General features: G+C 39.6%; 1 long non-coding RNA gene across 3 annotated transcripts; it reads left to right on the forward strand.

The window, feature by feature from the left end:
* The first annotated feature begins 9,983 nt into the window (after positions 1–9,983).
* Positions 9,984–54,522, forward strand: LOC144323583 (uncharacterized). Of its 3 annotated transcripts, none has more exons than XR_013389007.1 (5): positions 9,984–11,893; positions 23,362–23,473; positions 47,004–47,146; positions 50,500–50,628; positions 53,799–54,522. It is a non-coding gene; the product is annotated as an uncharacterized LOC144323583 (long non-coding RNA). The 3 variants fall into 3 exon arrangements; XR_013389000.1 differs by lacking the exon at positions 9,984–11,893 and adding an exon at positions 18,475–18,681; XR_013389015.1 differs by lacking the exons at positions 9,984–11,893; positions 50,500–50,628; positions 53,799–54,522 and adding exons at positions 18,475–18,681; positions 50,071–50,402.
* The last annotated feature ends 17,567 nt before the right edge of the window (positions 54,523–72,089 follow it).

Genomic DNA, 72,089 nt, shown 5'->3' on the forward strand with positions numbered 1-72,089 from the left:
TCTGTCTTCTCTGAATGATCAAAAAGAGTATCCTTTACTAAGATTGATCATACTTCACTTTGCCTTATTCTAAACAGCGTCTGCGTCCTGAATATTCTGCATTTAAAATTCATTACATTAAAAATATTCTAAAGCCTTCGTAATAAAGTCTGCTAAGTCAAGACAAACTATGCTCAGATGGGAACAGCAGTTGATGACCACTTTTATTTAAGAAGCTAACATTTTTTTCCTTTGAGTTTAAAACACTTGGAAAACAAAACCAGCATGCTGTCTATAACAGAATAGGATCCTCCTGGTGCAGAGTGTATTAAGAACTTCTGAGAGTAGATTATTACTATGGTTTGGATCCTTAATTCAAAGCATGTCTAAATGCTTTGAGGCTTACAGGCAGATTTTCATGATTATGTGGAGAACTGCTTATAAAAGATAAAAAAAAATATGAAATAAACAAAACCACCTCTGTGAGTGAAGGGTAATACAGAACAATGACCCTCAGGAAGAGAGTCAGGGACAACAGGGATGACAGATAAATGGCCTAAAGTCTAGTAAAAAAGAAAAATGGTTTTAATTCCTCCTGCTATGCAAATCCAAATTCCATTTTAGTTACTAGTCGTTAATGCCATTTAGAATTTTGCTTAAACGTTAAAAAAAGTATTAATTTAGCTATCTTTTCAATGTGTTTCCTTAATATTTTTGTACGTATCATTATTGTATTATATTTAAAGCTGAGAGGACATTTTAATAAAATCAATCTATATCCCATTAACACTCATTTTCTATTTCTAAAGCTATTTCTTATATACCATACATTTCTCTAGCCAAATGCTCCATTCTGACACACACAAAAATGCAAATACACAAACACACATACACACAAACAATATTTTATGATTTCATAATTGCTCCTGGCTGAATCTTCCAAATCTGATAAAAATATAATTGAGAGTCCCACAAAGAGATTCTAGTCCACATATGTTGCCTGGCATGATTTGGTAGCATTAGAAAGGTATCTTCAAAAGAAAGGGGTGTTTGTGGCATAGAAACAACTGTGGAGCACACCAAGTATAGGACTGCTCTTTCGGTCTTGTAATTTGATCCCTTCTCCTAGGCGGTATAGTTGGTATAATAAGATTTTTTAAATTAAAATTTTAAGGTGCTCACAAGCCACATTCACAAGACCAGTGATTTTAGAAGCTGACAATCTTTTATTTAGATCTAAAGGTGGCTATGATTTCTTCAGGTTTCCATATTTGAGTTGGTTATTTGGTGTTCACTGAGTTTTTTAGGAAAAAATGTGTTTAAATTCTACTACTCAGTGCTAGATGACAGGTAAATATGGAAAAAAATTAAATATTTTCTTTATATAAATACCAACCTCAGTGCAAATAAATTCTTCTAATACTAGTTGTGAGATCTTATAAGGGCTTATAAAGAAAAATGTAATTACTAATTACCATTGATCTGAGTTCTTAAAGGAATTATGGATGTTATAACCAGGTTGTATCATATCTGTTCATTCATGCCAACAAATCAACAGATATAAGTAAACAATATATATGTTAAGAAACAACAGAATAACATTTAATGGCAATATATGCCAGGAAGTGATCTTTAAACACACGCAAATTACACTGAAAAAAAATTTAAATACTGATTCTATTTAAAAATACAATAAAACTGGAAAGTTCAACAAAAACGTATTCACTTGCACATATACATGCACACACATATGTAACTATGCATTTAAAGTATACATTTATGTAACTAAGCATATATTTATATGATCAAGTATATGTAACTAAATATAAATAAAATGTTCAAGTTATAGTCATAGTTATTAGGCATTTTGTAAACAAAACAAAGACAAGCAAGTAGGTTTGGGACCTGGTGAAGGTCAGTTATAATGCCCGTGAGAAACTGTGACCCCTTTATTTTCTCCCTCCTTGTATTAATCTGTTCGGGTTGCAGTAACAAAATACCATAGACTGAGTGAGTGGCTGAAACAATAGGCATCTATTTCTCACAGTTCTGAGATTGAAAAGTACACAAATAAATTGGACTTGTGCCTATGTATTCTGTTCCTGTTGAGAGCTCTCTTACTGGCTTGCAATGGTCATGTCTCCTTTGAGTCTTCACAGAGCAGAGAGAGAGCCAGGTCTCTCTTTTGAAGCCACTAATCACAGCATAGGGGTCCCATCCTCCTGACTTCATGTAACCTTAATTACCTCCCAAAGACTTCATCTCCAAATACCATCCCATTGCAGATCAGGCCTTCAACATATTAGTTTAGTAGGTATACAATTCATCCCTGGTTCTTCTCATCTCTGCTTCACTCATGACTTCTTTTATCATCAAAAGGAAATTATATGGGAGGGACGCCTGGGTGGCTCAGCAGGTGAGATCTGCCTTCGGCTCAGTGCATGATCCCAGGGTCTAGGGATCAAGTCCCGTATCAGGCTCCCTGCAAGGAGTCTGCTTCTCCTTCTGCCCATGTTTCTGCCTCTCTCTGTGTGTCTCTCATGAATAAATAAATTAAAATCTTTTTTTTAAAGAAAATTATATGGGAGATAGGAACACACTGGGCAGCTAGAGGCCCAGTGATGTCACCATTAAGTATATGTATTAGGTAGAAAGATATAAGATCCTGTGGGTAAAAGATATTATGAATCAATAGCAAATATCTGTGAAAATTTCAGTTAAAGTCATTTTGGCAAAACAAATACTTCTATATGCTCCATGGTATGTTATATATTAAATCAGTAAAACTATATGCACAAAATGTATAAAATACACATATGAAATGAACACTACTGGTAGCAGGGATGAGCATAGTCTTCAGAGCTCGACAGTTTTGAACTCCTGGTCTAGAACTTACAAGCTAGCTTACAAGTTAGTTGGGCAAGTTAGTTGACCTGTCTGTGCCTCAGCTTCCTCATCTGTAATACAGAAATAACAATAATATCCATCTTATATGATGGTTGTGAAGACTGAATGAGCTCACCTATATAAAGCATGCATATATATTATATAAAGAACAATGTCTGATAAATAGCAAGTACTAGAAGTTTATTATAGCAATGAATGAAAGGATTGCTAAGTATGAAGATGAAACCCAACACGTGCTCCAAAGGAGTTACAGTTATAAAAAAAGACTGGAAAGAGATACGGAGTTCACTGGTAAGGCATGGAATAATAACTCTGAAAAGGCAGGAAATTTCTGAATTGGTCATATTTCATGTCATTGCATAACAAGGCTCAAATTTATCATGGGAACCACAGTATTCATCAAATCAAATATAAGGGGATACCTGAGTGGCTCAGTGGTTGAGCATCTGGCTTTGGCTCAGGGCATGATCCTGGAGTCCCAGGATCGAGTCCCCCACTGGGCTTCCTGCATAGAGCCTGCTTCTCCCTCTGCCTATGTCTCTGCCTCTCTCTCTCTCTCATAAATAAATAAAATCTTATTTAAAAAAGAAGAAAACCCAAATCAAATGTAAGGACATGTTTGGTTCATTAATGAATCCCCAGAACTCAACTCAACTTTGTTGAATGCATGAATGAAGAAATAAAAGTCCCAGTGGGAATGATGTATGGATGAGGAATACTCAACATAAATGGTGGCAAAAAATTAGGCCATTTGGAATTTCAGAAAAGCATATCAGACACCCAATAAAAAGTTAAGAAGGGAAATATTACAGTCTTCTCATTTGGGAAGTCTGAATTGTTAGCCTTAAAGAGAGTAACAAATCAAAAGAGTATAACAACTAAATGCTTTGAATTCACCTACATAGAACCACCTATGAGCCTGTTGTAGAAGACATTGTGAGAAGTCTAGTAACAGACAATAATTAATCGCTCACTCCAACCGTGTAGGCAAGAGAGCTGTTACACATATGCCTTCCGCTTGTTCGACATCGGAGCCACTTCTTTTAGTAACACCACATGACTCATCTCTGAATAAAACAGTACTCCAAAATAAGAGAATCACAGCTTGCAAAGATATCAGCCAAAAAGTTGGACCTGTGCTGGAAGCTCTATTGAAAGACAGCTTTGCTCTATTAAGAACGAGCCCTATCTTTCATTGCTACATATCACAATCTATGACTTGCAGCCTCACATCTGGCATGTATAGGGTTTTGTCACAGTGCGACTCCAATGTATAAATAGCTAAAATTTCAAAATCTACAGATGCTTGAGGATGTTATTAAAGTCTCCCATAGCTATTTATTTATTTATTTATTTATTTATTTATTTATTTAGAGTGCACAAGCAGGAAGGGAGGAGAAGAGAGAGAGGGAGAATCTCAAGCAGGCTCCACACCCACCATGGAGCCCAAGAAGGGGCTCAATCTCACCACCCTGAGATCATGACTTGAGCTAAAATCAAGAGTCAGATGCTTAACCGACTGAGCCAACCAGGCTTCCCTCTCCATAGACTTTTAAAGTTCTTTTCTATAGAAGTCAAGTGACAGAAAGTTTAGTGAACATGTATGTACTTTTGTTTGTGTACATGTATCTGGCTATTTCAAAGTGTTCCAAATATGTCTTTCAAGGTTTCAAATTTTAATGTATTTTTAAATTTGTCAAATAACAGGACAAATGGCTAAAACTAAATTCCTGTTAAATAGCCAGAAAAGCTGCTTAATTCCTAAACAGAGACATGAGTTTGATGAGCAGCTGAGCCAAGGAATGAATGAATGAATGAAAGTTGAGATTTAAAAAAGTGAAAGCTGATCTATGTGTGTATTAGTTGCATTTAGAATCACAATGTATCTCATTAAAAGGAAGGTTACTAATTCTTATGGAATATCTACAAAATCTGAATTATCTGAATTTCTAATAATAAAGTTAGAGAAAATATATTTTGACAAGTCTTCCCAGATGGTCCTGGTGTGCAGCTCAGTTTACAAAACACTGATGTAGACAACTCTGAGGGTGTTAAGGAAGGAAAGGTCTGCTGTTTGGAAAGAGCAAGTTGACAGAGAAATAATGGGGAAGGGAGAGGAAGGGATAATCAAGTTCTCTGTCGAGACATGGTGGGACCGGATGATGGGTGCAGGGAGAGCTATAAGACTTTGCCAGGAGAAGGAACCCAGTGTGCACTGAAGTTGAAGGCTCAGAGGAAAGGGGAAGTGGAGATACAATTCAGTCCACAGAATGGCAGAAAGTTGGTATTTCCAGACTGTTCTCAAAGCCAAACCAACTCCTTGCAAAAAGCCTGAAGTGATCGCTCGCTTTGTAAACTAAGATACTGCATGTTATTTGTGCTAGAGATGGTCGTTGAAGAGAAATCCACTAGAAATTTCACTGTAGTATTTCTTATGTGCCTTAAACTATTATAACTACCATCAATTTAAATATGAACTCTAGGAGAGATAAATTGGGCTAGACAATCAGGACAGCTAAAAATCCACACCAAAAGAACTTTATCAAGTTCCACCAAGGCAGGGCTGGTTGCGACAGCATTTCTTAGTTGTGGGTGTGATAGCATCTATGATTACCACCATCGATAATAAATAATCCATGATTCCACATCACACCTCATTTTTAAACCATTCATTCTTGAGGAAGGCAGGTGAAAAATTATTGTCTCTCTTTGTATAAAGAATGTATTTCTCTTGAATTAATCCAGCTATTCTTCTTCCCTAGGAGAATTTTGGTAGGAAGAAGATGAACAACCCAAATGAAGAATGCCAAAAAGAGGGGGAGGAGTGGAGGAGAGGAGGGAGTGGGAGAGGGAGGAAGGGAGAGAGGGGAGTAAGAGGAGAGAGGGAGAGAGACACATCATTCCCCACAATTTTCATAAGATGTGCTTACTGTTCGTTTATGTTGGCTGAAAGACACTGATGAGTACAAACTGATTCGTGAGTCAGACGTCTCTATAAACCACAGGATATTGTATATTCGAGTCTAAACCTCCACTAAAATCAAAATACAGAACTTCCTCAAACCGCCCCCCAAACGAAACATTGATCTGTTTCTGTCACTGTAGGTTTGATTTGTCCTCTCTAGAGTTTTGTGCCTACAACACGTACTCTTTTGTGCCCACCTTCTTCAGCATAGTTTTTGAAATTCATCCATGTTGTGTGTGGTTTGTTTCTTTTTATTGCTAAGTGGTGGTTCATTGAACAGATGTACCACAATTTCTTTATCCACTCAGTAGTTGATAGACACTGGATAGTTTAAAATTCCAAACAACAATAAATGAGAGTTCCATTTGCTTCACATCCTCACCAACAACTTGGACTGTCAGTGTGAAAATCTAAGCTATTCCAGTGAGTGAGTAGAGAGTTATCTCAAATTGTTTTCTATTTTCACTTCCCTGACAAGCAAAGGACAGTAAAGTACCTTTCCATGTACTTCCTGGCCACTTACATATCTTATTTTGTGAATTTTCTGTTCAGCTTTCTTGCTCATTTTCAACTGGCACGTTTTTCATCTTATTGAATTATAAAAGTTGACACGGACATAGAATAGGTATATTCTAGACTCAAGTCCTTTACAGAGAAATGTAATGCATATATTTTCTCCCAGTCTGCAACTTATTTTTCTATCACCTTAATGATCTTTTAAAAAGTAATTTTTAAAGGGATGCACTATTGATGGGAATGCAAACTGGTTTAGTGACTGTGGAAACAGTATGACGTTTCCTCAAAAACTTAAAAATAGAACTATCCTATCATCCAGCAATTGCACTATTAAGTACTTACCGAAAGAATACAAAAATACCAATTCAAAAGGATATATGTACCCTGATGTTTATAGCAGCATTATCTACAATAGCTGAATTATGGAAACAGCCCAAATGTCCATCAACAGATGCATACACAAAGAAGATATGGTATGTATAAGTAAATAAATAAATAAATTAATTAATAAATAAAATATATATAAATATATATATATATTCAAATATTACACAGCCATTAAAAAGAATGAAATCTTGCCATTTGCAATGACCTGGACAGAGCTAGAGTATATTATGCTAAGTGAGATAAGTCAGTCAGGAAGGTAAATACCATATGATTTCACTCATAAGTGGAATTTAAGAAACAAAACAAATGAGCAAAGGGGAAAAAAGGGAGAGAGAGGCAAACCAGGAAACAGACTCTTAATTACAGGGAACAAATTGATGGTGACCAGTGGGGAGGTAGTGGGCGATGGGTGAAATAGGTGATGGGGATTAAGGAGGGCACTTGTGATGAGTACCAGGTGCGGTAAGGAAGTGTTGAATCACTAAATTGTGTACCTGAAACTAATATTTCACTGTATGTTAACTGGAATTTAAATTAAAACTTTAAAAAATAGTTTTTAATTTTAATGAAGACCAACTTATTAGTTTACTTTGGTACTATAACAAATTGCTCCAAACTTAGTCACTTAAAACAACATAAATTTATCATATTACAGCTTTGTATGTAAATCTGACATGACCTCACTACTCTAAAACCAAGGGGTTGACAGAGTTCTGTTCCTTTCTGGAAAGGGAAAGATGACTTTTCTGGCCTTTCCCAGCTTCCAGAAGCTGCCCACATTCCTTGGCACATGGTCCCAGTCTTCCATCTTCAAAGCCAAGAACACTGTAACTCTCTGGCAACTCTTCCTTACTCATCTCTCTCTCTCTAGATTAAATGGAAACCACTCTAATAATCCAAGATAATCTCCCCCATCTCCAAGTTCTTAACATAATCACATCTCAAAGTCCCTTTTACCATGTAAGCTAACATATTTAGCGGGTCAGAGGATTAAGATATGGACAGCTTTGGGAGGGGACCATTATGTTGTCCACCACACTTAATTATCATTTCTTCTCTTTTATGGTAAGTGCTTTTAGAACACTAAGAAATTATTACATAATCCAAGTTTGCAAAGATTTTATCTTCTGTTTTCTAGTAGATGCTTTATAGTTTTATCTTTCATATTTAGATCTATAGCCTATTTCAAGTTAAATCTTGTCTGTGGTGAGATAAGGATTGATGTTTATTTGTCTCATGTATAATTAGTTGTTACAACACCATTTGTAAAAATGGTTATTATTGCCTATTTGAATTACTTTAGCAATCTTGCCAAAAACTAATTGATCATATTGTCTGGGTATATTTCTGGATTCTCTATTCTGTTCTATTGATTTGTGTGCCTATTCTTATGATGATTACATAATTTTAATTACTGTAACATTTTAGCAAATCTTGAAATCTCTGGGGCTTTCTGTGAAACCACTGCATGAATATAATAATATTCTCTTGTTATTTAAAAATTAATGACAGAATTGATTAGGTAATGGGAATAGTGAATTTCTGCAAATTTGACACTTTATCTCCACTTACATAAAAACTGTGATTCTTTTTATCAGGATTCAGTTGAGAACATATTCCTCAGCTATGACCAGATGCAACAATTATTCATTAGAATATCATAGCACTTACTATCTGTACCATGGTTGGTACTATTTGTACCAACCATGACATGTATTTTATATACTACCTTGTATTGTTTTTAAGTAATATGGGTAACATTTCCCATTCGAAATGGTAATATCCTCAAGTGGATTAAACATATTTGTATCTCTAGTGTCTTGGACTTAACAGATGTTCAATAAATATATATCAATAATATGAAAGGGTATTGTTAACAAAAAAAAAAAGTACTCTTTCTGGGAAGTAGTACAGCAACATTTGTTGTTAATAAAAGACTGCTTCCTGTAAACGGTATTCTATTGCACTCACCAAAGAGGAGTTGAACAAGAATAAAAGAAAGACATTAGCAGAATGCTGCTTTAATGCAGGAGCACTAGTTAAGAAGATCTAAAAACTGTCACGGTTGCTGTCAAACAGTGGGCCTGAGGAACTCAATCTGACTCATCTAAGTTATTGACCTCTGCTCTTTGACTCATTACATTATAATAACTATCCTCATTCCTTTCTCATTAAGTGTCCCATTATTTTTTTGGATAGATTTTTTTTTCAAATTCCTTGAAATATATCTAACAAAATTATCTATGCTGCCAAAACCTCTCCATATTAACTAAAAGGATTTTAGGTCAACATTTCAAAAATGTACAGAATGGGCCCACTCTGAGCCCAAATGCAGTGCATGAAAAGGCAGAGCTGTGTGTGCATTCTGGTCAAAAGAAGGATACACAGGGCAGCCTGGGTGGCTCAGCGGTTTAGCGCCACCTTCAACCCAGGGCATGATCCTTAAGACCCAGGATCGAGTCCCATGTCAGGCTCCTTGCATGGAGCCTGCTTCTCTCTCTGCCTGTGTCTCTGCCTCTATCTCTCTCTGTGTCTCTCATGAATAAATAAATAAAATCTTAAAAAAATAAAAAAGGACACACATAGTAACACAGCTGGATTACTGCTGCAGTGGACTTTTGCATCAAGCCCAATTTTCCAGCAGAAGTCCTCCTGTCCATCAGAAACAAGCCAAAAGCTGAGCGACTTCAAAGACAAATAGATTTTCCCAGTATAAATCCAAGAGCATCAGATAACATCTGAGATGTGAGTTCTGGAACCTACCTTTGGAATACAGATACAGTTTTTCATATCCATCCCTATTAAATTTAACATCACTTGTTTTTGATGATTTTCCAGCACATGCAGTGCCTTCTGAAGATTCTTAATGTATTACCTTACACAAATTAGTATGAGATCATTTGTAAAGGTTATAGGCACTTTCGTTGTGTCAAACTGAACAAGCCAAAGGCAAGCAGGAGGCATGCCTTGGTTAAAGTGTGGCCCCAGAAACCAAAGGTACTGAGTGGGTGCTGCTTAGGTACTGGTGACTCCTGAGAGTGTTGGCCAAACAACAGCTGAAACAAGTCTCCATGTTCTGGGAGTGCTAGTTGTCATCCATATATAGCGGAAGAGATGACATGAAGGGATCAAAGACTCTGATGTCATGACCTTTCCATAAGCTATGTTAGTTTCCTAGGGCTAGTGTAACACAGTAAGAAAAACTGGGTAGCCAAAAACAATATAAACATATTGCTTCCCAGTTCTGGAGGGTAAAAGTCCAAAATGAAGGTGTCAGGAAGATTATGCTCCTGACAACTCTAGAGGAGACTCATTCCTTGCTTCTTCTAGCTTCTGGTGTTTGCAGGGAATGCATGGCCTTCCTTGGCTTTTTAATGCAATGATACGATCACATGACCATCTTCTCCTTGCCTGTCTTCACGTCATCTTCCCTGTGTGCGTGTCTGTCTCTGCATCCAAATTTCCCCCTTTCTAGAAGGACATCAAAAATATTTTTGATTAGGGTCCACCCTAATGATCTCATTTTAACTGGATTACTTCTGTAAAGGCTCTACTTCCAAAGAAGGTCACCTGCTAAGGTACACAGGTTAGAACTTCCTATCTCTTTGCAGGGGAGAGCAAGCACAATTCAGTCCACAACACACACCTTACTAAAATCTGGACACAGGTAATGTTCATGAGATTTTACTAATCTATATAGGAAATGAGCTTAATTTAGAGTGACTAATACTTAATTGCTCCAACATGATTCAAGGTAGTCATCTTTCCTTCAATAAGCATGCAGAAATCCTATGTTTAATAGGATGCCTGGAATTATATTTACATCTCTGTGGTTAATCATTACTCATATCCTACTAGTTAGTGTATAAACATCTGACATCTGACGGTTTCCAGATAAAGTGGGCCCTTGAATTCCTCATTGCCCCTTCGTGATAATGCTCTAAATTATATCCTCTGTATTTTGTGGTTTTATAAAGAAGTTTTAACCTTTTCTCATTCCAGTTCAAATTCCATTTCAGGTTCTCTTGATAAGGATTGCACCTCTTTGTTCCTAAATCAGTGTTTGGAATGTTTATAGTATGCATTTTTTAAAATCCCTAAATATAAAAAAAAATCCCTGAATATAATAAATGGTGTTTTTAAACCGTGTAAAATGGGCTTATTTACTCTAAAACACTTCAGTCTTTGGTATAGTAATATGTACTGGAAAGTCTGAATAGAAGAATATAATGCACAATGTTTGCAATATATGTCAGACAATGGAATGCTTCTATCATATTATATCACATGGAAAACACACTTTAGGAATTACTGCCCTAAGCCTCGCAACTACTACAAACAATTTTTTAAAATCCTATTCCTTAAAATCATCCATCTAATCAGGTATTCAGTTTTCATATTGTCCTTTCTCTTCAGCATTATGACCTTTGATATGTAAGAAGAGATTAAAAGATTATCTTTGTTTTCTGTTCATTCCATCTTCTACCTACTAAAAAATTCACTCGTTTTCCAATTTTTTTTTCCTGAATAGTCAACCACACTTTGGGGAACATAAGAAGGTGTGTATGTGTCCACCTAGAATTAGCTCATTTAGGAAATCCACTTCTCTTATTCCGAAAAAATACTGCCCAGCATGCTGAGTCTGGTTGGGACCAACCCTGCCCAGGGATGAAAAAGACAGGAGTACTCTACCTACCTTCAGTGAGGGTTGCACACATGAAGCAAAGCAAAATAGATTCATCTCTGAAGTTCTGTACTCAGGAAAAAAAGAAAGAAGGAAGGAAGGAAAAGAAAAGAATCTTGGTTTGCTTGCAAACTGCAAGCTATGAAAACAAGGCAGTTATTTTATTTTCAGCAGTCATCATATTCATATTCTTTTTTTGCCAAGGAAAGTTTGAGTTAATTTTTATCTCAGGCAACTGAAAAAGTCATAACACATGCATTATAGTTATTAGCAAAGCATTAAGGATTACTAGAGTTCACACTTACCCAAACAATACCCAACATGATTACATATTTCTCCGTTTTAGAGGAGGTCCTAATTCCTATAGAAACAGTGATAACTAGCTTTCTTGTCTTGTTCCACTTCTCTCTCCTCCAGAAACTGCATTTGCAAATACAAGGCATTTTCTTCAGAGGGTAAGTCACTTAAGAGCAGAGACAATATGTTGCCTTATTTGTCTCGTTCATAAATCTTAGCAGAGTGCTCAATAAGTATTTGTTAAATTAAATTATTTCTTTGATATCTTAGTAGATAATGCATCATTGAGTTTTGATTATAATTAATTGCTCCATCTCCAATTAAAATTCATTCACTGTAACTCAAAAGCATGCCCATCTTAAGATATTTTCATAAATTGTGTTCCAAATTGACGATCATGTGGAGGGATTTCCTTTGCCCTTGTTTCTGGCAGCCTGTTTTCCCTTAGTTTGAAATATTAGTCTCTGAAGACTAGTTTCCTTTGAGTAGATTATCAAGATTAACAATCATTCTGCACTTTCTATTCCACAAGGAAAGCTTTTACTCAATTTCTCCAGGGAAACAAATGTACTCTCTACTCTTCCTGATTTGTTGGGTTAACACATATTATTTATTGTTGGGGTTGCTGCTGCTGCTATTATTACAATGTTTAATTTGGGGAGTTAGGTTTTGCAAATAGCACTAAGAACAACCCCCCAAAGCTTTGTTTTTTTCTTGAGATACTAGGAGCAGTATTCTGACAGGAACTATAGGAACATGATGGCCTTTCAATCCCTCTATATTTCCACTATGTGGGAATGGTAAGATCCTCTTAATTCACCTACAGGTTTATCTTAACAAAAGCTTTAGCAAACATTATTCAAGCCCCTACTTTCTACCTCTGGCATTGCGGAAACACAGTTGAACAAGACACCTTGCTTAGGGAATATAGTCAATGGTATAGTAATAGTGTTGTATGGGGACACATGGTAAACTACCCTTGCAGTGAGCACAGCATAATGTCTAGAGTTACTGAATCACTATGTTTTACACTTGAAACTAATGGAACATTGGGCACCAACTATACTTCAATAAAAAAAAAAGAAAGAAAAACATATCTTGCTTTTCTTTCACCAAATGTATTTTTTTTTTACTGAATGTCAACCTTTACAGTCTAATTCTCTATTTCATTACGTTTCTGCTACTTATTTTTGCTTGAATCTTTTTTGTAAGATTAGATATGGCTGATAGAGAATTGGAATAACAATGGTTTAAACATGATCGAATCTCTTTTTCTTCCCTCACCTAATACTCTGGTTGAAAGGAGTCCACAGCTGGTACGGTCATTTCACAATGCCAGGGACACGAGCACCTTATTTGGGCTTGTTGTTCAGCCATCCTTAGAGGGTTGGCTTCATCCCTGGTCCAAGGAAGCTCACTCCCTCATCTGCAGTCCTGCTGGTCAGAAGTCCAAGCTGGCCAGAATATGGCTCCCCTTCTTTGCCAGAGAGTACAGGAAACATAATTCTTAACCTTGGCGACTAGGAACCAGCATTTATATAATTATGGGAAGAATAAGAAAAGTTATCAGGAATAATTAGTGGCTCAGCACTTAACAGAGTTTACTTTCTCTTTCTTGGCTTTGCTTCCCAACACAATTCACCAGGTGCACAGTTAACAAGACTCTGAAATATAAAGTATTACACCTATAAGAGAAGTTTATCCTTGGTTACAGAGTAGATCATTAGTTGTTAAGGACCATAAATTATGATAAGGTTTCATAGTTGAATGTTCTTTAATCACCAGCAAATAGCTTCTACTGAAGCCAAAACTCTTTACTATACTTCTCTTAACAAATTGCCCAGGCACTCCCAGAAGGTAAGGATTTTAGGTATTTTTCTCACCAATTGAGCAGATCATCATGTGGTAAGTACTCCTAGTCTTTGAAACCAGAGACTAAAACAGATCCCTGTATATTCCTTATAAGTTTTTTTTTGGCTCCCACAAATAATGATACATGCCTTAATGGTAAAATAAGAAAAAAATGCAATTGTGTGATAACAATATAATTGTAGCATAGTTGGTTCTGCTCATTTCAATACTGCCTTTATTATTAATATCCTCTCATTATTTTTCTTTAACACATGATAAGAAAAAAGGAAAAGAAATTAGTGTGTGATATGGTTGAGATGATGTTCACGTACTCATACAAAGGTGATATCATAGAGGGACCACTTGCTCAAAAGACGTTAGCGTTGACTTTAGGGAGAGAGAGCGAAATAATTATCAGCCCTGAGAAAAAAGAAAGTGAGGAACTGTTTAATGTTCATAGGCTATCCCAAAGAGCAATGAAAAATCAGGATGTAAAAACTGGTTTTGCATAGTAAATGTGTTTTATGGTACAAAAGCACAGCTTTGAAATGAAGGTACAAGGTACATCAACTCTAAGTGCCCTATTCATCACACGCAAGGCTTCCACAGTCGGCTAGCATTAATTCCACGGTTTTGTATTGCAAGTCAGGCCACAGGATACATATTATTTTACAAGAAAATATTGGAAATGGTTGGAGGTGCTGGCAAACATATACTTGAGATAGAATAATGATACATAGGACAGTTACTATACACCCAGAATTTAGATAAGTGGAAGGAGAATCCTCATTTGTCCTAAGGAACCTGCCCACCAGTCTTTACGTAAGGGTTATGCACTGGTTCAACACATTGACATTATGTAGGAGGAAGGAGATGTGCACAAAACAATTAATTTAAAACCTTGAGGAGCATAAACATCCCATTCATGGCCTATAAACAAGAAGGCCTTCTCTCACCATGGTAACCAGCAAGCGCTGTCAGAGTCTTCACAGTTCAGGTTTCTGTCACTGCTCAAGGGGATCCTGTGGATGCCTTAATTTCCTCTGCTTCTAGACATGTTTTCCAAAGGTTAAGGCACTTTTTCGAGGGTCATGTTTAAGGTGCTTTTTTAGTATCGAGAATAAAATCAAATAAAGCAGACCTAACTGAAAACTCTGTGCAACACATTTAGCATTTACTACACAAGGTTGGCTTCTGCATTCTATAACTCTGGCAAAAAGGCACAGGGAAAATGGCCTGGTGCCCTGGAAGGCAAGAATGGGTCAGAATCCATGGGTGAGGAGGACTTTGGGAGGCCCACAGTTGAACTTGCTCTACAGGTATACTTTTTCTCTCTCTGAGTAAAAACACATCTAAGAATGGAAAGTGCTTTATGATCCCAATGGAGAAGTCATTTCAAAAAGGCTGTGCATGTGTTCAATCATAGCCAAAATGGATGGTGGATCATCACTGTCCAGTAGAGAAAAGTTAGGTCATGGAGAGGCATGGCATCTGTCTGGACCAGAGTGAAACGCCATGGAGATGCTTGATCCCACAATCTAGTTATAAATAAATTTTCTTCCTCGACACGAGCTGCATTCCTTCACACTCCTGCTTTTCCTGCTGTGTGCACTCAACCCTGCTCATTGACTCCTTGAGTTTATCGTCCCAGTTACCAAGCCTTTCAGCCTTACGTGTTATGTTAAGGTTTCCTGCTTGGGCAAGTGATATTCTCAAATGTCCACCACACTGACACCCGAAGCCAGGGGTCTTCTATCTAAAGGGCCTATGCATAGCAATACACTCTAGATTCAAATAAGGAGAGACCCTGGTCCCCTAGGGAGGAAAGATCTTCCAGAGCCCCATTATCTCAGAGTCCTGTTTTTACTATTTCTATGATAACTAAGCTTGTAGGTTCAAGATTTAAAATACAGTATTATAGGCATGCCATGTCTTGATTTCAATAGGACACTTAAAATAGTGTTTTTGGGAATGTATTGATAAACACAAACTAGAAAATAATATAATAATATAGACATACAGCTAGATATACAGCCTACCCTAAAAATCTTGGTCAATGGGTTGATATAAATTTTTTTTTAATTTTTTTTTAAGATTTCATTTATTTATTCATAGACACAGAGAGAGGGAGAGGCAGAAACACAGGCAGAGGAAGAAGCAGGCATCATACAGAGAGCCTGAATTGGGACTCGATCCAGGGTCTCCAGGATCACGCCCTGGGCTGCAGGCGGCGCTAAACCGCTGCGCCACCGGGGCTGCCCTATAAAATTTTTTTAAAGAGAGAAAATGTTTTTAAAGTATTACAGAACTCCACCCTTGGCTTTTGCTACTTAATATAGATATAAAAGGTTATTTTTTTTCTAGAATTTGATTGTAAGATAGATTTTTGTAGCTAATTTGATCAGATGATATAATTATCATTCAACATTATCCTTTTAATCTAGAACAACAGCTTGAAGTTTGTAACATTAAGCTGCTGAAACAGAGGGAGAGACAAATTTGATATACAGAAAGGGCCAACATAAGTCACCAGAGGAATATGACATCCAAGCAATAAATGTGAAATAAGGCTAGATGAATGGAAACAAAGCACTGAAAAAAAAAAAAAAGATGATTTATTCACTCAAATTCAAGGAACATTTTAGTTACCCAATCACTTTGAACATGATTGGGATTTAAAGTGCGAGCAAGGCCCAGACATCAGAGAACTTCAGTATGACAAGTGTCGTAGGGGAGACAGATTTGCAAACACAAATGTCAAAGAGTGTGATACTCAGAGCTGACATCCAACCATGCTGCCCAGCAGCATACAGGCTCGTGTCAGCTCTGCCTAGTGACAGATACCCATGCCACACCGACTAACAAACACTTTGAATACCACCTGAACCTGGTGATAGGTTCTGTTATGCTGATGTGCCTCAAGATAGGCAGGATCTCTAACAACACAGGAGCCATGAAACAGCACTGAAGACTGAAGGGCCCATTGGGAATGAAGCCTAGAGACATAAAAATGGTGGACAATCCACAGAGCAGGTGGATATGACGTGTCCATGGAAGGGCTCGGATGGAAGGAAGGCCTGGGGGGTCTGATGTGAGCCCAGGCATGGATTTGGGAATCACTCAAATGGGCAATGACAAGAGTAACTACAACCTCCAAGGAAGAGAATGCATATGGCGAAGCACTGATGACCCTATCAGATAAAAATAAGATTTCTATCTTAAGAAAAGTAGTAAAAAATTTAAAAATCACTAAAGATCAGTAATGTAGAACAAATTGCTTTTTTAGGAAAGCAGAGGACAGCACAGTCCTCTGTGTCTTACACCTCTGGGTCCTGGAACATGCCTCTCAAGGATGCTATGACATCAAATAGAACAAAATAGAAAGTCGTAAGAGGCCTGCATTTTATTTGTGCTACTGTAGTTGTCAATTCCTGTTCACATGACCCCAAATATTCTACTGAAAAATTTAAAACTTCAATTCGCTAGTAACATGTCTCCAAATCATCATAAGTTAGCCAAACTGATTCTTTCCAAGGGCTCTTTGGATTTATAGTAAAGACAACCTGAACATGCAGATTTTCTTGCTCTTTGGTCTCACCTACCTTCTTATCCCAATATCTCCCTTGGTAACCACAACATTTGAGAAGAGGGAGAAAAAAAATGAAGAGAAATCTTTTATAGGATTTAGCTCAAGGTGCCCAGAATTACAAATTACGATTTTCATAGGCATTCACAACAGTCGTCTGATTGGAGCTCCATGCTTGGAAAATGAAAAGGTTCATTTCTGATGCTCCTCCCAGGCCGTCCCGCAGCACTTGCTGACATCCTACCTTTTGGCTCCTCTGGCAGCACTATCACCTAATTTAATGTCACACCTCAGACGATCCAGGTCTGCCTTCCACAGACAGAACGTCAACAACAAGGGAAACACAGCTCTGGTAGGGGGGTCACAGCCAGGCAATTTCACTGTTATTACTGAAGACTGATCAGAAGCTCAGCAGTGACCGCCACCCTTGACAGAGCCGGTCCTGAACAACCAGAATTTCATTTCATGGCTCCACTTAAAAAAAAAAAAAAAACAAAAAAAAAAACTGGATATACTTATGAAATCACCCTTACGAAGTTCGGTGCACGATCTTGATTAAATGCTTCTGTATTGTTGCATGACAGGGTTTCGGGGCAGAAGCTGAGAGCATCCTGAAATCAAAAGTAGTGATGCCAGTTGCAATTTTTCAGTTGAAAGAGAAGAAACGTTCCCCAAGAATAATCCCTTATGCCAAACCAACTGTTAGAGCAGAGATTACTACCCTTGCTGCAGTTTCCTTAAGCTCAGAGTCGGTTGCAAGTAAAAAGTAACAGTTGTCAGGCCTCACAGTGGCTGGCGGGGCGGGGGGCCAGGGGACTGGGGGGCCAGGGCCAGGCCCGGATATCTGGGCCTGCCCGCTCGGGTCTTACCAGGCTCCCAGAGAGAGAACAGGCAGGCCTGCAGGTGCCGGGCCTCGGCCGGGAGCACCGAGGAGGAGGCCCGGTGACATCTGTGGGGCAGCCCTATTTGCACGCGGTTCATTCTAAAAGGATTTTTGTCTCCTCTAAACGGATTGCTCTGCCATTATGTAAAGTCAGAATGTTCTTCGATTCCCGGGGCACAGAACCCTGAGGCTACGGAAATACACAAACACTCTCATCAAAAACAATCTCCAGGGCAGCCCGGGTTGCTCAGCCCTGCCTTCAGCCCAGGGCCTGACCCTGGAGACCCGGGATCGAGTCCCATGTCGGGCTCCCTGCATGGAGCCTGCTTCTTCCTCTGCCTGTGTCTCTGCCTCTGTGTGTGTGTGTCTCATGAATAAATAAATACAATCTTAAAAAAAAAATAAAAGCAATCCCCAATTCTCTCTTTATTAAACAGATCACCTGCTATAGCTTTTGACAATTATTTATTGGCTTTCCGGTGGTTAAACCTCAAGTTGTATATCTTCTTCCCTATGGTCCTTCCACATACCTCTCACTACAGCCTGAACTGCTGCCGTCGAACTGAGAAGGGTACGATTGTAGAAATGTTTCACAGAGAAGCTGATCCAACATACTCCATTTAAAGGTGAAAATGCAATGACTGGTTTACTATTTTTGTTTACATCTTGATTCAACCCATTGATTTTTTTTCCAAAACCTCATCTTTTTCTGGCTCCCTGTTTCCCCAGAACATCCAAGGTCTCTGTAAGATTTCAAAAAATAAGTCAGCCTTGTTCTCATGGATAGTCTTACTCTGTTGTTCTCCCTGTATCTACTCTGTAATCTGAGAAAGAGCATAAATGGAAGGTTAACTCTTCTTTCTCTCATACACCAAGCCATTTTAAATTAGAGAAACGACAGGCAATATCACAGTGTGAAATACATATATATGTATATATATGGTATAAAATATATACATAATGTAAAGTAATAGTATACAATGTAAAATAGAAAAATAATATATCATGTAGAAAATATCTTCTACTTTATATGTAGAAAGTATATTTTCTACTTTACATTATATACTATTACTTTACATTATATATACTATATGAGTTATATATTATATACTCTGTATATTATTTACTATTACCTACCTGCCAGGAGGTAATGTAAAAAGTAGTATATAATGTAAAGTAGAAAATATATTTATATACATATATATAATTATAGAAAATATTTGTGTGTATATATATATATATATATATATATATATATATTCTACTTTACATTACCCATCAGAGGGAACTATAAACTGTAGGATTTATGGACAAATTTTAGAAACACGGGGTCCTCCAGATTACTATTTTAAATTAGGGATTTTTTAAATCTCTCATTCACATGTTAGTTTAAGCAATAAACACTAAAGGCATGACCTAACTGGAAATGAACTTCTTAGTTGAAAATGTTTTAATATAAAGAATTGCTGGGATGCCTGGGTGGCTCAGAGGTTGAGCATCTGCCTTTGGCTCAGGGCCTGATCCAGGGTCTGGGAATCAAGTCCCATATCGGGCTCCCTGCAAAGAGTCTGCTTCTCCCTCTGCCTATGTCTCTGCCTCTCTCTGTGTCTCTCATGAATAAATAAAGAAAGTCTTTTAAAATACATATATGTATAAACCATTGAACTTGGTACTAGGTCTGAATGAAAAACCTAACTAGTTAGAAGCCAGGGTAGATTGAGTAGATTGAGTAGATTCTGCTATGACCTGCACTTCATCTCAGAGAATCAAGTTAACAAGATGGATCATTTTTTTTTTTTTATCAGAGTTCAATTTGCCAACATATAGCGTAAGACCCAGTGCTCATCCCATCAAGTGCCCCCCTCAGTGCCCATCACCCAATCACCCCCAACCCCCCACACACCTCCCCTTCCACTACCCCTTGTTCATTTCCCAGACAGAGTTAGGTGTCTCTCATGTTCTGTTATCCTCACTGATATTTTCACTTATTTTCTCTTCTTTCCCCTTTATTCCCTTTCACCATATTTATATTCCCCAAATGAATGAGACCATATAATGATTGTCCTTCTCCAATTGACTTACTTCACTCAGCATAATACCCTCCAGTTCCATGCACGTTGAAGCAAATGGTGGGTATTTGTCATTTCTAATGGCTGAGGAATATTCAAGATGGATCATTTAACTATGTGAACCACACTTCACTTTTAAACACATAGAATGGTACCTGGTAATTCAAAATGGCATCTGGGAGACTCACAATCACTAATGTAGCGAGGCCTCAGCTGGCACCTGACAAGGCTGAGTTCCAAGATGATTCTAAATAGTCTTCTTGATTGAGCTGCACAGTGATGGACATGGGCATTGTTTACTTGAAAACTGTGTTGACAGCACCTGCAACTTTAAATTCATGATGCTCTTTGAGGATTCTGCTGTGGTTCAAATTCTGTACCTCTAGAACACTGGTTCAGAGAGAGCATTACCTAGTGCAGGAGGAGGGGAGGGGCATCATGCTCAAGGCACTGTTTCCATCACAGAAAATCTCCCTCCATGGAATGAGCTCTAGGAGTGTGATCACTGACCTGAGCAGTAACCTGTATCTTGTTTGTTCTCTGTCTTCAAAAATATTGCAGGTTATGTAGATGTCGACACTGTCTTAGCCTGGTTCCAGCGAAGGCCATTATTTTCATCCTATTTTCTTTGCAGAGCAATAGAGACAACAAAACGATAGACACAGCAAAGCTTTGATCGCTAGGCATTTTTTAAGAGTGATTAACGGAATAGCAATGCATGTGTTCATCCCAACTTGGTTGGATAAAAACCAAGTATTTGTCAAAGTTGTATCAATGAATTTAGTCACTGTCTCAGATAGAGGTCTAGTAGATGGATAAAGGCAGATGTAAAGGAGTACAAATGGCTGCTTCCACCATGCCGGGCCCCCTGCCAAGGATTTCACCAACATGATTTTACTTATTTAATTCTGAAAACATTTCTTGGGATAAGCAAAGCTGTAAAAAAGCAACTAATAGTCCCCAAGCCACAAACCTAGTAAAACGCAAACTTAAAAATTCTAACTCAAATTTTTCTCACTTAAAACCTTATCATCTTTTCATTATACCATCCTTCGAAATGTGTATTTTTTAAAGACGTTATTTATTTATTCATGAGAGACACAAAGAGAGACAGGCAGAGACACAGGCAGAGGGAAAAGCAGGCTCCATGAAGGAAGCCTGATATGGGACTCCATCCCAGGACTCCAGGATCACGTCTTGAGCCGAAGGCAGATGCTAAACTGCTGAGCCACACAGGTGCCCCTAAAATTCTGTTAACTACTTATTAAACTCATAAGAGATTTCATATTTTCCTACAGACTACATTATATATTTGTGAAAGTGTACAGAAAAAAATTAATAGAAGTAATAGTAAATAATTATGAGAAAACATTTTGAGGGAAATAGACTAGAGTACCTAATGATGTTAAAGTAATTGCCAACACTTTAAAAATTGCATGATTCACTGTTTGGGATGATATTGAAGCAGCACTAATTTCATGAAGTAGACAAAAGAGAAGTCTTGTTTTTCAAGAGATATTTGTTAGAAGATCACTATGTGGCAGGTGCACTATTAAGTATTGGATACATAGCCATGAATAAAGTAGCTAAAGCACCGAGTTATGACTGCATGGATGAAGTGGTCAAAATGCTGGTCCTCCCTTAATTCATTCCTCACTTTAGGAGAAGTGGGATTTTAGGAAATAATTTAAATTTTTTTTCACCTCAGCTTCCTAAACTTGACTTTGTGTGGTATTCCCAACCTCGTATCTTACCTATAGAACTATATCTTCCAAGTTTCCTTGAGATATGGACAGGTGGACATATGGAATCAGTGAACAAGATAAGCCTTTCAGGAAGGGAGGAAGGAAGGAAAGAAAGAGAGAGAGAAAGGGAGAAAGGGAAGGAGGGGAGAGAGGGAAGGAGGAAGGGAAAGAAAGACAGACAGAAAAACCTCTCATGCACCAGCCATTGAAACTAAGTCCTGGGAAAACAATAATAAACTGTAAACTCTAATGTCCTTCAGTTGTATGAACAAGAGGATGAGAGCCTAGACTACTGTACCAGAATGCCCTTACTATAAAAGTCTCAAAATAAATAAAACAGGGTTATAGGGTAATAGGAAAATGAGTAAAAATTGATAATTTTTTACTCTGATGCATATATTGAAATATATTGCATCTTTTCTGCTAGAAGGAAGTAACCTATAAGTACTTGCATGTCTCTCTATAGTAGTAATTAGAGGGAATTATTGATGGGCTCACAGAATGAATGAATAAATATTAAAAAGAGTGCCAAGGGGTGCCTGGATGGCTCAGTGGATTAAGCATCTGACTCTTGATTTTGGCTCAGGTCATGATCTCAGGAAGATCAAGCCCCATGTCAGGCTCCATGCTCAGCATGGAATCTGCTTCAGATTCTGTCTCCCTCTGCCCCACCCCCCCCCCCCACCACATGCTCAATCTCTCTCTCTCTCTCTCTAAAATAAATTAATAAATCTTTTAAAAAATAAAAATTAAAAGAGTGCTGATCTGATCATTGGGAGGCCCAAGCTCTAGTCCTCTCCACCACTGGTTGGTTCACTATTGAACTGTGCAAGTAATGCATCTCAGATCTCAGTTTTCTGATGAGGAGGATGGTTACCTTCAAATTCTAAAATTCTAAGATGATGATTACTTTAACTATAAATTTTAAATATATACTGGGTCTATGTACACCTTAAGATATCACCCAAAGAGAAAGTTTTAGATCCAGTTAAGTGTCCTCCTAAAATGCAGAGGCAACAAATTTAGATATTTGCTCCCTATTCTGGGATTATACAACATTAAGAAAGAAAGATAACACAAATCTGTCATCTGTGCCAAAAAGGATAAAAATCATCCCTTCTCAAGCTGAAAATATTGATGCTTTTGCTATAATTAAATCCACAGGAGAACTAACCCATCCAAATAGCAACAAATTCTTCTGTGAATTGTCACATACTCCTATGCACTAACAAAGGCCCATTCCCCATATTAAAGGAAATGCTGAACAAGCTAGGCAGGAAGAAATTTTTATTTTTTCACATATTTATTTTCTACTCATTTTCCCCATTACATTAAAAAAAAGGTCTTCTGCAATTCAGAAGAAAACTTTTGAAATAAAATGACATACACCCTCAAGGTTGACATCCTACGCTTTTCAAAGCACTAGCATTGTTAAAGCTTAAAATAACCTTGTGGAGAACTTATAACCAGTTATCGTTTCATTATTTTGCAGATGGGGAAATGGAAGCCTAAAAACTGGAGTCCCTTGCTCAAAGTCAGAGGGCTAGAAAAAGGCACAACCAGTGTTAATTGTAGGGTAGATATCTTCTCCCAACCACGACAAGGTGAGTGGAGATCTATTTTTACTCTGTCATAATTAAAATCATTTCAGCAAAGATTTTGTGTTTGATAGATTAATAGTGATTAAGTTGTTAGTATCACAATAGCTGATTAATACTCTAAGCCTTAGTTGATGTATTGTCAGAAACTATATATTAACTTTAATCTTAATGTCAAATATTCTAAAAATACCTAACATAAGTGTCATAAAGTCAAATAAATATTTAAGATTATACTTATAACTGCTCTCTGTTACTGAATACTTAAGTTTTAAATCACCTGTAAAATAGAGATGAGTTTAGAAGGAAGATTTTTTAAAAACTCTTTGTTTCTTGGGTTTCGGTAATTTGGGTGTATTTGTTTTTCATGATCAAATGTAATGTATATGACTAAAATCACCAGAATACAGAATAACAAATGGATTACATTGAGGAATACTTGTTATAAATATAGGCTATTACATGATCCATTTGAGTATAAAAATTACTCTATTCCAAGAAGACAATTGAAATGATTGCATCGATCTATCACATCCATCTTGGCAACCACATACAAAATTATCAGAGCTCTTCCATTTTTCTACCAGTTCTGGTTTTGTGTTGTTTTTGGTTTTAATAACTGACTCCTTGCTATGAAATGTCACAGAAGGAGAGTTCTCATTAAATTTCCAAACTTTCCAGGAATAAATAAATCTATCCAACTTCACTGGGATCTCAGAAAACAGACTTTTCTGCAGTTCAACTCTGTACCAGACTTGAGAACCATTCGTTCATTCTGGAGCCGCTAGCAGGGTACATTTACTGCCCTAGTTATGATGTCTGCAGAGTGCACGGAGAGGGTGGCAGAGTCAACCCACCCTTTCTCTCAGTGGGTCAGGGACCATCAGAAAGACAGGGCACAGAAAACAGTCACAGGTAACACAGGAGAGTTCCACAAAAGGGATATTTATAAAGTAGGGGGACCCAATAAGCAAGAATAGGGCATCTGCCAAGAGAAGGAGACCTCACGGCAAGAGAGGGAGCCCTGATGTTCCCTACTTAAGGAAGACACTCACTGAAACGGACTTGTTTATCACTTTGTCATCAAGCCATATCATCTTAATTAGGAAACTATTTTGAAAGAAAATGGACAAAGCTGGTCTTTTGTAGTAACTGTGATGGAAGCATCACTCTGAAAACTTTCTCCTCTAACCCATGAGGAAGATCACCTCTATAAATTCCAGTACATATATGTCACCTGCCTAGAGATTACACATATTATATATCTTATTGGCCATTATTCAGTCCTAAATTTTGGTTTGATTCTTTTAGTGATGAAGGACAATATGGATACATAATACTTATCAGGCAATAGGTATTAAAATACTATGTCACCAGATCCCTGGGGGAAAGGCTGACCAGGAGCCCTTTTGTTCCTGGGATAACAGAATTCTTTTCAGCTCAGCTCTACCAACGCCATACATTGGCCAAGCCTGACAAGAGGCCAGGGGAAACAGCATCCCTCCATGCAGCCAGAGAAAGATGGATTGATGAGACAGTGCAGGGTAGAGAACGGTGGAGACTGAGTAGATTCTGAGGAACACCCAGACAATACCCAAGACAACCCCCAGCAAAAGCACACAACAGTCAGAGACTTTTCCCTCAAACAGGTTTGGGAAAGGTGTGAGAACAAAAGGAGAGCCAAGAATGACCCCCACGCAAACATGGGAATGAGGCTGGGTTATGCTTTACCTAACTGGACTTTACCTGACTGGACATCATGCTTTACCATCTGTGGAGAAACTATTAGTCCAATTTTACAGATGAGTAAACCGACGTGCAGAAAAATTCAATAAATTGCCCAAATTCATACAACTGGCAAAGGGCAGTGCTGGGACTTGAAGCAAAAGCTTTCTGACTTCAAATCACACACTTTCCCTGTAGGGACCCCACATCCTGAGGAATACGTGAGTGCGATTTCCCGCTGGCCTGAGACGTAGCTCCACTAGGGAAGATCAGATTTTACCTGACCCTGTTTGTATCACGATTAGCCATAGCAGAAGATCCTTGAGACTTGGTATTCCAAAAAATCCATTAAACATGAACAGAACCAGCCATCAAGAGTTTGTTTTTTGCCTTTGCATCTACTGGAGACACATACTGGAAGAAGAAAATGTGCCATCCAGGCAATTTTCCTCTTTGCCAGAGGCATGTATACCCCCTGAGAGAAGACATTGTCATTTCTATAATACTGGAACGGTTAATATTTATGCTTACTTGTCTGCTACTATCCGCCCCAGGACAACTTGAACTAATTTTCAGAGTATAACTAGCAACATGCTTTGTAAAAACAAAAGAAGAAATGCATGTAACCAAGCTGGTTTTGATTTGGCCTCAGTAAACTTCTCTTCCATTAACTCCCTTCAATAATCCAACAATAATTTCTCTTATGTTCCTTAAGTAAAACACTCACATGAAATAGACTTGTTTATCACTTTGTGACCAGCCTATACAATCTTTTTTTATTGAAATAAATTTGACACATAACATTGTGTAAATTTAAAACATATAACATATTAGGGAGCCTGGGTGGCTCAGTTGGTTAAGCACCCAAATCTTGGTTTGGGCTCAGGTCATGATCTCAGGGTCAATCGAGCCCCACAATTGAACCTACTTAGGATTCTTCTCTCCCTCTCCCTCTGTCCCAACTTGCCACCCCCAACCTGCTCACGCTTTGTCTCTCTCCAGAAAAAAATATGTTAATTTGATACATATTGTAATACGATTGCCATTGTAAAGATAATTAGCACCTTTATTATATTACGTAATTAGCATTTCTTTTACATGGTTGCAATAATTAAGCTCTGGATTCTGAGCAAATCTGATGATATTCTGGTCTATATTCCCTATACCATGCATTAGGTCCCTAGGATTTATTCACTACTCACTGCAAGTTTGTCTCCTGAAACAACATCTGTCCTATCCCGCCGCCTCTCAGCCCCTGGTAATTACCACTTTACCCTTTGTTTTAATATGTTTGGCTTTTTTAGATTCTACATGTAAGTGACATCATGCAGTATTCATCTTTTCCGGCGTCAAGATTGTCACAAATGACAGGACGTCCTTCCTTCTCATGGCTGGACAATATTCCTCTCTCTATATATAACAATATTCCATTATATATATAAAATCTTCTTTATCCATTCATCTGTTGATGGGTACTTATGTTGTTTCCATATTTTGACTATTGTGAATAATGCTGCAATAAACATATACCCAGAAGTAAAACTTCTGGGCAGTATGGCAGATTTAGTTTTAATTTTTAAAGATTAGATTTTAAATTTTTTTTATTGTCTTCCTATAGTCATGAAAGAGCAACATGGATACTTAATAGGCAACAGACATACATTAAAATACTACGTAATGATCATTGTCTAGGCACTATTGACAGGACTGCACAGAGAAGGTCCAAGGGATAAAATGACACACACATACACACTCATCATCATCATCATCATCATCTTTAGACCAAAGGACTTTGCCATCTGATGGGATGGGTGAAATTCTCCTACAAGCTGAGACAGATATGCAAAGAAATCACCAATTTGCAGAACACCACAAGCATTGTTATAACTGCCAATTTTTGCAACTCACATAAAAGACAGTACTATCTACTTTATATAAAGATATATATACACATATACATGGAAATGGCCTGGTATAATATTTCCCACGCTGAGAATAGGGATTCCATCTAAGGAGTGTAGGAGGAGGAACTGAAGACAATGGTCAAAGGAGGATTTACCTTCACCTGTAATGCTCCAACTTTTATAAGATGAATATATTTTTGCACATGTTATGTATTTTTCAAAGTCTTTACAAAAACACAAATAGTATTATATACAAAGTTGTACTAGCATGGATGAAGGAAATGTTAAATGTGCCAGTGTAATCATGAAAGCCATCTTAGAGGAGGTACCATCTGAATTTAGTCTCAGGGATAAATAGGAATACTCTGAGTAGAAATATGAGAGTGGTGCATATCAAGAGAAAAGCAACAGAGTATGAGAAAACAAAGAAATAGGACAAAATATGGTGAGTCCTGGAGAGGGAACAGTCATAGAAAAGGGTTCCTGTGTTTCTAACAGGCTTGCTTCCAAGACTAAAGAGTTTAGAATCAGGGTTATCAACTTTTAACCCATGGCCCCTTAGATAAACAGAAACATCTGCCTGCCTTTAATGTTAATTGAGTTTTATTTATTTATTTATCTATTTATTTGGAAAGAAAGAGAGAGAGAGAGAGAGAGAGAAGAGCATGAACAAAAGAGTGAGCACAGGGGGAGGGGCAGAGGGAGAAAATCTCAGACTTCTCACTGAGCAGAGTCTGACTCCATCTCATGACCATGCGACCATGACCTGAACCAAAATCAAGAGTTGAATGCTTAACTGACTGAGCTGCCCCAGGCACCCCTGAAATTTCAAAAATAAATTAAATATTGAAACTAAAAATAAAACAAAGGAATAACTTTAGAATTATATCCATACACATACACACAACACACGCACAATTTAGTCATATGATCTGGCTACAAGTTTTATATTCTGTGGGTCATGAAAGAGAGAAAACACAGCTCATGCTCAATATCAATGCAGTTATAGACAACAAGACACATAAGGCAAGTACTTCTCCATCACATACAGATTAAAAGATGAGAGCATGTCCAAAGCCAGCAAGGGAACACCAATTTGCCTCGTGATCAAATCCTAAAAGCTACTTTCTAGAAGTTAATTATGCCAAATCTGTCAAATGTTAACTTTAAAAACTAAAACTTTTCTGGATCATTTGATGAAACTGAACATCTCCGAGGAGGGTTTTGTGCAAGCTCCCTTCTACGCCAGGGCATAGGAGGCCATGCACTCATTCTCCAGATTGGTTCTTCCCCAGATAAGGTGTGCTTTCCTTCCTTTCAATCACTATCAAGACCAGGGCCCTTTGAGATCTTCATTAAAAGGATGAGGCATTCGGTGCCACAGTGTCTCATATCTGTGGCTGGAACTTATTTACAGATGCTGTAGGTTTTTTCCTCAGTTGCAAGTTCAACATTTTTGAAGCTCAGTTATTTGCCAAATATGCTAAGCTCTCTTGAAAATTACCATTTTTGGAAGATTGAAGCATTTAGTGTTTTTCCCTGGTGTTCCAAAACCAGAGCAACTTCAGGTTATAGATCTGGACAAGCATATTTCCCTTTGACAAGATTGCAACATGTTTTCTGTAGCCTAATTACAATAATTTATAAGCAGCCAATTTCAGGTCTCTTGAGCCAACCTTTGTGGTACATCCAATTAAGTCTTTTTTTTTTTCTTTTTAACATTGGACGTTTACTAAAGAAAAGAAGTCAGTCCATTGGATGAATGGACAAAAAAGAAAGATTTTGGAATGATGCCTATCACCTGGCACCATCTGATCCATGCTCGGGGTGCTCATAAGCCTGGGGTGGTCATTACTTTGGGGGGAATCCATGTTAATGGCTCCTCCTGGACCTAAGACCCAAGTGTTTGAGCAACATCTTATCAAGCACAAGCAAATCTTGTGGGGGGTGTATCCCAATACATCAAGTTAATGGAAAAGTTGTCATATCAACCACAGTGGAATGTGGCAAAGCTATATATTTTTTTAATAGTACCTACTCTTGCCTTAAAAAAAAGCAAAACCAGATTCTCACTGAACCATTAAAGTTGCCAGGAAGGGAGCACTGAGAGACTCAGTTGGTTAAGTGGCTGACTCTTGATTCTGGCTCAAGTCATGATCTCAGGGTCCTGGGACAAAACCCACGTCAGGCTCTGTGCCTAGCAAGGAGTCTGCTTGAGATTCTCTCACTCCCTCTGCCCCTCCCTCTACTGTCTCTCACTCTCTCTCCTTCTAAAAATAATAAATCTTTTTTCTTCAAAGCTTCCAGAAAGAGGGTACAGATTGCATTGATGATTTTCTTCTAAGACCCTAATAGTGTACAGAGTTCTAAGGATCATTGGATGAACTATGATCTTTCTTAGGGTTAAATAACTCAGAATAGTCTTCTTAGAAAGTTATCTTTTGATTTGTAATACATTAGGACAAAATATATTCACTACATCAACTCTAAAAATAAGTAAGCCCTTGGTTTTATCTTTTTCCCCTCCCTTGAGTAGTGAAAGCATCTTCAAAAGAAATTCCCAAACACAGGGGGAAAATGGGAAAATAGCTTCATTTTTTTAAAACTTCAAGTCCAATGAGAAGATACTGTAATCTGAATCTCAAAAATTCTGATAGACGTTCAAATGATGTCACTGTGGAAAATAAGCAAATTCTAGCATTTACAATCTTCACACTGCAACGTGAACAATCTGCTATTCAACATTGGTTGGTAAGTAACCACATTAATAGCAAGAACGAAGTCCTCCCTTGGATCACAGGGCAGGGTTTTCAAAGTTAATATTTGCTTGTGAACAATCTGATGCATTCCAGAGAGAATAACATGTGTCCCTTCTTGATCTTCCCACCGAAAATCTCTATTACAACACCAGCATCGCTGGCACTTCATCAATTAATGCTTCAATCATTTTTCCCCAGATTATTTCATTATATCAAAAAATTTTATTCACTGGCAATGGCTATCATAAGCTTTACTGTAATCCTCAGGGCTTGAGACAAATTTGGATTTTTTTTTTCCATAGGCCTTTTTTAGCCACATATGTATAAATTAGAAGTTGGAAAAAATTGTTTTGCTGTAAAATTCATTGCAATGAATAGCATAAGAGTAATGACATCATTCTTGGCACATTTTACAGTTTGACACACTACATTTTTTTTTGACACACTAAATTATTAATTTAATTCTTGACTACTATGACAGTTGGTTTCATGTGTCAACTTAACTGGGCCATGGTACCCAGATATTTGACAAACATTATCTTAGGTATTTCTGTGAAGGCATTTCTTTAGATGACACTAACATTTAAATCAGTAGACTTGGATTAAAGCAGATTGCCTCCACAATGTGGGTGGGCCTCACCCAATCAGTTGAAGACCTTAATAACACAAAGACTGACCTCTCTCTAAGAAGAAAGAATTCTGCCTTCAGATCCACATGGCAGCATCAGCTCTTCCTTGGTTGTTCAGCCTGCTGGCCTACACTGTAGAATTAGGACTTGCTGCTTCCACACTCATGTGAGTCAATATTCTTTATATGTTCATGTTTGATGCATAAGAAATGTATATACAGGGGGCTCAGCGGTTTAGCACCTGCCTTTGGCCCAGGGTGTGATCCTGGAGTCCCGGGTTCGAGTCCCAGGACTCTGGGACTCTCTGCATGGGGCCTGCTTCTGCCTCTGCCTGTGTCTCTGCCTCTCTCTTTCTCTCTGTGTCTCTCATGAGTGAATAAATAAAATCTTTAAAAAGAAAAAAAAGAAATGTATACACAGGGATGCCCAGGTGGCTCAGTGGTTAACCATCTGCCCTCAGCTCAGGGTGTGACCCTGGTGTCCTGGGATTGAGTCCTGGATCTGGCTCCCTGCATGGATCCTGCTTCTCCCTCTGCCTGTGTCTCTGCCTCTGTGTGTGTGTCTCTCATGAATAAATAAATAAAACCTTAAAAAAGTAAAAAGAAATGAAGAAATGTATACACACTCACACACACACACACACACACACACACATGCTATTGATTCTGTTTCTCTGGAGAACTCTAATACAACTATACATCTAAACAAATTCGTAGGGATCCCTGGGTGGCGCAGTGGTTTGGCGCCTGCCTTTGGCCTGGGGCGTGATCCTGGAGACCCAGGATCTAATCCCACGTCGGGGTCCCTGCGTGGAGCCTGCTTCTCTCTCTGTCTGTGTCTCTGCCTCTCTGTCTCTCTCTGTGTGACTATTATGAATAAATAAATAAAATCTTTAAAAAAAATAAACAAATTCGTATTAAATTTCTTCCTCATTCCAGGTACAGTTTGTAAGTCCTTGTAATGAACTTTTCCATCAGGTTTCCTCAAAGATAAGACATTTTAAAAATATCTATTTTTAATTGGAACTGTAAGTTCTCAGATTTTAACTTTTTCTTACATAAAATCTGCATGAGGATGACTTGAAATTTTTCAAAGTAGTCGAGAGGGGCCATGTGAAATTCTTGCTCAGAACTTTTAGACATGAAATACTCTGTCCCCATCTACAGTTCCACTCTTTTCAATATACGTGAATCAATCCTAGATATAAGCCTTGTAAATTTTTCGATTTTATATTTCCATAATTAGCTACCTCAAAGAAGAGGAAAACAAAGAGTACTGACCCATCATTCTTGCAGAGAAAGAAACGATGCTGGTTGCTTTTGATAGAAAGCAGATAGAAGTCTTCCAAGCATGTGTTCTTTCATGAATGATGAAAAAGGAACTTTGTGTTTATTTTCAGTAGGAATCTATATTCAGTCTATCACTAGTCAGTAATTGGTGATGCCCACAATAAATTATTTTACATTGATAATCTTTTGATACTTGGCTGATAAAGCCAATATTAAAACCAACTCCTAAAAAAATAAAATAAATAAATAAAAATTAAAAAAATAAAACCTAACTCCTGCTGAAGACAAAATAAGAGACAGGATGCTTCTAGGGGTTCAAAAATGGCTTTTATGTACTAAATTATAGTATAAAAATTATTTGATTTTAACAAGAGTAATCAAAAACTTGATTACTGGTGGCTATGTGCATAAGCATATTTATGATTTACTAAAAAGAAGTCATTTGAGAGGCAATCACAGAGTTGTTTCAATGGTTCAAGAAGGCCATTAAGCCTAAGCTCCCTCAACCTTGTTTCAGGGTCTTGTCCTTGTCCTCAGGCTTAAATCTTCATTGTCACAGGATGGCTGCCACAGCGCAGGCATCATGCCAAACCCAGAAAGCAAGGGACAGCAAAAATAAGATCTCATTACAGATCTCTCGCTTATCAAGGAGGAAAATTTTCCCACAGAAGCCTATCAGTCTTCCTGTCATAGATTATGTCCTAGAACTGGGTCTCATGGCCCCTTACAACATTCACCTTCAAAGAAACACAGAATTGGGGCACCTGGGTGGCTCAATCGGTTAACCATTTGCCTTTAGCTCCGGTCGTGTTCTCAGCCCATGTTGAGCTCCCCGCTCAGTAGAGGAGTCTCCTTCTTCCTCTGCCCCCTCCCCTGCTCATGTGTGCTCTCAAATAAATAAATAAAGTCTTTTTAAAAAACAACACAGAATTGCTATGATTCTGAGACCAACTATGATTTGTCCACCAAAACTAAATACTTTGCCATCTATACAAAACTGTAATTTTTTTTTAAATTTATTTATGATAGGCACACAGTGAGAGAGAGAGGCAGAGACACAGGCAGAGGGAGAAGCAGGCTCCATGCACCAGGAGCTTGACGTGGGATTCGATCCCGGGTCTCCAGGATCACGCCCTGGGCCAAAGGCAGGCGTCAAACTACTGCACCACCCAGGGATCCCCAAAACTGTAATTTTTGTTAGCCAGAATGAATAGAAGCATAAACATTGAATGAGCGGCCATAGGCCAACAGTATCTGTCCACCTAAATCACATGAGAATATTATCTATAATTAACAAACATGCCACACTTTTCATAATAGTGGGATTTACATCAAATGCTTTCTTATTCCATAGTCAGCATAGTTCCACTTGCCAAGAAATTTTTGCCAAGGGTTACTTTTCCATTTTCATTTAACATTTATTATTTTATTTTATTTACATTATGAAATAATGTAAGCTTTTCCACGTACCCAAGTACATTTGCATTCCAAATACAAACTTATTCTAATTGAGTGAAATTTCTCAAACCACCTCACACTTTTATTCAGACTTGTTTTCTTCATACCAGGAAAAGAATCTTTGTTTGTTTGTGTGTTTGTTTGTTTGTTTGTTTGTTTGTTTGTTTTGGAGGCGGTGGGGAGGGATAGATGGAGAGGGAGAGAAAAAGAATCTTGAGCAGGCTCCACGCCCATCACAACCCTGAGATCATGACCTGAGCCAAAATCAAGAGTCAGATGCTGAGCTGACTGAGCCCCCCAAGTGCCCCAAGAATCATTAGTTTAGACTATATCCTGTTATAAATGTGTCCTACCTACTGGTGTTAAGTGGGAAACAGCAAGGGTTGAATGACAGATGTGTAGGGCAAACAGAGACTGGAAGCCAGTTGGGAAAGGAGTAAAATCTTCCACCAAGGGATAGATGTGAGAAAGGACGTAGCATTGTCACGGTCCACATGAGCTGTCATTCCCGAAAGCATTTGAAGCAGGAGACCAAACACTCCCAAGCAAGTAAAGAGCTAAAAATGATCGCCAAGTTAATAATAATGATCCACATTCTGCTAATTTCAAGGTCTGAAATACTTAGAGAACATACTAATAATGTACAGTTGTGGATGCTTACCCTAGCTCATTTACCTTCTGGAATATTAAATGATAATTCAGTACAGCTGCACACAGAACATCTAAAGCAAAAGTTATTGAGAATGAAGCTTCACAATGGCCTCGTAGTAATATGCCTGCTCATGATATGCCCCACTTACCAGTCAATATACTATCAAGAGAAAATCTGAATTGCTTGGGTAAACAAGACATTTATACGCCATTTGCAGGATTCTGATACAATTTCTTCTAAATACAGAGAAAATAATGCTTCGGCTTTAAACTTAATCAGTGGTCTATACCCAATTTGTTCTCAGAATTGTCATCTCCTTAGACATTGATATAAGGAACCTAGCTCAGAAACATGGTGTCTGTAACCTACAGCAACGTGGTTGGCTACCTCACCCTACCTCATTCCACCCTCATAATGACAGTATGGTGGTGCTATTATCTCAGGCAGTCAAAGTTATGTGCCTCTTAATTTTCTAAAGCTGATCTGTGACTGCAACATTTCACAGACAGCAATACAGAAAGTACAGGATATTGAGCCCTGCCTATGGGCTCTTCCATAAATGGGGGTGTTCAAGGACAGATACATCCAGCCTTGGCAACTGGAGTTTGGGGGAAGAATTCCAGCATGTCTCCAATTATTTGAAAATAAAATACTCCCAAATAATGAGAGAAGAGTGAATCCCAGCCTAAAAGCTCTACCTTGGACAACGCTTTTGAGACATAATTCAGGCCATAATGTGCTCTTTAGCATATAATTCAACTTCAGATTTGAGAGGGGGATTCCCTGTTACATGGATGTACTGAGCAAAAGGCTAACCCAACCCACACTCTCAGTCATTTGAAAACATGAAATCCCAAGGGGCCAAATCTGCCCTCTCCTCCTTCCCTCGCCCAGTCCAACCACCAGTTAAACTGGGTGCCTCACGAATATCTCTACCCAGCCCAGATCTCTCTCCCAAGGTCAGACAAATGTTACACTATTCACAGGACAGTGTATTTCCAAAATCAAACTTAAGATCTTTCCCCAGCTTCATCTTGTCCCAGTGCTTCCCACTCCATAAGTGCCACCAGCACCCAAAAGGTAGCCCATCTGGACACTCAGGGGTCATCTGGTGCCTCAGGTTACACATCCCAGCTATTACCAGTCCTAACTGTTTTGTCTCTCAAATGACTCTCAGATCTGCCCTCTTCTCCATGGTAGTCTGAGCTAAGGTCATCCTTGTCCTGCAATCTGCAGGCACTGCCTTACGCATCAGCCAACAGTGCAGCCCTGCTTCCATCTACTCTACCCAACAGAGCCAGAGCGCTCTTTACAAATTCAAATGGGACTTTACTACCCCATCCCATCCCACTTCTTTCCGGCCAAAAACCCAATAGTGGATTGCTATTGCTCTTAGGATCAGGACAAAACTGCTTCCTGTGGTCTACACTGCCTTCAATGTCCTTGCCCACCACCCTCACCCACCCCAGTTTACATCAGGCATCTCTCCTCTTTCTCTCTCCACATTTGCCAACCCTTTTTAACCTACCATGCTCCCCAACCCGCAAAGCTTTAGACATCCTTTGTCTCCTCCCTGACACACGTTAACCCCCTCTTCACCTGGCTAATTCTCTGCCTGAGCTCCTGTTCTCCAGGAAGCCAGGTCTGAGGCAATGACTACATAAATGCTGATGCTGTATTTAAGGAGATGCAAGTCCATGGTAGGAGGGAAGGCAAAGAAGCAAGCAATGGGGAGAACCATTCTGCCCAGGTCTCTCACCAAGGTCTTTTCCTCTCATTAGCCAAAACTCTTTCCATGGGGAGTGAGCTCACTCAGGGATCCAGGTTGTAGCTCCAATTTTATTCATTGGGAAGCCAGACCACAACCCATTATGCATTGCTTTATCAAGTTCTTTTTTTTTAAATATTTTATTGATTCATGAGAGACACAGAGAGAGAGAGAAGCAGAGACACAGGCAGAGGGAGAAGCAGGCTCCATGCAGGGAGACTGATGTGGGACTGGATCCCTGGTCTCCAGGATCATGCCCTGGGCTAAGGCAGCGCTAAACTGCTGAGCCACCCAGGCTGCCCGCTTTATCAAGTTCTAAAGTGACTAGGGAAAAACAGACTCAGGGTTGCTGAGTGTAGGAGGCTGCAAGGGGAGCAGAGTCTGGCCAGTCGGCAAAGGCTGCTCACCCTATGGCAGCAAGTACATCACCCCAATGTGGCAATATCCTGGGATATCAAACCAGCGGTGGGACACGCCCAAGATGTGGCTGTGTCTCTTACAACCCTAATAATGGCATTTTAATGACCCAGAAAACTTGCCAATTGTACAAAACTAAGGGAAAGTAGTCTAAAAAACTGTGTATAAACTTTGTTCCTATGACACTCCTTGGTTCTGTAGGAATTTTTTTCCAAGAGTATATATTGCCTTTATAACTTTATAAAATGGAAGCAAACAGTATCTCAAGAAGAGGGTGTAACAGGTTCCACAGTCATCCCTCAGGGAAGTACAAGATGGAGAGACCAGGAACATCCAGGGACAACCCAATCCCAAGGTGAAGATAGGACTTTAAGACCCTTTTCTGAGGAATCTCGTATGCTCAGGAAAAGGCTGCCCTACCTATAAATCTCAAATGAGGTCTTCATTTGGCCATAAAGAAGGGAAAGTGAAGACATGCATTTGAGAGTTGGCTTTGAAAACCTGATGTTACATTTCCATTCTAACTGCTGCAACATGGCAAGAACTCCCCATGTCACTTTCCAACTCGGTGACTATGGTCTTTTCCCAATTTATCTTTTTCTCTGAAACTTCTTCCTAACTAACTTTATTTGACATTGCAATAGTAAATAATAGATGTGAAACTTTTCACATCTGTACTGAAAAAAAAGTTACAAAATAAAGTTATATAATGCCTCCAGCTATCATTATAACTGAACAGCAGAGAATATTTCAAAATATTTTGAAAAAAGATTGTTATGAAACATCATCACATTTCACCAGTGATTCTCTAGTAGAGTGGTGACTGTTCTGTAGTTTCCATATTTTCTGCTATCAGCATAAATGTCTGTATATTATTCAAATACCTATTTTAGGAAATACATATTCTTCCAATATTTTTAATAAAATATCAATTGAAGATATATTTTTAAAGGATGGCATGTAATGCTGATAGTTTAAGAATGGCAAATATATTCAATCTACCTGAAAACAAATGGCATATCACATTTAAATGACTACACTCATTGATGCAGTAATATGACACGTGCAAATCTCTCCCAAGGAAAGAAATTTAGATGTGGATGAAATTTCATGCACAAAGAAATGTTGGGGAAAAAATGTTGACTGTTGTATCATATATGATCATGAAAAATCAGATAAATCAGGAAATGTGCCCAAATAATAAATGATTAAATAAATTAAAATATATCCATATTGTGAACATCATAAAGATTTAAGAAATTAGATTTGTAAAAAATTTTAACTTTTTATCATGGAACTGCTTAAATGGGCAAAAAATACAGAGAATGGTATGTATAATGAATTCCCAAGTTCCCATCACCAAGTTGCAACAATTATCAATACACTACCAAATTGACTTCATCTGTACTCCCCCTAACTCTACCCCCCAAACATATTTAGAAGCAAAATCCTCACATTCATATCATTCCATCCATAAATTATGGAGTATGTCATTCCAAGATAAGGAGTCTTAAAATATTGCAGTATCACTATTACACTTAAAATATAAATGGTAAGTAGTTCCTTAATATAATCAAATCCATACTTGATGTTATAAGGAATTTTAATTCTTCTAATGACATGGGCAATACTTTGATAATTTAAGGGGAAAAGCAGGATACATATCTGTATATAGTGCATTATTCAAATACATAAAAACAAGCACGGAAAGAGATTATAAGGAATACATGGGCATTCTTAAATTTAATATACATAATCTCAGCTCTCCACAAATGAAGGGCCTTGACTTGTCATATTTCTGGTGCCCTCCCTGGAACCGCACCCCTGTGCATGGTCTTATGGGTATATGAACATGGGTGTGGCTGTTAGGGGGTGAGCCATGCCCACCTCTGATACCCCATGCCTCCCAAATGAGCTTTGCTATCATCAGCAGACCACTGTGCTTGTATTTTATGGGAAGATGTATGTGCAAATTTGGGATTCCCAAAATCCTTCTGAGATTTTCTTCCCAAATGTCATAAATCTATTACAGCAAAATGTTTCATAGAATTTATTTCTATTGGAGATATCATGCTTTTGGATTTATTTATTGAATACTTTTTTTTTCTTCCATTTAAAAAACCAGGGTGAACATAGTCACCAGGTTGTTGCGAAAATTAAATTAGCCAATGCTCACCCGGCACCTATCACAGTACTGGGAGCTCTGTGAGCCCCTTAGAAGCACTGCATTTACCTCTGAGTATAAAAAAAAAAAAAAAACATGTAACACCAGTCTTCCATTAGGAAGAAAATACTAAGTAAATTTCACTTCTTTTTTCTATTTTACCATAAAACTAAACATTACTTTTTACAAACTACATGATCTAATTACAAGCAGCAAGTAAATAACCTGTATTTTTTTAATCCAAGCTGTGGACTCCTATATCATTTTGAGTTTAACTCTCTTAAATCCTCTATATTCTTCAACTACTGAAAGACTATTATTTCATCATTCCACATTACATCCAAGTAGAAAATCTCCATCATACTATGTATTTTCAACGTTGAATTAAAAAGGCAGTAGTATAACTAAAGCAAATTTGTAATGAGTGATAAGAACCCTCATCAAGCTACTATGCGGTTTCTCCAATACAAACCTAAGGAAAAATCGATTGCTTGATAATAATTAGCCTAGATGATAATATTCTGAGGATCTATAGTTACCTGTATCTGGCCATAATATACTGTATTAATGAATATAAAATGGAGAAAGACAACTTTAGATTTTGAGTTTGAAGCTTTTAAAAATCCATGATTATAAAAGAAGTAAGAAATCGATGATTGTGTCCCAGCTTTTTCTTTCCCGGTATGAGACACACTTCCCATGAGTCATTCCCTCCCTTTGGAGTGTATGACTCAACAGTGATTGTATAAGACATTGCTACCTATTAAGCAGACTATATTTGGATCATGAAGCAAGTGGTGTAATCTGTCAAATACACTCAGAAAATGCTGATGGTTTGTAAATACGACTTTTTAAATTAGTGCAAAATAAATATATTCTTAACAATGCTTATAAATGGAAAAAAAATCTAGCCTACTATCCTTAGAAAGCATATGCATCACAGACAATTCAATAAGAATCAGCCCCCAAAAAAGTAAAATTTACAAGGAATCTCTACAGGTGATATGAATGAGTGCATAAGTGAAGTGTTTGCACACACATATGTGCGCATGCGTGTGTGCTGTGGGGGTGAGGGAATATTTAGCAGAATTACCTGACAAAATTTCAAAATATTCATTCCTTCTTTTAATAAAGGCCTCATTCAACAAATATTTGTCAAGTGTCTGTTAGGTGCCAGGCATCATTTTTGGTATATACAACACCCCAACTTTAATTTCAGTCTCCAACAAAACACATACTTCAGAATTTGTTGGCTTTCTCTGAAGGTGAGGGGTAGGGTATACAGTGCTTAATCTGTTTATCTCCCCAAAATTCTCCATTATCTTCAACCAATTAAAGGCTCTTCCACACAACATCCAAGGAGGCAATCTATTCTATTATGTACTTTCAAACTAGAAAGACAAAACAAAGTGAGACACCCCAAATTTAAGAAATGTCCCCAAGATCACATCGGTAGTCATTAGCAGAAGTAAGATTTGAACTTCAGCCAATTGGCTCCAGAGGAGAACACATCCTTTAGATGGACGGCTAATCCAGGGCAGGTGTGGGAGTAAAAACAGGAAGTCAGCAGGGCTGAGCCAAGCTTGTCTGATTCCTTCATTTTACCAACCAGAGAAGTGTCATGTTCCCCTCTACTGGGAAGAAGTGATTGAGGGGGCAGAGGGACGCAGAAGTGTTACCCAAATACACAGCCCTCCAGATGGAAACATGACCCTGAGTTCTGAGATTGCCCCTGCGAGCAAACACCCGTTCTGACATGAAACCAGTGCCTGGATGTGCATTCAGGCATATTGAGAAGCAAGGTTCAGTTTTGTGCATTCTTCTTTAAAGAAGGAATGCATATATTTTCTAGTTTCCCTATTTAATCATGTCTGATTATGCCAAGTCACTTGATAACTTTAGAGAAAGATTTAGGTAACTCAAATTAACATATTGTGTACATCACATCTAAGGAAGGAAATTCAGCATGCCTGGGTGACTGGTTTCCCAAGTCCTGCCCTATTGTACTTGGTAAAAGCGTCATTTCTCCCTCCTTAGTCTCATGCCAATGCCAGCAAGGAACTGTGACTCCAAATTCATGTCTAGATCACCATTCCTTCTTCTAAGGCTGCTTGTAAAATATGTGCACAAATGTGCGTGTGTGTGTATGCCTACATGTGATCTACTCTAAAATCTACATTATCTCCTTTGTTTTCTTTTCTTTTTTTTTTTAATTTTTATTTATTTATGATAGTCACAGAGAGAGAGAGAGAGGCGCAGAGACACAGGCAGAGGGAGAAGCAGGCTCCATGCACCGGGAGCCCGATGTGGGACTCGATCCTGGGTCTCCAGGATCACGCCCTGGGCCAAAGGCAGGCGCCAAACCGCTGCGCCACCCAGGGATCCCTCTCCTTTGTTTTCTTTTCCCAATTTCCTCCCATAATTACTATCATCTCATACACTAGATTTCATACAAGTCTGAAAGGTTTTTTTTAAAGATTTAATTTATTCATGAGAGACAGAGAGAAAGAGAGAGAGAGAGACAGGCAGAGGGAGAAGCAGGCACCATGCAGGGAGCCCGATGTGGGACTCAATCGGGACTCCAGGATCACACCCTGGGCTGAAGACAGGCACCAAACCGCTGAGCCACCCAGGGATCCCCACAAGTCTGAAAGTTTTAAGTGTCTCTTTAAAAAACACAAACAAATATGTTCAGGGATTCAAAAAACTGAAATCTTTCACAAAGGAGAAAAAAAATCAAGTGTTTTGGGATGTAAAAAGTATGGGGATATGCCACTATTATTGCATTTCTTCTTCATGGCGGTTAGCTCAAGAAGTCTGGAACTGGCTTCACCTGGATTGCTTCTAGGTTAATCAGGAAGCCAACAAAGGAGAAGAAGGAAGGGAAGGAGGAGGGGAGGAAGGAAGGAAGGAAGGAAGGAAGGAAGGAAGGAAGGAAGGAAGGAAGGAAGGAAGGGAGGGAGGGAGGGAGGGAGGGAGGGAGGAAGGAAAGGAGGGAGGATCTTGTCCACTCACAAAAGAAGAGTTCCAAAGATTCCAAAGCCCCACTCACTAGCATTAATCTTCATAAAATGCATTTAATGAATGATTTAACTGAAAACGTAATAATTACACAATTAGAAAATAATCAGCGGAGATTACACACAAATCCTTCTCTAGCTCTTGGCCCCACATTCCAGGCTCAACTGAAATTACATGTAAACCCCACTGATTTGCCCTCCATTGAGCCAAAGTACAATGGCACAGAATGAATGCAGGGTGCAGAACATCACACACAGAAATCATGGTGTCTGGAGGGTTTTCAGGCCACAACTGGTGTCATAAAACTCAGCAAAAACACCAAAGTACCATGAGTCTCCCCCTTCACCCCCCGCTCCGATTCATCCATCCTATGTGACTAGAGAAAATGGAATCCTTGCAAAGCATTGATTGATTAGGTTTCTACGCTGATTCTCATTTCATTAGTGGCCTGTGGGCATAGGCGAATACTTTTTAGCTTAATCAGTACACAACACATCCGGCACATAAAACAAGCCAATCATCCATCCCTAAATAATTATATTATAACAAGTAAAAAGAAGTCAAAACCAAAGATGGTCAAGGAAAACAAATGTATTGTTATAATTAGGCAACACTTATTTTAACAATTCCATTTAGGAATTGTCCATAAACCAAAAGTAGGTTAGATCCCAAGGTGAGATCCCTATTTCTCAAAAATTAATGATGCATAGGTGTAGCTGGAGCCTGAGAGAGGGCATTAATGCTGATGCAGCCAACCTCCCTGTAGTCCACACCACACTCAATGCCAGGGCTTCTTTCACACTATTCCCAGAAATCCTCAGCTTCCCTTGGAAAAAGATCTTTCCAGGGAAAATTAGAGCCAAACAATTGGAAGACAACAAGTTTCTCTTTATTTTACTGCAATTTGAGTAAAAATTATCAAATTGTCCACTCAAAGTTTTTATGTTTGCATTCCTGTTTCATCATCAGTTCTACTATAATCATTAGTAGGGTACTTGTAGGACTGTATCAGAACATATCAAGGAAGCATAAGATCAAGTATGTATCTCTTCTAAAATCTTTTTTAAAATCTTGCTCAATTTTCTTCCACACAAATTGTACCTCTTATAAGTTAACAGTAGATAATAAATTAAATGCTAAACTGGCAATTAATCAACTCAGTTCACTGTCCTCATTTCACTGTATCTGGTCAGGATGACGTAGCACCACAGAGAGAGAGAAGAAAGAAGGAAAGAGAGACAGAGAGAGAGAAGGAGGGAGGGATGGAGGAGGGAAATGAAAGAAATTATAGAAAGGTGAAGAATCACCACCTGCCATTTTCTTGCAAGTGTTTTTGCTTCTCTAGTTTATTGTTCCTGTGTATGAGTGTGTCCACACGTACATATTGAGTAGACCGGAATTTAATTTTCTATATAGAATCACCTACATCTCACAAAGGATTTGAAGTAGATGCCCTTCACCTGTAAGGAAAGTGTATAAGTCTCTCCTTCAACCTAAGGACTTTCTAAACACACCTGAAAAAAGGCAGCTAGTTGACACCGTTGCAACGGTGTGCTAAGCAATGGTTGCCAAGTAAGAATCATAGTAGCTCAGAAGAGAGCTTATTCTAGCTTATTTTCTAGGTTGAGGAGCCTTAAGAGGGAGGAGTGACCTGAGAAGAGCTTGAAATGATGTTAGGATAGATGAGAAAAGGTGTGAAAAGAAGATAAAAGACAAAGGCCCGGGAGACAAAAAAAAAGGCATAAGATTGGAACACTTGAGTGTGGTTTCCATCACTTTCACTACTTCTGATACCACTACAGCCGCTACTGTCAGCATCATTATGGCACACATTGGGAAATGTACTGGTACCCATTCTAATCAAAATCTTAAAATGGAAACTTAAAAAAGCTAGTGTCATTGGAGCTAATGGATCGTGGAATGGAAGCACTAACAGAAAATAAAGCTACAACCAGAAACTGGATCTAAACTGTCAAAGCTTAGAAAGCCTGAAAAAAAAAAAAAATCATGTGTTTAGATTTTAACCTGTAGATACCCGGAGTTCGGAAGGGTCTCTGGCCACAACAGACAAGCTGAAAGATGTATTTCAGAAACATCAAATTGGTAGTGATGTTAGGATGAATCCGGGAGGCAAAAGGAGGCGACCTCAATCCAATAAGTGAGGTGTGTTTGTTCTAACGCAAGACAAATGAAATTTTTATGAAATTCTCTAGTTCGGTTTTGAAAAAGACAAATCAATGTTGACAAATCGAGGCATGAAAGAAAGGATGCGGCACCAGGGTCAGAAAGTGTGTCTGTGGTGTTTCTTTTAATCAAACAGTTCAGAGGCAGGCCCTGTTCAATAATTAAACGCTGGTTCTCAATGCATCATTCCACTGTGTCATTCAGGAATACCCAGGAAGCAGCCAGGATGAGTGCAGGTCATTTGACTTCAGTTGGAAGAATTCTGATCAATGAAGTAATAAGCACACGAGGCATTCCTCCCCAGACACAGCCAGTCGCCAGAGTGGCTGCTGTGTGCGCAGCCGAGACCAGAAAGTCACACGGCCACGGCAGCACATGTGAGCTGCAAGCAGGTGCTTGGAAGACAGATTCGCGGCCTACGTGCTTCTGCAGCCCAGCATTCCAGATCCGCACATTTTGGAAGGCGCTGACAATTCATAGGGTTTCTCTCCCAAGACCCTGACCCAGATGGCACAACCAGTAGGGGTGGGAGCTGAGATTTCCACTGAGGTCCATCAGGCCAGGAAGGCGAGCGTCTGAAAGAGGCATGTGCTCACTGAGCTTTACCTGGCATCTCCCAGCCTCCAAAAGGACTCTCCAACATTCCTCCCCATGACCCATCCATGTTGTCACCCCCACTTCCATCTGGCTGGCTTCCTCCGGTGTTGGAAAGGGAGCAACCTATTCATTTTCAAGTTTATACCATCATCTCATTGCGTAAAGGACCTGGGCCAGCTTGCAGAACTGTGCAGAAGACAGAATAATGAATAAAGAAGTTGGCAATGTGAAGAGAAGAGAAATGAAGGGAGGAAAACAAGGTGGTGGGAATAAAGGCCATAAAAAGGAGCAATATCTGAGTGTGTGCTGGGGATCGCATGTGTGGGGCTCACTGCACGAGACTGAGTTTTCAGCCACAGAAACGGGAGAAGATGTGTGGTAGAGGGACACGGCCTACGGATCTGCCTTCACTATTGGGTGTTTGGAAGATCTGAACCAAAACAAGGGCAAAAGTCAGTAAGATGCCCAGGACAGAAAGAGGTAAGTAGTTGAAATAAATGAGAAAACTAAGGCAGGGCCTGATGCCTGGGCCACAGAGAAAGGGAGCGTAAAGCAGGGGGGAGGGGGGTGGCGGGCAGCGGGAGCCCTGTGCACAGCTCACAAAGGCAGCAAGGCCCAGCGGATGGGAGGCTTCACCACGCTGTCTCTGGCCACCTTGGCCAGGCCAGAGATGGGAAATTGAAGGTTAGGAATTTGCAGATTTTACCCCAAGCCTCCTGTCAACCAAAACAGAGAAGAAAGTCATGAGAGTGTAACAGTATTCCTCAAACTGGCATCTATTTAATGCTCTTCTGATAGGTCACAACTGCAATGTCACACAGACACACTCGGTGTGAGAAATACTGGCAAATGCGGGATTAAAACAAATCTACATTTGTCTCTTGGCCGTCGGTGTGCTGACATCCTGAGAGGTCAGCCTGGTAGGAGACCGGGGAAACTTCTCTTCATGCTCCAGTGAGGGGCCTTCCTATGACAAGGGCTTTGCAGAATATAGTCTGGGAAAAATGGCTTCACTAACAATGGTCAAGAGAAAAAAAGGTTCACAAGTTCAGTTTTTCTCTGGTACCAAGACCTGTGAGATGTCTGGGCCGTGGGTTCCCATGAAGGACACACTGCATCATAAGTGGAGGTCAACATTCTCCACATCAGCCCTCCCATAAATGTCCAAATAACAGTTCTCTGACAACATACATGGGCCCCGTATATAAAACAAAGGAAAAACTGTACATGTAAATTTTGTTTTAAAGGCCAAAGCTGTCATCTGTTTGCCTAACATGGTTCTCTAGTGATCTGACTTGGTCTAAGACTAAAATTTAGAACAGCAAGAATAGATGATTGCATGTACTTCACGTAATCTCAAAGAAATGTTCTAAACTGATGCCTATGCTGAGTTTCTACAGCTTAAGAGTTAAAGGTCTTTGGAAGAACTTGCAGATAATCTACACTGCCAATTAAGGACAGATTGATTTATTTCATGCATAAACAAAGAAAAGGACTGGGGTTTTAATCCTCTAATAAAAACTAAGGATTTATGCTTAAATAGAAAATTCTATGACTGATTCTTGGAGACAGGCAAAGGGAAAGGTGACAGAAATGGTCATGTGTTCTCACCAACACGTCCATGCAAGTCTGCTTAATCAAAAGGTATCAAAGTTCTGCACTATACAGCTTGTAAATAAGTCTTTTATCCTGGAGGGTTTTTAAAGCAGATATTGCAAATTACCCATTTAAACAATTTAAAAGTTTTCAGTATTGTACCCATAGGACAACAAATTTTAATGACAGTAACTTCTTGGGGCACTTCCAAGATAAGTTGGATAAAAAATGTAATACAAGTAACTAAATGAGTTAAATAGGATTTCTGCTATATGCCAATTATATTTAAAGAATGTCTGCCAAAAATAATGACTAGGTTTTCGGAGTAATTGATCTTAAGTCACTCTTGGACAGCGAAGGACCACTCACCAATTGAGACCACATCCATTTTGATGGGAATGCCTTGTCTCCTTTTTATCCTCAATAGCAATAGGGCATCCAGCGCAGTTTCATGTTGAGAAAGAGAGGCCAAATATAGTTTCATTTGTCCATTTTTTGAAATTGTTCTTATCAGAGAGGTAAATCTTACTCTACTAGATGCTAGTGGAGGTCCCCCTATGAGCATAAACATCAGGTAAGGGCCCAGACTGTCCTGGTTCCAGAGTTAAAGATGGGAGCAGAGGGCAGGGCAGGTGGCAAACATCCAACCAGCTGCAAAGAGCAGCCCTATCTATCTTAGAACAGCTGTGCTCACACTCTGTGCATTGTGTAGAATAGACACTGGGGTCCTCTACAGAGGAGGGAGCCCACAGTAAGGGTGGAGTCAAAATCCACTCCCCTAGGTAACCCAGCCAGAATCGGGGTCAGTGTGGGCTCCCCTTATTTCTACCCATGTTTCCTAAAACTACGTCCATACCTCTCAGTGTCCTGTGAGTTGGTAAAGTATCATTTGCTCCTTCTGAGGGAGGAGAACCGAATTTCCCACTCTTCTACAACTGTCAGGCTTTGGGCCTCCGTCTATGTTTCAGAGCCCCTGTTATTTATCACATGAGGAACCAAAGACAAGAAAATAACTAAAAATCTATGTTTTTTTAAAAAAAAATAACAATAAACTTCGGTAGCCAAGGACTGTAGGCAATGATACTGACGTTCTGAAATGTCTTTGCAAATTGATAAACCCAAAATATCCGCTGAGGCTTTTTCTTAGATAAGGTCCATATACTGCTTTCTGACCAAGATGAAGCCTCTCACTGCAGGTGATACAAAGGTCTAGCTGCCAGTTTTCCAAGACATTTGCATAACAACTGCCCATCATGAAGCACTTTGGGATTCTCTTAGCTTTAGAAGCAACTGAAAAAGAGACCTGTTTGCTAAGACTTTATGGAGAGTGACTATGCCACCCCTAACATGCTATCTTTCTTTTACTTGCTCAGGCCTTCAGTAGGACATGGGCCAACCAAACCATAAATACACACAGGCCGAGCCCCTATTAAATTCAAGGTTCTCTGCTGAAGGAGACTGAACAGAAGTATGAGCCATTCTTCCCAGACTCAAAGAGACAGATGGCAAAACTGGGGTAAGGAAATAAATGTATACATTAGATACATAAACGTGTTAGGTTGGCCTTCAGCCTCGAGCTCGAATTCAGGCCACATCACATACTGCCCTGGTCACTTTGCTTACCTATACAGCATGTAAGGTGCTCTGCATGGCGTCTGTCCCAAAGTAATTTCTTAACAAACTAATTATTATTATCTCTATAAGACCCAGAAACCAAGAGAATTTTAATGATCATTGTTGGCCTAATATACATTAGTCACTCTATCTATCTATATTTATCTATCTATCTAATGTATATAAATGATATCAGTATATTCATTAATTCTCATACTCCCCTCAAACACTATTATTAATTGCACTGATTTGGCAAAATTCCAGTAACCTACAAACAGCAGGTCTGGATTCAAACTCTATCTGATTCCAAGCCTGTGCTCTTTCCACTAAAGAACTCTTAGGCTACAATTTACAACTACACTGTCCAGTGTGGCTATTTAAATTTAAATTCTAACCAGTTTGGGGGCACATGGGGTGTTCAGTTGGTTAAGTGTCTGCTTTTGGCTCCAGTCAGGATCCCAGGGTTCTGGGATGGAGCCCCACATAGGGCTCCCTGCTCAGCAGGGAGCCTGCTTCTCACCCCCCTACCTCTACTTGTGCTCTCTCGCGCTCTCTCTCTCTCTCAAATAAATATATATATTTTTAATTCTAACTAGTTCAAGTAAATCAATTCGAAATTTAGTTCTTTGGTTGCACTAGGGCTCAAAAGCCACATGTGGCTTGTGGCCACGATACTAGACAGCAGACATCCACTGGGCAGCACTGATCCACATAAAGACCAACAGAGAAAACTATTTTTCACAGGCCAGGAAAATGGTATCTTTTCAGTTAAAGCATGATGAACTGAAGGGAAGTGATACATTCTACAGTCTTGTGTGAAGCTGCCCAAAGCATCATGAGCATAGTTGAGTAAAACACCTGTGTCTTCAACCTTTAGGTCTATATTATATAATACTTAGGAAGAAACATTTAAATTCCTAGAAGCTGCTGTAAAACAAAATTTCATGGAACACAGTAAAGTGGGGCATTAAGAATCGCTCTTGGACTCAAGCCAATGTCAACTAGTCTGTAGACCTACTTAGGCTTTTTCTTAGGTGCTTGCTTAGATGCTTGCCTGGGCTTTTTGCTGCCTAAAACAAGAGTCAAAATGACCAAACATTTGAATTAGCCTCCTATCCAAGAACTCTGTTTAACCAGCCTTATTAAAAAAACAAAAAAATACAAACAAACAAACAAAAAAAAACCTATTTGTAGAATAGCATCTTCTTTCCATTTTCACTCACTCCTTTAATCGAGAAACATTTATTCATCACCTACTGTGTACCTGGCACTGGTTAGGATGCCAAAGACACAGCAATGAACCAAAGCAAATGGAGTCACTGGGATCAGAGCATTTATACTCTGAAATCTTCTCTCTTCACAAAACAGTAAGGTTTTACTATGAAAGATGATATTCATGTTCAGGAAATAATTTTGCTGACATAATTCAGCAAATAATGACACATCCCAAGTCCAACCAATAACTTAATTCCCTCTAGTATATAGATTTCTTTCTGCTCTGTCTTACTACTTCTCTGTTTTATACTTAATACTCTGTGTTTAAAAGAAAACCATAGATGGCATCTCTAAGACTGAGTCCCCAAACTGGCCTTAAGTTAAGCTAATTGCAGTTGCAACCTTCCCCAGAAATACAGTCTTAACAAACCAAGAATTTCAAAAAAAAAAAAAAAACAAAACAAAAAACAAAAAACCAAGAATTTCCTATCAGTTAAAATGAGCCTGCCATGTGGGCCCTCCCCAACCCCCAAAGGAAGATGAGGCAGTCTGCTGATAAGACCCCCTCTTCTTCCCCTAAGAGTAAACCACCTTGTCTGGAACAATCCTTTTCTTTTGCTAATAACTTTCTCACCCCAACCTTCTCCTACAAAAACCTCCCATTTTGTACAACTTCTTGGAGCCGCCCTCTGTTAGCTGGATGGGATGTTGCCCCATTCATGAATGTTTCCATAAAACCAATTAGATCTTCAAATTTATTAGGTTGAATTTTGTTCATTAACGTCTATACATATTACACTTATTCTCAGCGAAACTTAAAATACTTAATTTCTCCTCAAAGATGGGAAGAAAATTGTACAAAAGACCCACTGTATGTCCAAGCTCATACACAAAGTAGAGACCCTAGAGTCTCTATTATTAGCACCTCTAAGAATCGCTGTTCAGATCTTTGAAAGTCTGCTTTTTATGTCTGTGCATTTAAATTAGGAAAGCCAATAAGATGGGGGCAATGCAGGATGCTAAAGCAGATCAAATGGATAGGAAGACGAAAGAATTTTTTCCTTTTATTCATTTGTTAATAATTCCTAAAATAGTGAGTCTACAGAAGCCAATGTGATTGAATATTGTTTTGTGGTCTGTGAAATGAATTTACACACCTTCTAATCTCTTCTCAGTGGCCTGAGGCTGAGTGGTCATGAACAATGGCCATTTTTGACTGGATTCTAAGAAACTGTACTATTTTTAAACTCAGTATAATGGAAAATTCCACAGGAACAGAAAACAGTAAGACAACATAAAACAGGAACATAAAAGGATAAAGAGAAGGGATAATGTCAGTAATTTCATTTTTATGTAACACAACTCTATAGCCTGAAAAAGCAAATTTTCTTGGTATTGTCTGAAAAACTTGGGAGAATGAGAGGGACACATGAGAAGAGTTAGTTCCATTAAGGACAGTCAGAATGAAAGCTGTAATTCTAAAGCATTTGGTCTTTTAAGGTCCGCATTATTTTTACTTTGGTTAGAAGAGGTAAGAAAACAAATAGAAGGAGACTCCATTTAAATATGAAAGAAAATAAAGCTGCCATCCTGCATTCCTCTCATTCCCAGGACCTCACACAGTCCCTTCAAAAATGCAGCCATCTGAAAAAGGAGAACATTCTGATGTGGGAAGAAGGTTCCTTCGTAGAGAAAGATCAGTATGTGGTTTGCAGGAGACAAGATTCTCTTGGGTTTTTCTGCATGAGAAATACAACCATTATATTACATTGAACACAGATGGCAAGGTGACTGAAAGACTCCCACCAGACACCTCTTAGTCTAATTTCTCCCTTGATTTGTCTCTTACTAAATATAAAAGTTAAATTTCTTCTTTTTACTTTACAATCTGTTGGTCCTATACCAGTGGCTTCCAGTCAATCCTTTGCTTCCTTGATCCCAAATTCACCAAACTTTAAATTGATTTTCAAAACATTTTTCCATCAAATAAATGTGTTTGTGAACTCTTTCTGACCAATTGAATTTTTTTTTCTCAAGTAGTTCCTACTAGAGATGCTCTTCTTACTCATCTGACCATCCCTGTCACCATCAATTCCCAGTATCATATTCTAACAGTTGAAGTACAGCGAATATTTCTGCCTACAAAGAATTTACAATTCACTTCGGGAGGTAAGTCACAGATGATGTGGGAAACAAAGGCAAAAGAGAAAACTTAGATTTCCTTGCTGCTTACAGCCCACTAACAAGTCCTTGAAACAGGTAGAGTGACCTTCCTCTAGGTCAGCTGCCTAGACGTCAATACTTTGCTAAGGCCAAGAGGAAATCTCAGCTTAACATTATCCCAATCCCCAGGATCCTGTAGGTCTTCTTTAACATATAAAAATTCATTCCGAAACTTCCTTTCTTTCCCCCAAGATACATGTTGGCAATCATCCCCAAAGCATATGATCCACCAACGTACATCTGAAGGGTCTCATGACTAAGGTTTTATTAGACAGCAATAAACGACCTTTTCCTAACAATCGCTAGCCCTTTCAAGGTCCTGGACACCTTGCTTCCAAAATTCCTTAGAGACCTATGCTCTCTCTAACCTCCTCCCAACTTGAAAGTATACAATAGGCCACCCTCATAACCCCAGTATACCTCTTGCTACCCACGGATCCTGTCCTCGTGCTTTAATAAAACCACCTTTTTTGCACCGAAGACATCTCAAGAATTCTTTCTTGGCTATCAGCTCCAAACCCCACTACTTCAAATCACACCAATATATACATGGTATGAAGGATAACAATACAAACCAGGAGATTACACTTTCTCTAGAGACTTTTTAAGGGTAGTGTTTACTGTATAACTGAAGAAAGATCTCTTTTTCATAAAAAGTAGTACTTAATTAGGGTCGTTAAATTAATTGAGGAGCCATGAGACTGATGTGGCCCTATTGCCAAGGTAGCCTAAGTAACTGAACCAAAATCTAAGCCTGTGTATATCCTCGGGTTGTGAAATTGGAACCTAAGGAAAACCAATTACACAGAGCCAACTAGGCTTTAAGTGATAGCCAATCAATAATAATTTCCTTTCTTTGCTTCTGCATCTTCTATACATAAGGCTGCCCCCCCCCCCCCTGCTCCTGTCAAGGAAGCACTCCTGTCCACTTGCCAGTTTGGCACTCTCCAATACAAAATGATTTTTGCTCAATAAATTCTAAAAATTGTTCATGTGCCTCAGTTTACATTTTAACGAGGTTTAAAATAAAAGGAAGACTGTTAGAAAGAGAGAGGCGTGGGAACACAATTGACAGGAGCAATCGTACTGTCTCTGAATTCCAGAAACAGAAACAGCATGCATTCGTTACATTTTGGAAGACAACACATGACCAAATTTGACTACAGGAAAAGATTTTGTAACTTTTGTTAATCATTGAGTTTTACTGACCCTCTTTCCAGAATATTCAGGGCTGGGAATGGTCACCTTACCCAATGCGAGCTTGGCCCCATCTATCATCGCCAATGAGGATGAGAAATGAACCAGGCTAGAGAAACATCACTACTATCTCTAATGTGGGGAGTGTTACTTTCAAATTGATTAAAATAACTACCTTTACATGGTGCCCTCCAGTTACACAGCTGCCTCACATCCCTGTCTCATCCTCATAAGCACTGAATTTTAGTGCAAGTCACAAATTAGTATCTGTACTAAAAAAAAAAAATCTGCGGTTAGGTGACACTGTTGGTCACCCTGTTGTAAATGGTAGAGGTGAGATTTTCACACCTGGTCTTCAGACCCCACGGTGCTCCCCCTGCCAGCCCGCCAGCCCCAGTGAAGAACCCACACCTGTTTAGCACTAGCTGACGAGGTCACGTTGTTCTTTCCTGAAGGTTCTTCCCTAACTGATAACTCCCACGACTACAATGCAGAGCTGAGTTAATCATCCTAATCTACAGCACAGACAATTAAGTAGAAATATGAGAATCCCATGCTTGGCTGTTATATACTCCACACTGTCACCTGATGCCTTCTCCGTGATCAATTTTATGGCACATCTACCACATTTTTCCCAAGAGCCTGAATCACTGTAATTCCTCACCAAAGCAGGGAAATATGTTTCCCTGACTTATAATCAGTAGGGTTTTTTTTTTTAAAGGTTTTTATTTATTTATTTGAGAAAGAGAGGGAGAGGGCATGGTCAGGGGAGGGGTAGAGGGAGAAGCAGACTCTGTGCTGAGCGGGGAGGCCAATGCACCTATGCAGGCCTCAATCCCGAGACCCCAGGATCATGACCTGAGCTGAGGGCAGACACTTAATTGACCGAGCCACCCGGGCACCCCATCAGTAGAGTATTTTTAAATATCTGAAGATGTAGGGGATCCCTGGGTGGCTCAGTTTGGCTCTGCCTTCTGCCCAGGGCGTGATCCTGGAGACCAGGAATCGAGTCCTACATCAGGCTCCCTGCATGGAGCCTGCTTTTCCCTCTGCCTGTGTCTCTGCCTCTCTCTTTCTCTCTCTATCTCCCATGAATGAATAAATCAAATCTTAAAAATAAATAAATATCTGAAGATGTAAATGTAAATACATACATGTCTGCCTAACAATCTGCTCAGTTATGATCTAGTATGCCTACAAAAGACATGTTGCCTATTCAATAAGCTATGCTTCACAGAAAGAGTGGTTAGAGGACCGCTCAAATGCCACTGTTTTACAAAAGGATTAAACAACCTCCTGTTTCTGCGAGACTCAACAGACGCTAGATCTTCTCTTGTCTGAGTTTTGATCTTGTATGGTCCACATGGCAAGGCTAACTCTCCCCATAAAAATCAGAGGAACCAAATTCACCTCTTGGCTCTACAGTCACCCACTGACCTGTATGTGTGGTGTCTGTGGGAAACTCACAGCTGAGGCAAACCAGGGTGTTTTCTGCCCCCTTGAAAGAGCTAAACAATAACCTAAGAGTGAGTTGGAGAGAAGGAAAGAAAGAGGGACTCCTGATTACACTCTGGATGATTTCCTAAATTTCTTAAAGACGGATAGAATAATGGAGTCTGATTTCTCAAAGGCAGGCATTAATTTTCCTTAGTCCAAAACTATATCTCAAAGTATATTTTATTCATATTCAGAAAGGGATCAATGGAAGGCCAAAAAGCAGGAATGCAGACCCCGCCAGTGCCCAGCCCCAGGGGACCGTCATGGTACGGTTTTTTGTCAGCCCTACCTTTTCTTTTTAGTATTCATGAACACTTAGCAAATAATCACATCGCACTGATTCAGGGACATATATCCTGCCTTAAACGTGAAACTCCAGCGTGTTTATCTGACACAGGGATGCACTTTCTCTCCATCTCCAGTAAGAGCAAGGAGCAGACACGACAGGCAAATGAGCTCGCGATGAACTCTCCATCCCAATGTCTCTACCTGCCCTGCTATTCATCTTCTGCAGTCTACACAGAACTCTTTCTCCTTCAAAGCAAGCTCTAGGGTTACGGAAGAAAAATCAGGTGCAACGAACAGGAACCACTTCACTTGTTAGCCAAGAAGATGTTGGAGATGCTGAAAAATGAAAAGTTAGGGCATCGTGTAATCCAGCCTCAGGCTGGCCTTTGAGTTGAATGTCTTAAAGGTCCTTTCAGACAGTGATGCCCAGTGTTTAATGCCTTGATCACCCACATTTCACTTGTGAGTTTCTGAGGACTCCCTGACTGAGAAAAACAATGTATTACCATGCGAGATGGAATGGATGCTATTTATTTTCACTTTTTAAGGGAGACAGCTGAAAGATATCTCGTTCAAAGGAAGGCAAAAGACAATCACGTGTCACGGGCTCAAGGTAAGCCAGCTGGCACTACCAGCCATGCCAAGCAGGCTACCAATTTATAATTCAAATGTTGGAAAGGTTTATCATTTGTATGTTCAACTTCCTTCAGCAAACATTTACTGCTCTGCCAGTAACATGAGCCAAAATGCTACTACATTCTGCTAAGGGGGCACAATAAGATAAAAGGCTAGATGAACTCCCCATTTCTCCACAAAGGGTTCCCCAACGGGGTAGCCACTGGCAAACAAATGTGATGTGCTGTGATTTGAAGTAGAGAATAAAATTCCATTTTATTATCCACGACCCAAAGGCCTGGGATTCCATTGAGTCATTCTTTGAACTCAAGGTGTATTTGTCTAAAATGGGTGTATGTGTGTGTGTGTGTGTGTGTGTGTGTGTGTGTCTAAAATGGGTGTAACATGTGTCACACCAGACCACATTAAAAGACCACTTGCTATGGCTCACCATGAAGACCAAACTGGACAGGTAAGCGTTATGAGGAGACAGTTTTGTGTGACAACTTCCAGAACCCAGAATGTCAAAGTGGAGAACCTCAGGCCAACAGTTCCTTCTGGGTCCTGGGGTGGTCACAGTAGATCAGAACCTGCCACTCTCAGGGCAAAGAGAGACTGTAGTAGACAATGATAAAAAAATTTTTCAAGGCTCTCACTCTCGGCCTACTTTTGAATTTTGTCCCACTCTATAATAATCACAAAATTCAAACTGCCCCAAAACTGATTAACTGCAAGATTAAAAGAAAACTACTATCCACGGTGAAAAGACCAGCCCCAGGTGGGAAATAAGGAAAGCAAAAGAAAACAGCGTGTCAGGCAATCTGGAAATAAAATCCAGGAAATTCAATATTCACTGTTAATTTTCACACGAATCCCTTATACTATTTTCTTTCTTGTCTCTAGCCAGCTGTGCTTTTTAATAAGACAATTATTTGCTATTCAGATGTATTCCAATTATTTCTTTATAAAAAAACGAACTTCTATAGGATAATCAAGTGTGTCCAATTGAGAAAATCTCTCTCCACTTTTTACTGCCTCATGTGGCATCTACAAAGGTAATTTTGATTATGCAGAATTAAATTATTCATCACTATTAATAACAGTCACATTAACAAGGAAAGATATAGAGTGTTTATTAGCTTTAATTCAAGTACAAACAATGAGAGCCAAATAAACTGCATAAGAATTAGAAACTGGGTGAGATGGGTAAGGCCACAGGATAAGCAATTTCCAAGCAAGACGGAAACAGGATGAACCATTCACATCTGAACGCCTGGGTCAGTCACAAAGGGAAGCAGCCCAAGCTGCCTCCACAAAAATGAGTTTATTAAATTCCAGCAAGGCCTCCAGCTGCTCATTAGCTGGGAATACTCTAGAGAGGAACATAAGGAGCTGCTTCTTTTATTACGACTTTAAAGAAGCAAAAGTATGGTTTTTAATGTGATGCATTCTGGAGACATTGATTTATTAAAAGTTGGTTTTTTTTAATGTAAGTTACTTGTGCTTTTGAGACAAAGCACTCTGAGGAGTGTGTGTGTGTGTGTGCGCACGCGGGTGCACATTAATGACAACATTATTAGTGTGCCTGGGCCTCTTCTATCTGCAGGTATAATCAATAGATGAAGATATTTGGTGACTTTTCTCCATCTCCAAAATTTAACAAGTGCCACCATATTTGTTTTTCATTCTTCTCTTTTAATGGGACTATTTTACACAAGTGTTAAAGTTCAACAAACCTGAAGCAACAGAATGTCAGCTTCACACGTGATGATACTTCCCTAGCTCAATCCACGTTCACTTCTTTACACAAGAAAAGCATCCAATCCCTCATATAAAAAGCACAAGAATAGTACCCTGGTTATAACATGCTTACCTACTTTATTATTTATTGCAGGCCCTTGGTGAATCATATGTTTTTCTGCTTTTAAAAGCATTCTGAATAAGCCAGGTTAAATCATAAATGCCTCTCAGGGCTTACCTGGAGAGAAGCAGAAAGCAACTTTACCACCATGCCCTGTAGGGAATGCCCTACTTCTCCCTAAATCAAATGATGGTTTTTCTCGATCTTCATTTTGTGACATTTTTTTGGCACATCAAACTCTTCACCCCTCCCTCCTTGCTAAATAAAACACTACCTTTGGCTCATATGGTAATACGCTAATTTGGTCTTCCTGCCTCTAAAATGACAGCTGCTTCTTCCCCGCACCCCCAACACACACACTGACCTCACTCCCTCTCCCAGGCTGTATCTGTGCTCATTCCCCCGATTCAATCATCGATCTACCACTCTTGTGTCATGCCTCTAAGAAAATCCATCCTTGATTTAGTCGGCTACCACCTCTGTGTATTTGAAAATCAAATCTTTCTTGACAACTCATTCTTCATCCAATTCTAGGACCGTATCTTCATCATTCTATCACATAGATTTTGTAGAAAAAAGAATGGGGTTGTCATTTTTAACAGAACTATATACCCAAATGATTAGCTTCCCAAACATGTTACTGTGCTATGGCCCTCCAGGAAAATAGTAATAACTGGAAAATTAGCCAAAACTGAAACGATGAAATATCAGTTTCACAAGTGGTTAGACTATATATTTTTTTCTTAGCATTCCCTAAATCTATTTTTTAATTCCAGTTTCTGTGAAATTTTATGGTTGGGTCAGAGGCCCTCAAATTCTATATTTCCTCTCTCTGACCTTGAAATCAAGAACTGTCTCAAAATACGGTCTTTCATGGGGGTCACATGGGGGTCTCGGTGCATTAATGAGAATGCGTTCCAATTCTATCATAAATTAGTGATAGTGCTTCAGAGAACAGAGCATAAACGGCCACCACCCATCTCTGAAAAGGATCGGATGTGATCTTTTCTATACAAGGTGTCCTTCTGTCAGCAGGAATTTGAGAGTGTGTTCCGTGCTAGAAGAGATGCCTGGTGGATCAGAAAACTTGTTTTTCTTCACAGAGATTTTTCTACCTCTCCCATCTTAAATCAAGAAAGTCTCTCAATCCCCACAATTGTCATCAACATTCCTCTTTAATAAATGACACTGAATTTCAATCATCAAACATTTACTGAGGAGGTGCTAGCAACCCAGACATAAATACACCAGGACCCCTGCGGGTCAGGACTCTGCAGAAGGTGTTCCAATCCTGGATTCACAACTTGGGAGCTGTGCCACCTCGGGCAAGTTAATTCACCTCTCAGTGCCCAGGATTTTGCTTCCACGAGTTGTGGAGAATAGGAGTTCAAGGGAAGTGATGGAGAGGGAAGAACCCTGGGATGGCCCGGGATAAAACGAGCCCTGTGTTCCAGGCAGATGGAAGCAAGAGGGTGGAGGGCAGAGTGACCCAGACAGGAGCTGAGAAAGAGCCCACCACCCTTGCCAGAAGGAAGAGCCCCTGAGTGGTGTCAAAGGGCAGGGCCTGCAGGTAGGTGAAAAGCCGCATTCTGAATCATGATCTGATGACCTGATGATCATTTCTCAGCAATCTGAAGACTGGAGGAGTCTCGCTGAAGGTGGGGAGATCCATCAGGAGCTCCAACCATAGCCCCAGCAAAGCAGGAAGACACCTGGCCTGAGGACGTCACTGCTAAGGAGAGGAGGGTACGTGAACTTGGAGGTGGTCCGCAGAGCAGGTGCACAGTGTTTGTATCTTCTCCAAAGTAGATCCTTCCCAGAAGATTTGGGATGGATGGCCACCTCAAGAATTGGGGGCTCCACATGCTCCAGTGCTGGATGATTTCCCCACTTAGAAAGCTATGTGTTTTTCTAAGGGAGACCTTTTCCTTGGAGGGATATCCTAGTTATCTTTTTTTTTTTTTTTTACCAAAAAGAATATATCTGTGTTTGTATATGTATATACGTACATGTGTATACGCATGCAGACTTGTGAGGTCCCATCTGTTTCCAGTGACATTCTACTTATGAGTGCACGGATGCATGCTACTTCCTTCTACAGACTTCCTTCCTTCGTTATTTTCCAACTTCTAATCAAACCAGTCAGCAGAGGATGACCGGAGAGTACTAAAAAGTTCCTTAGTGCCACATAAGATCTGAGGCAGAAAGTCGTTCCACATTTCCTGGCGAGCTGAAGCATAATGGTCCAGGGATAACACAAGGTACCTAAGAAGAGCGCCCACTCCTTCAGTCATCCTGGCCAAGGCACCGAGTATTCAAATAACAGGAAACTTCATCATTTCGGAAACCAGTCCTTTGAAGCTTGTTATAGTTGTTAAGTCTTTCAATTATTGTTCTTCTGTGTTCTTTAGGTTATCTTATGTGTATAAGTTATTATAAGTCCACCAAAAATGCATCCAAGAAATCATTTTGGGGTCAACCATGAAGAAAACTGAAATCTTGCCATTTGCAAGAACATAGATGGAACTAGAAGATATTATGCAAAGTAAAATAAGTCAGTCAGAGGAAGACAATCATCATATGATCTTACTTACATGCAGAATTTAAGAAACAAAACCGAGGATCATCGGAGAAGAGAGGAGAAAATAAAACAAGACAAAAATCAGAGAGGGAGACAAACCATAACAGATTTTTAACCCCAGGAAACAAACTGAGGGTCCCTGGAGGGAGGGGTGGGGAATGGGGAAACCGGGTGATAGGCATTGAGGAGGGCACGTGATGTGATGGGTTCTGGGTGTTATATAAGACCGATGAACCACTGACCTCTACCTCTGAAACCAATAATGCATTATATGTTAATTAAATTTAAACAAAAAAAATTTTTGAAAATCATTTTGGGGTCAAAATACCAATAATGGATGTTCCTAGGTATGATGGTAACAAAAAGATATGTTCCTATCTTTTTTTTTTTAAGTCTGTTTGCTTGTTTGTCAATCTAAATCTCAAAGGACTAGTTCTTTATCTGTCACTTAGCCCACACCCACCCGTCACTTCTTGGCTCAATAAGGCTGGGGCTAGGCGACCACAGACTATTCCCAGGCTACCTCCTCCTCTGGCTCCCTGTTCCTTAGTAGTAACCGGCTGCTGGTGCAGGACGATGGGAGGCTCCTTCCCTCCCTCTCTCCCCTGCTCCCTGCCTCCTTCTCCCACTTCTTCTTCTCTCTCCACCTCTTCTCTCTTCTCCCCTGGCAGGGTCTCTGGAAGTTGCTGGATTCCCCTCTCCAGTCCCAGCACAACCCACGAAGCTCCTCATCCCTGGTCCGGGCACTGGCTAGGGAGCCCGCGTTCCATGCTTTCCTCGGCCCCAAGTGCATGCTCCTCTGCAATCCCAGCCATGGGCAGCCCTCTGACAGATGTCAACACCCCTTGTGCCACGCCTCCCAGCACCCAGCACTCTGAGAACACCACCTCCTCCTTTTCTTCTCAGAAATCTGTGCTCACAGCAAACTCCTAATGTTACCAAGTTCTGGGTAATCTTTCCAGCCCTGTTCTGCCCTTTCTGTGCTTCCAATATTTTAAAAAAACTATTCCCTTGATTCAGTCTCCTCTTTGTGGAATGCCTGGGTGTCTGTTTCGCTGAAAGGACTTGGACCAATACAGTGCTCAGTACCAGGAGTGATTCCCAGGAAACACTCGTTCTAAGCTGGGATTTTTGTATTGATCTGCTACCCTGTTTAAGCTTAAATGGTGTGATGCCCTTATCAGCAGTAGAAATGGCTAGCCAGCAAAATGCGGCTTGAAATGGCATTATAATTAGTTAATCGCCTGTGGTATCTTGAGATAAAAATTCTATCAAAGACAAGACTTTGGGAAATCAAGTGGCTACTTCATTTAACTGTAACTTCCAACACTGATGATTTAAAGAATTGTGTGTGTGTGTGTGTGTGTGTGTGTGTGTGTGTGTGTGGAGGGGGAGATCCCTGGGTGGCTCAACGGTTTGGCGCCTGCCTTTGGCCCAGGGAGCGATCCTGGAGTCCCAGGATCGAGTCTCACGTCGGGATCCCAGCATGGAGCCTGCTTCTCCCTCTGCCTGCATCTCTGCCTGCCTCTCTGCCTCTCTCTCTTTCTCTCTCTCTCTCTCTCGTTCTCTCTTTCTCTCTCTATGTCTATGATGAATAAATAAAATCTTAAAAAAAAAAAAACTGTGGGGTAGGTAATTGCTTCTGAATACATGAGAGATACAGGAAAAAAAGGATATCTCAGGTGTTTAAACTCTCAGTTGAAGGTATGACCAGAGAACCAAAGAGCTTCCATGGAAGGGTAGCTGGAAAAAAAAAAAAAAAAAAAGCAAAACAAAACAAAACAAAAACAACCCTCATCCCTTTCACAACAACAATTATTATGCCAATAATGAGAGAGCAAGTTGCAGTACAGATTTGCAAGGTGGACACATCGCCATAGAGGGCAGCAGGGCCAGAAGAGCACTCAGAATGCTTCCACCTACAGGGAGCATTGGTGGTGACCAGTCCATTGGAGAGATGAGCAGCCCATTAAATCACCAGGTCTATATAATTGGATCATCTCAAGGGCTGGTGAGCAGACACCAGCTTGACCTACCACAGTGGAGGAGCACATGCTCTTACCCAGATCGGAAGGAAGCCTCTGCCCAGGCCAGAGTCCTTTCACTGGAGAAGAGGGGCTTAAGGATCCCCTTACGGTTGGATCCTACCATGTTCACTGCTATGTAAAATCAGCCCGTCTCCCAAGCCCTCCTCAAATGGACCTGTGGCCATTTCCTTGGGTGGCTATACACATGGGAGACAGAAAACTCAGATCACTGGGATCTACCAAATAATTGATCCACAGATCAACTGACAGTAATTGACAGTAATCTCTAGGGAAAGTCGCTGTGGTCAACTCTCCCAAGGGAGACTGTGCAGTTTACACAGTCACAGAAATTTGGCCCCCATTCCTCTCACAGTGGGTTTAGACTCAGCTTGTGAGAATGTCTCCAGTTACTGAAGATGTAGCTGGATGATCAGTTCTCAGCAACTAGAAGAGTCCTCACATGGGCTACCTGACCCAAAAGAGGAAGAGCCAAATAGATGTCATTCAGGTACCGCCACACCTTCTGCTACTAAATAGTAAAGCAAAAGCAATATTATATTTCATATATCTATATGGAAACTTATTAATTTAGTCAAAGCATAAAAATACCATAAAGACTAAGGGGCAGTAGTATTGGTAACTAATCCCACATTCCTATTTAATTCACCTATTTGGTCCAGGCAGAAGGAAGATCATTTTTATACATTTTATATCATTTTATAAAAGATATTTGTATCTTCCTAGGATAGGACTGATTTTTTTTTCTTTTTGTATGGTATAGAGTTTACTTATGGATAGAAGCCCTAGACCGCTTGTGAATTAAATATATAGTATTTCTGCCATAACTGTACCTTTTGCAAATAATTTTGATATATACATTTAAATATGTCAATCAGTGTTCTTACATTTCAAGTAAATATAGGCTTACATGTCAGAAAGCATCAAAAAAGACAGGATCATGTTAGTGGTGTTTCAGAGATTTTATGAAACTTTCTTCTGAAGCACAACTGGTATTTCACTTTAAGAATCTAATAAATATTTTAGAATGGCATTTCATTTGTTTTACAATGACATTTGGTATTAGAATGAAAGAGCTGGAAAAAGAAATATAAAAATGTTCCCTCCACTACCCGCTGGAATCCTTATATTTAGAGACCAAACTGATTTATAATGATCATAAGAGTCACTTTAAATCATTACCAACTGCAGAAGGATCTGAACCAGCAGTGCAGAGGTGAAGTCCACGGTTTGTCTACTGAATACACAAATCTACACTTGATTCTAAATGGTTTTCAAATTTATTTATTCAACATGTTCTACTGAATCATATCTCAGCCTATGCTATTTATTATCATTCTATGGGATGCCACTGGGAGAGGTGCCATTTCACATAGAATAAGAAATCAATGAGGTAGAAAAATTATATTATTTTTAATTAAGTCATCTTTTTTAAGAGTCATTTGCCTTAAGTCCTTGAAGGCCCACGATATGCAACCTAAGGTCATTCTCAGCAGAGTGCAGTCCTCAACAGAGAAGCCAGTAGAAAATAGAGGTCTACTGGATTCCAAGGCAGCGGCTCAACAGAATCTCTGGATGGTGGTTCTTAGTTCCATGAGTACGATCTGGGTGGATTCCTCTCCGTTATTTAAGGTATTAGTATTCATCAGGAGTAAAATCAAAGTAGTACAATGTCCTGTGCTGGTGCAGGTAGAAACTAGACACTTCTCCTTCCCTTTCTCCATCCAAACCCTCAGGACTAGTGAACTACAATCTAAGGAAGGATTAACTCTGTTTCCTTTGCTTGGAGGTCTCCCACCTCCTATTTCCAAAGGTCTTCCCTCTTCCAAAGCTCTTTGGAGCTGACATAAACGGGTTCAACCACAAAACAAAATAACATAACATTTGAGGAACACAACTTTTTCTGAAGGAAAACAACACACCGGAAGTACAAATTCTCGTAGGAATTTGTACAACATGATCATACAGGGTCCAAGAACTTTACATTAGCATAACATATATATTAGATTGATGTGAAAGGATAGTGGCAACATAAAAGAAGAAGATAAAAGAAAGAGAAGTATTACATATGAAAATATAATAGTTGAAATAAGGGACACAACAGATAGGTGTGGTAGATTGGGTTATATTGTTTAAAAATGCATACTCCTTTCCCTCCCCCACACCTTCACAGGAAGAGTGTGTTTCCCCACTCCTTGTCTTTTGGCTCCGCATGGGACTGGTTTTGGTCAGTGTGATGTTTCCAACATGACATGAGGCTTAAAACATGTTTGTGTGGTCGAGTTTATACTCTTGCCCTTCTGCTGTAACATGAAAAGGATAAGTCTCGGGTAGGTCACTAGCCTGAAGAGAAAGGTGAGAGGCACTTTTTTTTTTTAAGTGCACAATACAGGAAACTAAAGACAATATATTGCACAGCAGATCTCTAAACTTACTCATCTCACAGAACTGAAATTTTATACCTATTGGACAACACTCTCTCCCTACCCTCAGCTCCTGGAAACCACCACTGGATTTCCTACTTCTGTGTGTTTGACTGTTTTAGGTATCTCATACAAACGGAATCATGCAGCGCTTGTCCTTCTATGACGGGCTTATTTCACATAGCATACACGTCCTCCAGGTTGGTTGTGTTGTTCCAAATGTCAGTTTTTCACTTTTTATAAAGCTGAATAATATTTCACTGCATGTATACACCACATTTTCTTGATTCATCCACTGACAAATACTTAGGTTGTTTCCATATAGTGGCTCTTGTGCATAGTGTTGCAATGAGCACAGGAGTACAGATATCTCTTCAAGATCTTGATTTCAATTCTTTTGGATAAGTACCCACAAGTGGATCACAGAGTAATTCTAATTTCTTGAGGAACCTCCATACTGTTTTCCATAGCAGCTGCACTAGTCTACATCGCCACCAACAGTGCACAAGGGTTCCAATTTCTCCACATCCTGGCCAACACTTGTGGTCTTTTGTTTTGCTTCGTTTTTTACCATAACCATCCCAAATGGTGTGAGGTCCTATCTCATCGTGGTTTTCATTTGCATTTCCCTGATAATTAGTGATGTTGAGGAGGAGTTGCAAATTAACATTTTAATCATGATCACTTTTGTGAACAGTGTTATAGAAAGACATACAAGGCTGTATCCTCCCGAGGCAGGTACTATGATGTACTCAGTTGTTCCCACACTGCTCTAACCTGTAGTTTAGGTCTTTCTGCCTGACCTGAATTTGGAGGGAGCACCACGTAGCAGTCAAGAGCAGGCCACTGGGCTGCTCCCCCACCATGCAGCTGTGTGATCTCTCTGGGCCTCTTCCCTTATCTGAAAGTCAAGATAATTGTCACCACTTCATTCTGCTGTCACTGGAGAGTAAGGTACCCCCAAATGATAAGACCTTCTACTTGATAGATAAATAAACATCACCTTCAAACTATCAGACTGGATAAGCTTCACACTTCACAGATGCCAACTGTTCTGGGCTCCGATTGAAGACAACAAGATAAATCTGCCGAGATAGAGATGGAATGGCCCATGTCAATCCAGCCCCCTGGGTGATGGACTGTATGACATTGTCAATCCGACCCCACATCTTAGGTGGGACTTTTTAGATCAACTGAAAACACTAAATGGAATGAGCCAAATGGATGAATACACACACACCAACTTGTAGTCCACGCAAGACAAAGACTGTGCCTTCTATTTATTCCACATTCATCCACAGCAACCATTTGAGTTCTTTTTTCACCCCAGGCACCCAAGGTCATCATTAACTCTGTTTCATAGCCAACTCCTTCTCTTAGGACATTTCCTACCCACAGTAATTCTTGTGGAAAAAAGACACTCCTTGAAAAGTTTCTAACAAACTTTTATCCAAATGTCCTCAGCTTTTTAAATAGGTCTCACATTCCTGCTGTTAGGAATTCCTTGATGACATCTAAAGACATTTTCCTGCCCTTCCACTGAGTTCAGCAGTTATGATAAACATTTTACCTAAACAGACTGGAAGCTTCGCAGAACATAAGGATATTAACCAGAACATCAGTTTTAAAAAACAGTCATACAGTAATGTTTTGTGACACACTAAGATAATGTTTCTAAGCATTAAATAAATGTGGTTATACAAAATAGAATGATCCAGCACGCCTCCTCATCTCCACTTCAGGAAGCTATCTATATAATAACCTTGAAATATTCAAACAGCTCATTTAAAAAGTATGGCCGCTCTTTATTCATGTTGGAAGAAATTTCCAATAAGATCTCTGCATAGTCCCTAATTAACACTCAGGTGACTTCAGATAAATGTCAATCAAAGTTCTTTCCTTTTCCATCAAATATGGTCATGTAGGCCTAAGCAAGGAAAGGCAGGTCGAGATTTTCAGTGCCCTTCTCAGCAGCTGGGCTAGCTTTCATCAGATAGCTCATTAGTGGAAACAGGCTGATTGACAAGGTTGCCCCAAACTGAGAAGAGGAGCCAAACAGATCATTTGCATATTATATTAATGACATTCAGAGTAGCATTTGGTGTTCCTAGGGGGATAGAAGAAGAACAAACTGTAATTTTCACAATCATTAATTGTTTAAAGGAAACTGCAGATTCTAGTAACACTTAGGATGGTTAAAGAATTTCAATTTCATGTCAAAGAAGAGGAAAGCTGTGTAATTGTGGAACAGGAGCCTGCTAGTCACTGATTTTGCTTGAGATTAACTCTTCCCAGGGACAGAGATGTTCTACTGGAGGGTGACACTGTTCACCGAGACACACTGCAGAGCCTCATGACCTGAGGAGGGATGGAGATTGAGAGCAGAAGTGTGGTGGTTAAGTAGTGATGATCATTTGTGCATTTGGCTCCTGTGGGGATGAATGTGTGTGCAAGCAAGTGTGTCAGAGCAGAACTCTCCCAATTCCCTCACCCCAAACTCCTGCGGTTTCCATCACTAAGTCTACCTAGCCTTCTGTCTCATTCCTACTATAGATTCTGGGACTGACTTGTCCCCCTGGCATAGAGTCCTGTGAATCTGGGAACCAGGTTGGATTAGTTTCCTAAAACTAACATAACAAAGTACCACACCCTGTGTGGCTAAACACCACAGACATTCTCTCTCAGTTCTCAAGGCCAGAAGCCCAAATCTAGGTGTGGGTGGGACATGCTCCCTGAAGGTTCTTCTAGCCTCTTCCAGTTTCTCTTGGTTGCCCATCATCCTGGGTGTTCCTTGCCTTGTAGTAGCATCACTCCAACCTCTGCCTTTATCTTCACAGATCTGACTTCCCCTTGTTCTTCTCTGTGTCATCACATGGCCTCTGGCCATTGGATTTAGGGTCCACTCTAAGCTGGTATGAAATCACCCAAACTATTTATATCTGCAAAGATTCTGTTTCCAAATACGATCACATTCTGAGGTCTCTATATTTTTGCTGATGATCCAGATCTGCTAAGGTCCCTGTCTCATTTCTTTGTATCATGATTTCTAGTCCTGATTTTTTTTTTTTTAGACAAATATGGCTTTACTTCCCTAATTATCTGAGAACCTGAAGAATGGTACCTAAACCTCTTTACCTGGGACCAAGAGCAGGTGCTGATAGCGATCTCTGATAAGGACCGCCCCTGTGATTCTGATGTCTGATGTGAGATTCTTTGCATGAGCTTCCTTTGGTGCAGTAGAACTCCTTGGGGATTGCTGATATCCTTGACATCATCTGCCTGCCCATCAGACTTTTTTATGTTGCCCTATGCTGAGCTCAGCCCCATCCCCATATGTGTCAGCCTGGCCACTGCTGCCTCCTGGCCACTGTCCAAATAGAAGGCTGCTCAGAAAGACCAGAATCCCACAACTCCCCATCCAACCTTGTCCTATATATTCTTCTCCCATGTATTTCCCATATATTCTTCTATATGGATTTTCTTTAAGTTTTAAAATTTATTTAATTATGAAACATCTCAAACATAGAGAAAAGTACACAATGATTACAAACTCCAAATCCTGAGCAGAACTCAGCTCCTTGCAATTGTAGGACTGGGGTCCCTGTTTTCTCACTAGCTGTCAGAGAATGGATGGTATGTGCTCCCAGACCCTGCCCATATTTCTGCCAATGCTCCCTGTGGTCCTCCTACAAGAATGGACCAGGTCCTCTCACACTTCAAATCTCTCGGGCTTCTTCTACTCCATCTCTCTGACTCTGGCCAGAGAAAATCTAATTTTCAGGATCGGCACACATTATCAGGGCAGTTTCTCTGTGATGAATGTAGATACCACTAATAAAGGTACTTCTGCCACAAACGAGGAACATTCTAGTATGTGTGAAAACAGAGGTGAGGAGTCGCCTCCGTAAGTTGTAGCCATTAAGGTGCCCTCCCCGCCCACCGCATCCGGGCTCACTGGGCCTCGCGGCAGAACCAGGCGCAGAACCAGGTGCGCCAGCAGGTGCACAAGCAGGTGCGCCTCGGTCTGCGCGCTCCACTCGGGCAACTGGCCAGGTGCTGCTGCAGCTGCAGGGAACAGCGCCATCACTGGTCGGCAGGAGGCCCTACAGCTGATGCAGGAGCTCCAGCTGGTCCTGGGGTGACCCGACGGGTGGGGACTGAGTGCCCAGGCCGACACAGTGTCCATAGGCGTCTATAAATGGAATCATAAAGTTTGTATACTTTTGTGGCTGACTTTACTTTACTTTACTCATGAACACATATGTATCTATTTCTTTAGATTTTCTTGAATTTTTCCTTGCAATATGTTATGGTCCTTATTGCAAAGTTCAGCCATATATTTTAGATTTGCTCTTGAGTGCATTTGGGTTTTTTTCATTCTAATGTAAATAGGATTTTAACATTTTGTTTGCTCAGAATAACTGTTTGGAGACTGATCCATGCTTTATATTTAATGTTTATCAGGAGTTCATTGCTTTTTTTTTTTTTTTTTTTATTTATGATAGTCACAGAGAGAGAGAGAGAGAGAGGCAGAGACACAGGCAGAGGGAGAAGCAGGCTCCATGCACCGGGAGCCCGACGTGGGATTCGATCCCGGGTCTCCAGGATCGCGCCCTGGGCCAAAGGCAGGCGCCAAACCGCTGTGTCACCCAGGGATCCCCGAGTTCATTGCTTTTTATTGCTCAATACTCATCAGTGATAGGAAAATGCTCTACTTTGATACCCAGGTTGATGGATACTTGAGCTGCTTTTATTTTTTGGCCATTCTAAATCCAGCTGCCATAAATCTTCTCTTTTTCTCACACACACCTTGTGTAGTACCTAGAAGTGGAATTGCAAGATGGTAGGAATGTGTAGCTTTGTAAGAAACTGTCCAACAGTATTTTTAAAAAGATTTTTAAAACTTTATCACCTGCAAAATAGGAGGATTATAGTTGTTTCACATTCTTGCCAATATGTGATCCTATCAGTCTTTTTAATTTTAGCCATTTCTGTGGGAATGTAAAGATATCTTATGGCTTAATCGGGGATCCCTGGGTGGCGCAGCGGTTTGGCGCCTGCCTTTGGCCCAGGGCGCTATCCTGGAGACCCGGGATTGAATCCCACGTCGGGCTCCCTGCATGGAGCCTGCTTCTCCCTCTGCCTGTGTCTCTGCCTCTCTCTTTCTTTCTCTCTCTCTAGAGAGCACTAAGTGTGGGCAGTGGGAACCTGGAGTCCTTACAGCTATAATTCACATCCCTCAGACCTTTGTCTCACAAAGATAGAGTTGACACACACACACACAAAAAAATAGCAACTACATGAGCTACTGCAAAAGGTACACAGTAAATCTGGTTCAAAATAATGAGGAACTGGGAAGTTTGTCTTCTGTCCGAGCAGAAGAAATAATGGTGAGGGCAAAGTGTACCTATTTTATATTTTAAATAAATAAGGTAGTTGGACTAAACACTTACTTAGGTGACTTATAGTTCTAATAGTCTGTTACTCTGGAATATTATCTGAACAAATTCAAAATTAAATATTGGTTAAGAGAAAAACAAAGGAAAATGTACAGAAGAGATCTATACTAGCAGAGTCAGAGGTTAGGCTTCCATAACCCTGATTCTTGACTCCTCCAAACTCTCCAATATCTTTGCAAAGGATATTTGAGAAAAATGTGGGGAGTCTCTGTACCTGATTTCCCATGAATTCACTGCATAGTGTGTTGAAACAAAAGCCATTTTTACCTCTACTGCTCAAGACCACTGTAACAATATTTTAAAAATTTGGGGGGTAAACTTAAAATCTCCCAGATTGGCCTGTATTTTCCCCAGTACTATCTGGCTACTAGCTGTTCACACATTCATTTATTCCTAGATGTCCACCAGAATTTGGGCATATGTGGAGAAACAACAAATGCAAAGACCAACCTGAAGACGTCTAAGTTCTCTCTGCCCACTCACTATTCTGTCCCCCATGACCCAGAGTAGAACTATTTTAGATGCACAGCTGGAGACAAAAGCCATAAGCTAAAATCTGTATTTTAGTCATTGGATGGGAAGAATTGTAAATATTAACATTTTCTTTTCACACAGGAAGAATCTCATGATTTATTGCTAAAGAAAATAAAGTCAAAATACTTCTTTTCATTAGATCATAGTTTATGTAAACAATCATTTAAAAAAATTATTTATTCAAAATCCCAGTGACATTTTTTGCAGGAATAGAAACAGTCACCCTAAAATTCATATAGAATCTGGGGCACCTGTGTGGCTCAGTGGTTGATGTCTGCCTTTGGCTCAGGTTGTGATCCCAGGATCCTGGATCGAGTTCACATCAGGCTCCCCACAGGGAGCCTGCTTCTCCTTCTGCCTATGTCTCTGCCTCTCTCTGTGTTTCTCTCATGAATCAATAAATAAAATCTTTCTTAAAAATCTAAAAAAAAAAAAAATCATACAGAATCTCAAGGGACACTTAGTAGCCAAAACAATCTTGAAAAAGAAAAACACTGGAGGATCTCACGTATGCTGATTTCAAAACTTAACTACAAAGCTCCAGTAACCAAATCACTTTACAGGCATAAAGACAGACATAAAGACCAGTGGAATAAAATAGAGAAATAAATCCTTGCATACATAGGCAAGTTATTTTAGTCAAGGGCACCAAAACCATTCAGTAGGTTTTGGTAGGAGAGGATAATCTTTTCAATAAATAGTGATGGGAAAACTGAATTACCCACATGCAAAATAATGAACTCTTACTACTCACTCTATATAAAAATTTACTCAAATGAATCAAAGACCTAAATATAAAAGTTTTAACCATAAAACTCTTGGAAGAAAAGATTGAACAAATGTTTCATGACACTGCATTTGGCAATGATTTATTGGCTATGCTATCCAAAGCAGAGAAAACAAATGAAAAAATAGATAAATTAGATTTCATTAAAATTTAAAATGTTGGTATATCAACGGATACCATCAACAGAATGAAAATGCAACCCAAGGCATAGGAGAAAATATTTGCAAATTATAATATGAAAACAGATTAATATCCAGATTACAGAAAGAACTCCTATAATCCAACAAGAAAAACCAAACACCCTCATTCAAAAGTGGGCAAAGGACTTAAACAGATGTTTATCCAAAGAAGACATATGCATGACCAATAACCACATGAACAGATGTTCAACATCACTCATCATAAGAGAAACGCAAACCAAAACTACAATACAACCTCACACCTGTTAGTATGGCTATTATTTTAAAAAATAAAATTTTAAAAATTAGACAAATAGAACAAGTGTTGGCAAGGATGTGAAGAAACTAGAATCTTTGTGCATCACTGGTGGGAATGTAAAATGTGTAGTCTCTGTGAAAAAGAGTATGGAGTTACCTCAAAAGATTAAACGTAGAGGGGCACCTGAGTGGCTCTGTCCATTAAGCATCCAACTCTTGGTTGGATACAGAAAAAGCTATAAAAACAGAATGACCAAAACATTTTTGAGAAGTTATAATTAATTACTTGTGTCTCCTCTGTCACCACAGTTGGTGTGTTATTGTATCCCAATGTAAATACATTAAAGAAAAGTTTGAAAACTACCTGTCACTTTTTCAATATGCCTATATCCAAGAGAGATTTTTTTCCAAGAGAGATTTTAAGCCTATTTCACCCAAAAACATTTTCTAAGCAGAAAACCTGATAATACTTTGTGACAAAAGAACTGGGTGCATGAAAAACTTATGACATTTTTCACAATTGCCAGGATCTTCAGTGCAGATGTTTTCTCAAAATGTCAGTAATAATAAAAATCTACATTTGTCAAGAAGTCACTACTTTTCAAAGGACAATGCATACTTACAAAACTTCAAGTTTTCTGTTAAATTACCTTTTCTGAAAAATCTTGAAATTCCAATTTTTCTGTCTATATCTTTGAAATGAATATAACTAAATTCTCTTTGCTACACTGTTGATAACCTCACTGGATGGACGTTTAAACTTCATTAACATTTCAGAGAATGATATCAACATCATGGCAGCGTAAGACATCCCTTGCTTTTTTCCTCCCCATGAAAAAACAAAAATTCAGCATCTATCTATGGACAAAAAGATGCATTGAGGGATCTGTGGAATCCTGAACCATGCACGTAGGGACCTGACCTGGAAGGATTCTCACTCACCCTTGTGCTTGGGAACAGGTAGATGGACCTCAGTTTGGCTGCGGGCCTTGCCATGGCCTGTGAACTATCTCCAGGCCCTCTCGGCCATGGTCCAGGAACCCCTGGAGAATACAGACTTAGAATCACCCCTGTGAGAGAGACCCTTCTTGGAGGTTCAGGTTTCTAGAAAAGAATTTTCAACACCCTGTTAGAGAAAAGAAAAAAGAAGGAAACAAATAGACCCACAGAGGTGGGTCTAAGAGGAACAGTTTGACTTTTACCATGTCACCCATCCATGAAGGCAGCACAGATTAGGGGCAAAAGAGATCATTCTCCATGTATGACTTCTCCCGTAGGGGAAAGGAGAGGGTGTGGGTGAGCATCCAGCTTCTTCAGCTGTGCAACATGCTGCCAAAATTCTCATTTCTCTCTCACCACATCAAAAAGAATTGAATGGTGAGGAATTGGGAAGAAACAGGGAGAAGAGCAGATAGGACTCTCAGAGGACATTAAAAGCCCACCCATGAGCCACTGGGGAAGTATCACTCAGGACTCCCCCCATCTGGCACATGGCATCTCCAATGCCCCATACGTCTCACTCACACAGTTTTGGCAGAGGGCTAGTGAGCAAGGACAGAAGCCATCCAAATCTGTAGGCCAGGGAGAGACCACAAATTTGAGATTAGTGCCTCCTTTGGGAAAACAGAGAGAGTTTGTCAACACTCAGCCTGGTGTGTTTCAAGATCCAGAGAAGACAGATAT

The sequence above is a fragment of the Canis aureus genome, chromosome 1 (assembly GCF_053574225.1).
Source record: "Canis aureus isolate CA01 chromosome 1, VMU_Caureus_v.1.0, whole genome shotgun sequence".
In the NCBI taxonomy this organism is placed as follows: domain Eukaryota; kingdom Metazoa; phylum Chordata; class Mammalia; order Carnivora; family Canidae; genus Canis; species Canis aureus.